Consider the following 54,941-nt stretch of genomic DNA (forward strand, 5'->3'; position numbering starts at 1 on the left):
TAGTTTTGCAGAGACAATTAACAATATAACTCTATGAAAGTCAATGAACTTTATGCATAAGTGACATTTTCTTCAACTCATAGGTCCTGAATGACGTCAGCTTAGACCTACAGTGCAGGAAGGGCCAGTCCATGAATGGATTTCAAAAGACCACTCACAAATCCCTGGCACTCAGGAGTCATTCAAACTCAAAGTCATTATTACTGACTGACAACAAGCCCAGGCAACCTTAGTGGTGTGTAGGTCATTTTAGGAATACCACAAATCTATTAAATGTCAGAATTAACAATATGGCTGACATCGCTGACAGCTATGCTATGTACAACCATAGCAAAACAGTCAGGGTTCAGAAAGAGTGCACCTTGCACTTTTAATAGAGGGATTCTCTCTTTTGATGAGGGAAAGGACTTCGGTGAGCTGCCAATGACAAGCTGCTGATAAGGACTAAAGATTGACAGAGGCACCTGGGCAGCTGCACTATTTCATGGTTCTTTACCCACCAGAAAAAAGCAATCAGAAGCTATGCAAGGAAGTGACATGTGAGAGGATGACCTCATATGAAGCAATGTTATGTAGTGAGGACACAGCAATAAGGGGGAGCAAGACAGAGCTAGAGAAAGAGACAGAGCTAGAGAGAGACAGAGATAGAGAGAGACAGAGAGACAGAGATAGAGAGAGAGACAGAGCTAGAGAGAGACAGAGCTAGAGAGAGACAGAGATAGAGAGCGACAGAGAGAGAGAGAGAGACAGAGAGACAGAGATAGAGAGAGAGACAGACAAAGAGAGCGGGACACAGGAATAGGTAGAGGAACCCAGACAGAGAGAGAGAGAGAGAGAGAGAGAGAGAGAGAGAGAGAGAGAGAGAGAGAGAGAGAGAGAGAGAGAGAGAGAATGGGAATGATGAGGAGATGTTCGGTTGCAGAGCTTTTACTTCATCCGTACTGGTCATCTCAACTTCACAATGGGTTCCTGTCAGTTGCTCCTATTATAGCCTTTCAGAGAGGACTATAAATAGACTGGGCCTTTGCTCTAATAGTTTTTGAACATCCCATAACAATATTTTCCACTATTGGTATCAAAGGTTAGACTGCTGAAGTCCATCTTTAATGAAATAATGCACCTTAGGATATGATCAAACTTTCCTTTGCTTTCCTTGAAAGAAACTCATTCTGTTGGGCATGTTGGATAATGTAATATAACTTAACACATGTAGCAAGTTTCAAGTTTCAAGTTTGGTTTATTCGTCACATACATAGTCATACACAGTATAACTCGCAGCGAAATGGTGGAGAGTGCTCTGTCCAAACTGAGGAAAAGAAAACAGGGGTGCATAGAGATATATAGATATTCTCTATATGTGAAATATATATATGCAAGATAAATATATATATTCTATGTATCTACAAAATATATTAACAATGTATGTACAATATATGTATATTATGATTATATTCACAATATACAATGTATATGGTTGTGTATATATGTACACAATCTACAGAATGTACAGATCCATTTCGTATAATAACATACCTACAGTTGTTGTGTAACAAGGTAATTGAATATAAATATATATATACAGATATACAGTTATGTTACATGGTGGTGGTGGTCCCCACAGTTTATCAGTTTCCCTGATTCAGGGCCCGAATGGCCTGTGGGAAGAAGCTCCTCTTCAGCCTCTCTGTCTTGGTCTTCAGGGAGCGAAAGCGCCTCCCTGACCTCAACAGAGAGAAGAGTCTATTGTTGGGATGGGTGGGGTCCTTCACAATTCTCCTGGCCTTGGTCTGGCACCGCTTGTAGTAGATGGTCTGCAGGTCAGGAAGTTCCGTGTGAGTGATGCGCTCTGCTGAACGCACTACCCTTTGGAGTGCTTGTCTGTCCTGCTTGGTGCTATTCCCAAACCAGATTGTGATGTTCCCCGTGAGAATGCTCTCGATAGTGCAGGTGTAGAAGTTCCGCAGTACTGTGGAGGGCAGTCTGAAGTCTCTTAGGCGTCTGAGGTGGTAAAGACGCTGACGAGCCTTCTTTGCCAGGGAGTTAGTATGGCGGGACCAGGACAGGTCCTGCGAGATGTGAACACCAATGTACCTGAAACTATCTACTCTCTCCACCGTGGTTCCACTGATCCTCACAGGTTGGTAGTGCCGCTCCTGCTTCTTGCTGCAATCCACGATCAGCTCCTTTGTCTTACTGACGTTTAGGAGGAGATTATTTTCCTGGCACCAGTTTTCCAGGAAGGCCCCCAGGTAGGCCCTCTCGTCATTGTCCGAAATCAGACCCATGACAACGGTGTCGTCAGCAAACTTGACAATGATGGTGGAGCTGGAAGTGGCTGTGCAGTCGTAGGTGTACAGTGAGTAGAGCAGGGGGCTTAGGACACAACCCTGAGGAGCTCCAGTGCTGAGGGTGAGGGTGGATGAAGCGCAGTTGCCCACCCGTACTGATTGTGGTCTGTCTGTTAGGAAGTTGGTGATCCAGTCGCACAGGGATGTATGCAGTCCTAGATCCCCCAACTTAGTAGTGAGTAGGGAGGGGATGATAGTGTTAAATGCTGAACTGTAGTCGACAAATAGCATTTTAACATAATTTCCCCTCCCTTCGTCCAGGTGAGTCAGTGTAGTGTGGAGCAGATGTACAATTGCATCGTCAGTGGAGCGGTTGTGGCGGTATGCAAACTGCAGTGGGTCCATGGAGACTGGCAGTGAAGATGTGATGAAGTCTCTGACTAGCTTTTCAAAGCACTTCATCACGACTGATGTGAGGGCGACAGGACGGTAGTCATTGAGGTTGGAGGGTCGAGGTTTCTTCGGGACGGGGACGATGGTGGACCGCTTGAAGCTGGACGGGACGATACCAAGCGTCAGGGAGAGATTGAAGATGTCGGTGAATACCGGGGCTAGCTGATCTGCGCAGGCTTTGAGGACTCTCCCGCAGATACCGGTCTGGTCCCATCGCCTTCTTGGTATTCACCCTAGCAACTTAATAATTCACAACCATTCACAAACATTAACTAATAAACAATATATAAACATTTTTCCCCATACAAAATTCATAGAATACATCATCATTCTCTGTCATTCCAATATCCATGCATATCATTCAAATGCATGTCATGTACTGAAGGATTCACTCCTTCTGAGCTCTCAAATGCACACTTTTGCAATTATCATATCATAGACATTGTCAGAATGCAATGGATGAAGATAATAGAATAATCATCACAGCCTTGAATTACAGGGTGCTGCCTGTATATTCTGAATTATGCAAATTCACTGCCTCTGGGAGTTAGCCTTGGCAGTGCTTTCCCCAAACTGTAATGAGCAGCTCAAGCTGGTCATTAGCACACCCCTGTTAAGCCCAGCGAGATCGCGTATGGCCTGGGAAAGTGCTCTGTATTGGCCCAATTAGTGCAGCTTTACAGAATGCAGATGAAGTTCTGCTTTTCTCACCCTTACATTCTTAAAATGTATTTCATGAGTCAAACGTGACTGCATCCTGTGAGTTTTTTTAAATATAACTAAAAGCTTCTCACATTCTCTGATTATCTGATTATCACAGTGCTCTGGAACTAAAGATTTCTGCACCTCTGCAGACTGACCAGTGTCCCCTTTTTTGCTTGATCTTTTTTTGCTTGAAGTCAAAGTAGGATGGAAGAGGTGGAAGATAAGAAACTATTGAACATCATATTCCGTACTTCAAAGATTTAAACCAGGAATTTGTACTTTTAGATTTAGATACTCTGGGATTTTGGCCTGTTTTTATTTACCAGGCTGCTTCTCCTTGAAGATGGTTACTCTGACCAAAGAAGAAAACCTTTACATAATGGCAAATACTGAAAAAAAAACCTTCTAAATGCTTTATAGTTTGGTTCTCAGAGGAATGCCTGCAGAGAGCAGTATTGCATTCCATGTTTTTATAGTGATAAAGGACAGAATTTTTGTTTTAATATACAATTTTACATCTTTTTGAATGAGTATGGTGACTGCCCTTAAACTAAATCCAACAAAAAAATACACTGATCACATGAATAGAATAAAAAGTACAAACGAAAGGTTTTCATGGAAAACAGATGGACTATTTCTGCTCTCCTGCAAGTTGTGCAAGGTTAGCAGAAAGAATCTGATGCAGCCCCCATAGCTCATTTATCAACTTCTCTAAGTCTTTTGATGAACCTATGTCTACATTGGCCTGTTGTGGTATTTCCAAAAATCTACAACTGGTCCTGCATAGCTATCCGATGAGGAGGCAACACGTCGTACACTGGGGAAACTGTGTGTCCTTGGCACAGTGTTGACAACCCGGAGTACCTCGGGGTGGATTCTTATCCCCTCGTCTTTTGTTCTCTGTAAGAATACTCTGGATCTGATGCTGCCTTATAGTGTGGAGTCCATCAAGTATGCTGATGACCTGACCTTCACTGAGCTGCTGAAGCGATCTGCTCTTGGACAGATGCAAGCTGCTGTTGATAGGAGACTAGTGGGTGCAGATTTTTTGCCCCTTGACCAATGCTTTAAAAACAAAAGATATGGTTATCAGTTTCAGGAAGCCTCACTACAGAACTGATCCTCCTTCTCCTTTCCTGCAGGCACAATGGGGTGGAGCATGTGGAGTCTTTCAAGATTTTAGATGTTCAATTCAGCTCAGACCTGATATGGGATAATCATATCTCCTATATCTCCAAGAATGTCAATCCATCCAAGGGATGTGTTTGAGCCAAGCAAACATTATTCTATCTACTCTAGATGAGCGACGGGAGGAAGCTGCCAGAAATGAGATTTGCTGGATTCTACTGGACCTGGCATGTTCCTTTCATGCACATGTGCCTGTGAAGTTGGACTATTATTCCTATAAAACAGTAGGAAATTTGAGCAGCAGGAAAATACACTAGCTCTCCTGGGGCTTTTGGAGTACTAGAATGAAAGTTTTGATTTTGTGGACTCATATGTCATGAATATTATTAGGCAGTTGTAACATTTCCGCTGGCCTGAGTGCCGCAGGGCACGGGGCAGGACACACAGACTTCTTCCTTCGTGAGGAACATTTATTAACAATAAACACGTGAGACAGAGGTGGCACTCACAACATTTACAATAAACATGACTATATGTTTAACATTAAAAGATGTATACACAATTAATGAAAACAACACAAACCAATTTTATGGCTACACAGATCTAGTTAAACACAAACATAGCGACAATGACCAACAATGGGAGCACACACGGACAGGGGTTTAAATAGACATAAGACATTAACATTAAATCCTGTGCGCATGTGTCCAATCCCAGGGGGAGGAGGGGGTGTGGTTACAACACAAATAAACACAGTACACGTGGATCCCCCTGCACGTGGCGGGCCGTACCACATGACTTATGTGGGAGGAGCAGTCCGTGACAGCAGTGCTATTTTGCACTAGTTGATATCTTTGGCAGTGTTGGACTTGATGACTGAACTGTTTTTTTCACCTGTTTGTACAAACATCTTATTTCATGCACTTAAGTGTCAAGCTATGATGTAATAAATGTTTATCAATAAACTTGAAGACATTTTGGCAATAGTTTTTTTTTTTGGGGGGGGGGGGGTTAGGGTGGCTGGGCGGTGAATCAGGTTACTAAACACGAGACATATATCTCACATTTCTTGTACTGGCCTTGCCAAAATGTGTAGCAGAAATGAAAATATTTTTCTCAATCCAAACTGAGAACAGTTCACAGTTTGTTCTTGACTTTCTTTGGATCTCTTGTTCTAACACTGTGCATATCTTAAAAATATAATATACGGAAAGTATAGTTATATTTTTCTCATAAAAATGTGGTGATGACTTCTCTGAAAGAATCTTATTCACATACAAATTTCCGTTGAAAGCTAAATCTCCCCAGATTCAGAACTGTAGCAGAACCTCTGGCCACTGAAGTTTATTCAGAGTACAAATGACTAGTTGTGATTATGCGTTGTTACTGGCAACAGCGAAGGGACACCTTAATTGAGATGGCAGGAATCACACTTGATTAAATCCTCTGAAATTATGCCAAGTGATTATTGCTGTGCTTGTCATTTCTTGGCTAGTCATTAGAGACACTGGCTTGGCTAGCCTTTAGTATATTGAAGGACTCTGCACTCATATCTTTTTAATATACTGTGTCATATCTATCCATCTAATCTGCTCCTCTCCTGATCAGACAACATTTCCCTCTCGTTGATGAGATGTTAATGAAACAAGCATGCCATGTTTTAATTCAAGTTAATGAAAGCCAGGACTGAACCAGAAACAGCATCCTGTTTAATTGCATTCGTTTATAATTCTCCACAGTGTTAAGGGAAGCAGAGCTGAGAATATTTCCATCACACTCAATATAACTTGCACTCCTTGCCTAGTCCAGTTGGAATTAATAAATGACTGCCACTGTCAAGATAGGTTTTGCATGACTTATGGAAAACATTATAATTAGCACTGACAGCTTCTCATTAGTAAACAAAATGCTCTCAATCTACTCAAAACAAGTTCAGTGGCTTCAGTCATCAGTGTTGGGGATCCTTTTGGTTATCAGAATTACACGTACTGATATTTCGGTTCTTCTTCAATGCACTTCTATGCCTGTTATTGTCCCAGTGGTCTCCCTATTGTCCTCAAGCAGTTTGAGGAATGTTGCTATTCCATTCTTTCTATTTCTAGCTATCCTTATGATTGAATCCTGCCTCCCACCTTGAGATAATTTCACCCAAGAATGGAAATGTGTTTATTCACTGTGTTAAACATTCTGCTGAGATAATGAAGCATGAAGCGTCGTTCTGCTTTCGTGTCTCTTCATCTGTTTTTGTACAGATGCCCAATTCAAGCGGCCCTGACAGAGTACGACATGTAAGATATTACCTGGAACAGGAACCCTTACTGTTAGAAGGAACACCTTGGGAGTGTTTGAGGTTGTGTGCTGACTGTGTACTAACCATTTAAAAATGCTAGATGTAGCATAGTTACCTTTAAAACGTATTTTTGCAAACAAAATAAACTCCAAGAAAGCATCCTGATCTGTCTTCAAAGAGCTAAATAAATTAATAGAAAACAACAAAGAAAAAAATATACATTTAGGGTATTATTATTCTCAACCTGCTCTAAGACATCTCCAGTAAGCATTTATGAATTTGACTATATTTGCTTCTGCTTCTTTGTGGGCAGAAAGGCAAATGTCTGCAACTTATAATTCGTTACTATGAGCTTTCAGAAAGGAGACATCACTCCAATCTATCTCCAGACACTGCATTCTAATAAAACAGACTTAGCTTGTTATTGGTCAGCTTTAATATGTCTCCAATCCAAGAGGTGTTAGACAGTGTCTTTGAAGTACATGTTTCATACTTAATGAAAAAGATTACCAAGATCATGTTGAACAGAATGTGTAGAGCAATTACTTTAGTTCTTACTCTATTTCTCAATCTGTGTGTGTGACTTTCCACTCCTAAAAAGCCTGGTTGATAAAGTCACTTAAAGGCAGTAACTCAGTGTGCTTTTTAAAGGGCTTTTCAGCTTTCAATACATGGAGAGTGGCACATTGTGAGAAAACCAACACCTTTTAGAAGTGCATATACATGATGGTAGGAGAGAAGTTTCTGTCTATTATACTGTGAAACAGTGCACTATGCATCTGTAGTCAGTGCGAGGGATAAATGTGGTGACTAATGCTCTTGCTCTCATCTCAAAACAGTGGGCACACCAGAGATAAAATTCCATCACCTCAGAAAGTATAGCTTTCCTAAACTGTATATTTAAAAATGCATATTCTCTCGGTAGAATAAAAGTACGAAGGACAAAGATGGTCAAAACCCTGTTGAACATGTGGCACCCTGACTTCATTTTAGCAAGCAGGTGGCTTAAGGCAGACAAAAACTGCATAGATCTAATATTTTATTCTAAGGGTAGTCTATGGTTCTCTTAGGAGTGGGAGTGGTCCCAAGCAGTTTTACTATAAGTTTGATCTATGATTCTCTTAATAGTGAGAATGATTTCAAGCAGCCTACGATTCTCTTAAGAGTGCAGCTGGTCATCATATTTCTTGGTGTTGTTCCTTGGAATAAAATATCTACGTCTATTAGATATTTATAATTTGACTCAATAACTAATTTTACCATTGCCAAGGTAAGGCAGTTACCATAAATCTATAAGAGAGGTGGACCACTGGATATTTGAGAGGATTATTGGCATTTGTTCCTTGTTTCAGTGCGAACAGCTAAGCTCTTTGGTTGGAACATAAGCTGCTGTTGTGAGACCACAGAATATTGATAACGTAGAGCTATAGATACTGCAAAAACACTTTGTGGGTAGACACATATTATTTAGTCAAAGGCTACAATTATTTTGATTCTTGTTTTCTGCATCAGAGTCTCCCAACAGGGAGGAATAATACAAGACCACTATCATTTCTGTTTTTATTTTCCCCACATTCTCTTCCTGCCAGTGGCCTGTCTTGAGGCACTAGTACACAGTTTCAAGCAATGGAATTAAAAAGATAAGTATGCAATGTGAAATTGAACCAGTTACTAATTAAACACTCTGGAAAACAGAGAGCCATAAATAAGCAAATATTCATGAAGATGGACATGGAGGTGACCCATGAAGACAGCAGGTGCCATTTCTTTAATTGCAAACAGGCTCCGTTTTTCTGAAGCACGACTGGCCAGAGTGAGAGAGTGGAGCACCAATTTACCATCTGAGAGGATGTTATTGTCAAAGGAAAAAAGAAAGCAAAAGGCCAGTGACAGTTTGACCTTTTCAACATATTTTTCTTTTTTCAGTTTTGCCTGCTTTCTCTTTGTTCTAATAATGGTTGCCTGCAATGTGAATGAAATGCATTGCTTTTTTTAAATAACCAATTTGTCATTTTTTAAAATACATTTTTTGCTTTATTTATTTTCTACTGTGGTCTTCTAATATTTGGTTTTATTTTCCCCTTATGGTAATTGTTAATGTATAGGTCTAGGGTTTATTTGTTTGATTTTTAAAGGGTATTTGGCCTTTCCAACACCAGCTGATCCCCTTTCTGGGGGAACAGTTCTTATTACACATTTCTAATGTTCATATGTCTATAAACAACATTTACCACTGTGTTCATTGGAAATTCTCCAGATTTTCACCCATACCCCTACACATGAATCAAGTGAATAGAAGATATGGCAAAAAGAAAAGAGATGGGAAAACAATTATTAAAAAACAACAACTGAGAATTGCAGATTAATAATATTGTTCAATAATATTGTGGTTTTTGTGCTATGGTTAACGCTGTATGTGCTGTATGTTTGAGTTGGCAAGTGCCATTTTGAACATTTTGCATCGTGTGTGTCCTATATCTAATCTTGTCTTGAATTAACTGTACTTTTGCATTTTTGCTCAGCATGAGTATTTTTACAAAAATGTTGCGTCCGTGTTAATATCTAGATCTAGTGCACATGACCCTTTAAGATCTACCTTTAGTTCTATGCTAGTATCATTTGGTTTCACTCAATGTGTAGGAGAACACACGCACTCTGGCGGACACCTGCTTGATTGAGCGCTGATGTATGGTATAGACATAAAAAACATAGTCCTCCATCCCCAGTCTGATGTCCTCTCAGACTTCATATCAGTCACAATATATTAATCTCACCTCGCTACCACACCAGACACACAATCATGTCAGCTACTGCACTTAGCTTTATTGCAAATCTTGCAGATTTATTATTTCTGACTGGGATACCCTTACACCCTACCGAACTTGATCATCTTAGGAATGACTGAATTCTTAGAATCAGCGTTTCGCTGTACACTCAGTGTTGTTCAAATTAATAATTTTTTTAAATAGAGGAGGAAAATTAGTACTGTAGTATAATGATAACATTTGCAATTTAAAATAGAACACTCAAAATATAGAATGCAAATGGTGCTACACTGAATGTGTAGTTTTCCAGCTCCCATGGAAGGAGAGCCTTCTCAAGTATAGAAAGGTACTTATTATTGCTTGAACATCTTATCTCTCCACCCTAATAGAAAATAACAAAAATAATCCTAGATTTTTATCAAGTACAATTGCACAACTAACTATGAATAAAACTAACACCAATGCTCAGAATACATCACTTAGTAATAATGAGTTCATGATTTTTTTCAATGAGAAAATTAAGAACATTAGAGATAACATTCAGAATATTAATGTCAGGCAGGTACATCGAGAACAAATCAAACATGCCAGTAAAAGCCTTGGAATCATTTACTCCTATCCAAGAGCCTGAACTAACTTTTCATGCTCAAAATCTAGATTCACTGCCCACACACTTTCTGAAAGAAATTCTACCTGAAGTAATTGAACCTTTACCTTTACTAAATTTAATATACTCTTCCATGAATATTGGCTATATTCCTAAATCATTCGCATTAGCAGTAATCAGACCACTTATCAAAAAAGCAAACCCTGACAATGTCAAACTACAGGTGGATCTCAAACCTTCCCTTTATTTCCAAGATCCTAGAAAAAGCTGTAGCTCAACAGCTAAGCTCATACCTGAATCAAAACCAAATTCATTAAATTTTTGGGTTTTAAGACTCACCATAGTATAGAGACAGTGCTGAATAAAGTAGCTAATGACCTGTTGTTGGCTTCTGACCAGGGTTATGTCTCTTTGCTTATATTGCTTAATCTCAGCATTTGACACCATAGTTCACAACATTTTACTAGATAGACTGGAAAATGTTGTTGAAATTAGGTGAATAGACCTTTCTTGTTTTAAATCTTATTTAGATGATTGTTACCAGTTTGTAAACATAAACTGAGACTTTTCAGCATACAGCAAGGTTAGTTTTGGTGTCCCTCAAGGATCTATTCTAGGACACCTGCTTTATTCTTTATATATGCTACCTCTAGTTGAAATTATACATAAACACTGTGCTAATTTCCACTGCTTTGCTGATGACACTAGGTTATATGTCTCAGCCAAACCAGACAAATATCAGCCTAATATTATTGAGAAATGTGTAAAGGATATCAGACACTGGATGTTGAGAAAGGTTCTCTCACTTAATCTTGAAAAAACATAAGTGCCCACAGGCAGCCAGGAGTATGCTCTCTAATTATATAATAAATCTTAATGGTCTCCCAATCACACCATCTTTAACAGTTAAAGATCTTTGTGTAATTATGGATCCTAGCCTCTTGTTTGAAGCTCATGCAAATAATATTTCTAAGACAGCCTTTTTTTTTCACCTCAGGAACATTGCAAAGATTAGGAACATACTATCTTTAGACAATGAAGAAAAGTTAGTTCAAGCATTTATCACTTTCAGACTGGACCACTGTAATGGCAGTACTATGGCAGTACCACTGCGTGGCTCCAGTAGGTTCAAAATGAAGCAGAGTTCTAGAGTTTGAGCACCACTCCTATCTTAGCTACTTTACATTATCTCCTACTAAAATTTTCTATTGATTATAAGGTACGTCTAATAACCTAAAGCACTGAACATCCTTGCCCCACAGTAAATTAGCGAACTCCTGGTGCATTATAAGGCACCACATCTGCTTAGATTAAAATATGCAGATCTTTATTAATACCTCAAATAAGGAAATCTACCGCAGGGAGCAGAGCTTTTTCCTATAAAGATCCCACACTACGGAATAACCTTCTTGTCAAAGTCTGAGACTCAGACACAGTCTCAGGAGGCTGAAAACCTATTTGTATAGAGAAACATTTAATAAAATTCCTCCCTTCTTAGGTAAAGATGTAGATCTGGGGGTTCATGGGCATTGAGAGTTAAACTTGGATATTATGATACTGTCACTTCACCTCTTTTTTGCTGATGTTCCAGGGAGTTTGCATGCCTGTGTTTCCCTCTGGCTCTTTCCTTTTAGCTGTGCTGCGATAGCTAGCTCTGCTGGAATCCATCCTTGCACATTATGTTTCACTAGTTTACACACATTTGTACTTGGACATGACTAATAATCTATTGTCTCTTTCTGCCAAGGTACACCTACTACTGATGTCATGTTGTTGCTGAGCCTTAACCTGTCTCAGCTGTCATGGCTCCTCGCACTACCCCCTGATGGCCCCCTGCGGTGGCCCACACACCCTCTACCCCAGCTACCTACTTCTCCATTGCACTGGACAGACGTTCTCATGCCAGATGGGTTTTGTACACATCTACACTCATCAAACCCAGACTAGGACTGCTAGAAAACTGGGATAGACATTTATTGCTTATTTTTCTCTTTACTTATTTTGCTCTTTAATGTTTAATATTGTTGCCATTGTAGTTGCTATTGTAGTACATTTAGATGGAATACCTCAGACGACCAAGCGAAAACCTTTATTCCTAAATATGTGATACTGATTGTGATGAATATACTGGTGAGTAGAGGGTCATTCTATTTACATTTACATTTACATTTACATTTACAGCATTTAGCAGATGCTCTTATCCAGAGTGACTTACACAAGTGCTTTGTCATTTACTCATAGAATATATTCAAGCACAGTATAGTAGGTTAGAATTAAATATACCAATGAACTAGAATACTGTAGAATACAGGGATGAATGCTGATACCTAGAAGTGCAAAATACATAAGGTCTATCTTAAACAATGATAAATGCTATAAACTAAACTATAAACTAAATGCTATAAACTAAATGCTATATTCTATCATGCAGCTGTCCAGTCAGAAATGCACACTGGTCAAACTTACAGTTCTCTAGTGAACAATTAGTGCTACACCATGTTCAACTGGTCACCTGAAAATTCCTGCATCATCATAGCCTAAATGATCAGATCTTTGTAAAGAATTTGTCAGGTCTGAGTTTTTATAATAATGAAGTATATTTCTGTGCCAATTCATTAAAGAGGCATACACTATGAATCAGAGACATTACCAGTAGTAACAAAGCTGACACCCACTCTTTTTAAATAATGAATTCAACCTGCTGGCACCGTTGTCCCAGATACAAACTAAAACGTTTGGTAGCATTGTCATGAAAGCATGTGACTCCTGACTGTTATATGACTTTGGAGCATCACTCCAGCTCAAAATATCACAGCAGAATCACTCCTTTTATTTGAACTATGTCATAAACTGACTTTGCGACCATCCTGGGGTTAGACATTTTGGGATGGAAGTGCTTTAAACCCGGAACTGATACTAATATATATTAAAACTCTAGAGACTTTAGAGACACCACTGTGCACAGCACTTGCTACCATGCTACTGTAATGTCACTGGTGACAGCTTTGTTGGGAACGGCCCACCACCCAGTCAGCAGTGATCCTGTGGTTAGAAATGGACATCTAATGAATGAGGTTGAGGGTGCCAGACAGAATCTGCACATCAACAGAAAAGTCTGGGTCATCTAAAATGCCTCTTATGTGTACCCATTAAACTCGCCTAATAACCAGGGGGTTCATGTACAAGGTAGTTGCTCTAATAACGTGGGTGATGAGTATAATCTATTTTTTTTCAGTCCGCAGTAGGCCTTGTATATTTGCTAACAAATATACATTTTAACACGTTAAAATGATCCAAACAAGCTTCATAAAAATCTTATTTCACCGTGTGTGCGTGTGTGTGCGTGCGTGTGAATGAGTGACAGAGAGAGAGAGAGAAAGAGAGCGAGAGAGAGAGAGAGAGAGAGAGAGAGAGAGAGAGAGAGAGAGAGAGAGAGAACTTTCCACAGAGATGTGAAGTCCGACACAGATTGTGATTGTAATCTCGATTATTCCGTAAATAATCAAAAGATTAGGATTTAGGCATTTACCAAACACAAGGCAAAGCTAAATTTCGACAACAAACGATCACATAAGCACATCCTTACGTGCGCAGCAACTGGCTGCACGCGCGCCTGGGCAGCTCGAGCGATCACATCTCTTTCGCAGTGGCAAGGTAGCGAATTCATTATTCCTAATCCTCACATGGGCATTCCAGTGAGCACCTACTGGTTTATACCATAAAGACGTGAGTATTTATTGGAGTAGTTTGTCTGTGTAACAATGATTGCGTAGGTTTTAGGTTGTGAAGAATTTTCAGCGGGAGTTTTAACATTGTATAGTTTATGTTGTACAATGCTCCACATTCTAAATAAGGGATATATAAATACGGGTTTGCTGGTTTTGTTTTTGAATTATGCTACTTTGTCTTTCCAGACAATATTTGCAAGAATTTCATATTTTGGGAAACAGATAGCAGTTTCATTTTACATGCTTTTGCATGCATTTTACATGTAAACGCACACACAAGAAGCTAAAAGTCGTTTAATAGTTTACATCATGTTAGGCTCACTGCTTTAAATTTCACTAGTAGCATGTTAAATCGGTCTAAGATTTTTCCCACGTTGTAAATTGTTGCATGGGCGCGAGGTTATTCACCGCTACGTCGTACGCATAGAACATCTTTTTAAGATTAAGTCGTTTTCTGTAAATCTTAGGTTTTGCTTGGTTTACTCATTTACTGAGTTACATCCAAGTGCCGTCAGCGGAACTTGTTGCTGTGTGATGGGAAGCAGGATGTAGTTGCTCATCTCTGACATCATGCCCTACAAACAACAGCTCATTATCGACATCTAACCAAAGATTTTTTATTAAGTGACATAAAAGCTCGAGATGATTAAAATGTTTTTGAAATGCTTCCTACAACTGGAAGGTCAGTACATAGCAGTCTTGTAACTTGCCAGTGTTCATTTCATGTTCTTTTTCATGCCATTTTATTTAGTTTATTTAGTTTCGTGCACTCTATTGTACATTGTACTTTAAATCAGGAGCATTTGCTTTTGGCTGCATTATTATTTCATTTGAAAACGTTCAATGAAAACTGGCAAGCCGTTGAACAAATTTCATCATATTTGTTTAAAGCCAATGTATAAATTGTTACGCTACAGATAAACTTAGAAAGACCTGAACTTGCTCCTCGAACAGGCACGACAGCAACACACGTGATACACAACACACGATGATACACAACAGAGGCGCGTGAGTAAGACAAACGCGTCTCCTTCTCTTGTGACTGGGATTTCTTACTCTCTGGTCATTTGCCCGGGCAATCAGGAGCCAAGTATGCAACTATCAAATTAAACGTAAACTAAACAAGACGCTAAGGTGGAAGCTGTTGCATAATCATGATAGCTTACTTGAAGACAATATGTTGTATATTTTTCTTAATTTTCCTGAGGTATGTAATAGCCTACACGGCACAGTGAAGACATGCAATTTAGGCTATGACAAAGGTAAATTACACTATATAAATGGCTTCGTCGTTCGTTACTTGATATGTCGATAAAATATGTAAATGAAATCAAATATTTTAAACAAGTCAATCAAACCAAAATAATATATTAGATTAAAATTTAAAATAATTTCTCATTATGGTATGGCAACCCGAACAGCTCCTGTCCTCGTAGGTTTAAGTGTAGCAAAACAAGGTTACCTAATTATGAGTTTTATCATTATGCTAATGTTTTGTTGGTAATATGGCCCTACTTCACTCATACTTGGTACTTACATTCGTTTCTTTATTAGTGTATGAACTGTCGTATTGCAAATATTATGCAAATTCCTAATAACAATTTATCACTGCTTCGCGAGTTCAAAGGATCTTCTCACTTCTAATAATGTCCCTGACTCCTAAGTATTATATCATTCTGACATTCTTGTTGTTATATTGTTATATAACCTACAGCACTGTCAAGTGCCCCTGAATACCACATAATCAATGGCCGAATTACATGTATAGAATAGTTATCAAGCACTTGTATATTGCGGTACACATAATCTATGATGTTGTGTCTGATACTTGGTTGTGATGTAAGCTGTCGTTTACATGACATGCCAGAGTGACATTATTCCTATGTATTGTATCACCCTGGCATGCCACGTAAATGATTTAGACATTTGTGAGCTAGATTACATCGAACATGTCAGGGACAAATGACAGTCAGACACAATAACATAGATTATGTGTACTTCAGCATACAACTATTACATTCAATTACAGTTATAATTGAAGCATACATACAATAATGCATATGATATCTATTCTAAAAAACATGGTTACTAAACAATAGTACTGTAATCCAGCCATTATAATGTGCAGAGGCACTTGAGAGTGCTGTAGGTTTGTTATATAACAACATTATTTGGTCATGACCATCTTTCTAAATGATACAATATAATATTTTCACAAACAAAAAGTTATTTTTCCTTACAGATAATTATTCACATGAAGTGGTTATCAGTACTAAGGCAAGGAGCAAGGGTATTGTTTGTTTGTTTGTCTAAAGATCTATTTAACAAGAAAAATACAAAATAGCATCAATCCACAACTAGGCTATCACTAAATGTCTCACAAGTTAAAAATTGGATATCATTAGGGATTGCTGACCCACATACCATATGGCTCACTGTGTATCTAGGTTAGTTTATTATGTGCATCTAGCTTGTTGATTTTTCAGGTCTAAAATCAATCAACTCTTTCCTTGGAGATATCTTGGACACTAATCTTTGCGCTTCAGACCTTAATAAACTGAACACGCTTTTGTTGGATACATTTCCAAATGTATTCTATGCACTCCTATTTAGACAGAGGAAATAATATTGGTAAAACCAGCAGATTATTTACAGCGAATTTTGATATGAAGTGGTCAGAAAATATAATGTATCTACTTTGCATCACTCTGAATCAAGCAAATGGGTCCATTTCATATCCTGTTGTACCACTACACTCCCAGAGCCATGCAACTTATGAAACATAATGCACATCTTCCCATAAAAGGGGGAAGTACAATACTACAATGCTACAATATTGCTATGTTTTTAGCAATAATGCACAGTTTCCAATCATATCCTGGCAGGTTAATTGCATTGAGAAAAGGTGTGACTCATCTCAACCTGTCTCATAGGTTAAATACATTGAGTAAGATAATATAAACATAACTGTTACCTTAACAGACAAGAACTCTAGATTGTTCTCCTCTTATGTTATATTTTACTTCATATATTTGCAATATGTGCTACACAGAAGACCCAGTAAGCCTAATTCAGCCACACTGGCCAAATCACAGAGCCTCTTTCATTTAATGCAATGTTCATTTCTAGCTAAAGAACTTCATCAAACATCATTCAGCTGAAAGCGTTCTGAGCGTGAGCCCTATCCTGAATGACTGGCAGAACAGACGTGCACCGTGCATAGCGTGATGGAGAAATCTTATTTCTGAAATATTTCTGTTTTTACAAAACAGGTTTACAGTATTCCTTCACAACATTGACTGTATTAGAATTAGTATATGGTTGTCAAAATGTAATTTAACACAGTAAGAAAACCATAAATAAGCGAAGATATTTTTGTTAGACAACTGCAAGCAGTGCTCATGTTATGCACTACGTGTTACTCATTGTTTTGACCTGGTTCAGAGGAGGTTGTTTATGAAGGATTTTAGACATTTTGTGGCTTTCCCGTCTCACAGGCAGATCTTCTCATCATCCCTGCACAGGCTGGAGAATCTTAATGCTGTGGACTTTGGCATACTGCACCACTACAGTGGTGTGCTGTTTTTAGTATGTGGTCTTAATTTCAGCTGTGATATCAGCTGTTATATTAAAGCTCTTGGATTTATAGCATTGCACTCTTTATTAAGAACATGCATGTACTCAGTTTTATAGCCCAGTTCCCTTCCAAGGATTCCATTCATTTGCTTTTTTTTGATTTCTGCATCAATTTCCTACTTATTCATGCTTCAGCATGTTGAAACTACAAATGTCTTACTGGTATTATTTACAATATATAAAAGTGTTGCCAAAAAATGTCACTAAATGATCTGTTGTTACAATGTTATTAGCATCCGCTGTGGCAAGGAAGTGTGTATTAAGCACTTGGTTTGAAATAGATCTATCAAACACATATTCATTGGCTCCACTCCAGCTGTAATTGAAGTACCTTCAGGTTTACTCAGGCATACCAACCTGAGCCCTAATTGAGTGAACAGCTACCACAGTTCCAACTGTATTTGCACCTGAAACAGTCACACCTGGTTATTCGGTATTTTGAGATTTGCATATGTTTTTGCATGATTACTTGGCAGACTAGTCACATTCTAAAAATAAGGAAAGCTTTTTCAAGGAACCACTCTTTCCCAAACTAACTGCGAATGGTGGTGAAAATCGTGGTATGTAAGCTCTGGGTGCTTGATGAGTTTCATGGCGTCAGAATTGTGAAACTCCCACAAAGATTTAGATGTCAGGCAATTTCCTACCACTCAGCTGCACTGATGAAGCCCCTCAGATGAGTGGCGAAATGCCTTCAAGATTACAGCACAAGGCTAGTCGCCTTGACGACTACTAGGCATTTTGGTGACCTGGATGTCTAAAATCCTTCATAAACAACCTCCGAACCAGGTCAAAACAATGAGTAACACATAGTGCATTACATGAACAATGTCTGCAGTTGTCTAATAAAAATATCTGATCTTATTTATGGTTTTCTTACTTTGTTAAATTACATTTTGACAACCATATACTAATTCTAACACAGTCAATGTTGTGAAGGAATACTGTAAACCTGTTTTGTAAAAACAGAAATATTTCAGAAATAAGACTATTAAATCCACCAGTGATATGGATAATATGGAGAGGAACTGCATAAAAACTGACAATGTGATAGAAGTGGGAGGTGAAACAGTGAATTTCTGTCGCTGGAGACTCTTGGTTCCGCGTGAGCTCTCAATGTTAAACGTACTCTCAACGTGTTAAACGTATAAGACATTAGAAGAGCTGGATTGAGGTTACCTCCAGCAAATGTTAACAGCTGGCAAATTTAGACATTTAGCTTTTTATTAAGCTGAAAATTTAGCGGAGGTCGGTGTAAGGTTAGTTCCAATTAAAATATAAGTTAATGGTAATTTAGTTTTCCATTGCTTGCATTATCATTGGATATATTTTACTTTTGGAAAGTCAGACCTTAACATTATATAATGTAGTTTAATGGATTTCTCTGCTTGAATATTTGTAGTTCATCCACTGAGCTCAATATTACATTTGTTTAGACAGTAATAGTTTCAAAGCCTTGAAAGGACCCCTTGTGTGTTCTGCATGCTGGGTGTTAGGGTTAGGGTTAGGGTTAGAGTGAGGGTGAGGGTGAGGGTTAGTGTGAGGGTTAGGGTTTGGGTGAGGGTGAGGGTGAGGGTGAGGGTTAGGGTGAGGGTGAGGGTTAGGTTTAGGGTTAGGGTTAGGGTGCACAGAGAGCATGGTGAGTATTGCCTCCCCTGTCTGCATCTGACAGATACAAGACAATACAGCTTTTAGTGAAACATACATTTCTATTAGTGAGCTAGCAAGCTGCTCTTGCAAAGAATTTGCATGAAAGGAAATAAAAACATGGAATAACTGATTATTTAAAACATCTACAAAGCTCACCCTCATGTTCTATCCTTAGTATGTATTCTATACAAAAGTTCAATTTAGCTGTAAATGTTTACTGCTGAAAGCACCTGAATGGCCCGAGCGTAATATTGATACTATAAAGCACAAAGCCTGTCTCAGAGAGTACTGCTACTGTAGACATATGTCTTATTTTTTTAATATTGCTTATCTCCCACTATTGTTGATTTATTTATTTTTTTTAACATATTTATTTTTTACATATTTTAAAACATTTTATTTTAAAGAGGCTGGTTATATTTACAAATGTCCAAACATTTGTGAAACATTCTGGCTTTTAAGGGTAACCTTATAATGTTACCCTTATAATCATTTTTATGTATCTGTGAGCCATTAAGATGAATAAGAACTGCCACTTTTAAAGAACCCCACATTCTGAAGGGCCTGTGTTCGTTTAAAATGGTTGTTCTACAGGAACCTGCTTTTGATTTGACTTGGTAGTAGTAAGCTGATCAGCCTTAATATCTCATTCCTTATACTACGTACAAACAAAAAGCCATTGCTATGACAACCATTCCTTAAAACTGGCAGAGGTGCATTCATAAGCATGGTGGGCTTCACAGCAATGATCTTATGATGATGTTACCTCCTCTACCCTCTCCCTGGTTGGAGCTCTACCTCCAAGATGCTGTTCTTTGTACCTTGCAGTTCACAGCTGAAAATACTTTGCACATCATTTGTAGTCAGGTCACTCACAATCGACTGGCAGGAGAACTCCTTCTGGAGATAGGCAATTACTAAAGTATTGTGCTGGTATTTTGCTCAATGCATTATGAGGGTATGAACAGGCAAGGTATAAATTGGATCTAGATGTTTTCTATGCTCCTTGATATTGATATGTTTTAAAAATACATTTAAATTTAGTAAATATATTAAATGTTAGTTCTCTTTAATAAACATGTAGATATGCATAAGCATTGGAGAGAAATTTCTCTTAATTTGTGAAACTGTAAGATCCTAACTTTTCCAGGGCATGGGGTTAATTTAGAAAAAAAAAAAAAAAGTTTGGATGATGAATTCCCTTGAGTTGTGACCTTTTTCATTCTTTCAGTAAACTGAGGTTTAGGGCAAAAATATAAATTTACACATTGTGAAGCCCAGTTCTGCAGCTCACACACTTCAAAAGCCGAGAGCAGTAGGAATGTTATCTGATCGAGGTGGTATGTTCAAGGACACCAGGCCAAACTTTGATGAAACAATTTGTTAGTGGATACACCCCTGGTGGGGACTGGCTGAAACTCACATGACAAGCAAAAAATCTCTGCAAAGCATTGTTTTCATGTAGGGTGAGTCCTACCCTGCTCAGATCATTCCTGCTTGAAAAAGGTAGAGGAGGCAGAGACTGATCAGACCTTCAGCCACTAAATTTACTGCCTGGAGGAAAAGGTGTATAAGATCCAAACAGCTGGCGTGAGGTGAAATGTAGTTTGTTGGGGAGTGAAGCTGCAGGATAATGATCCCAAAAGTACACACATCCCTGGCCAAGAAGCTAACTCTATGGTGTGAAGAAATTTCACTTGGGCCAATTCTATGATTTCTTTTGAAAAAATGTAAAATCTTTGAACCATGACAATGCTGTGGCAGTTTGGTACATGGAGAAGAAACAGGCTGTGCTTCTAAAGATATATATACTGGGAGTAGGATCTGGTGTAAAAGGTACTGGACACAAAGAATGATGAGGCAGGTATATGTAGCTCCTGTACATCTCCACAGAATGTGGATTAGGCAAGTATACACAGTTCTTTTACATCACTACAGGATGTATGTCCAGCATCAGAGCAGAGCAGCTGCCAGCCTTCTTCATACATGGCAGTTTGGAAAACCATGCAGCGCTTTTGTTTTTCTTGGAACAGTTTCCTGCAGTTGATTGAGGGAGTGATTCTTGTATGTTACAGTGGACAGGCTGTGCAGTGACAGGGTGTCCTATGATTTGTTGCATCTGGTTATGTGAATGATGAAACTGCAAAGCTCCAACTAACCTGAACGCATCCGCTCCCTTTCTTTTGCAGTCATTTTACTGTAGGCCCCCGAGTGCTGTCCTTAGCAGCACAGTCCCACCCTGACCTTCCCAACACCAGCGCTTGATTCACGCTCTACACCCCTGACCTTTTGGCAGGCGATGGCACATATCGCCATGCACGATTTCCATCAGCACGAAAGCACAATGATGCGTCGTTCCGGTGACACGTGCTAACTGAAGCAAATGAACGAATTTCAGGTACAGTCACATGTCAAGTTGAAAATGAATGGGCACAGCAGCTCGTACACGAGCCCACTGTCACAGAGCTCTGCAACACAGAGATGACCAGCCAGACAAGGCCAATACAGGGACATGTTCAAGATGAGTGCACATCATGTCCATAAAGGTCATGGGGGTGGGGGTGGGGGGGCGGGGTTGGGTGTTATGAACATGCACCTCACAAATGTGGAAGTAAGTGAATCGGTTCACCCTAATGATGCGCATATGGTACACAGTCCTGATAAAAATAAACCCAACAGTAATAGCATTCATACCAATGACAGCAGCTCAAACCTACACCACTGCTTAAATTCATGTTCAGTTACTAAACAAATGGAAATATCTTGAGCTAATTACAGTGGGAGTAACCCAATGAAGTTTTGTCATGTATTGCACCCAGGGCAATAAGACCCAGTGTATAGATCCTTGGTGGGACATGTCTGGGCTTTTTTATTTCTGTTTTGCTGGGTTTCATAGTGTTGTCAACACTAGAGCCAACGGGTGGTCATTTTGACCTCACACATATGGTGTTTTACTATTACAAATTTGAAGACCACAATTAAGTCCAGGTGAAATATTACGCTATTTTGTCAGTTATATTTACACTATTTGTAGTAGCTTAGTATAGCCTTTTTATGTGCTAATTGATTTGCTAATAAATACCAGTGGTAAATTTAAAAATTATTGGGACCTAAAATGCAACCAATTCCTCACATTATACACAATTCTTTTTCATGATCATTCTTAATATGTGCTTCATCATGTTTTGAAACCTCGCTTTGCCAGTCTGCACATAAAACCAAAGACATAATAGTCAGAATATATTTCTTCCTGTTATTTGTCAATACAATAATGCATAAAATTATCAAAACCTGTAATTCTCTGCACAGTATGTTGATTCAGTTCACCATACGGTTCACCCCTCTTGTTCCCATGGCACCTGCACCATCTGTCTTTGTTTTCATGTTGTCTCCGCCCCCTCTTGTGATTGTATTCCCTGCCTCTGTTTTCCACCTGTATTTTCATAGCCACGTCTCACCGTCTTTTTATGTGTTTGCCATCTTGTCAAGACAGCCTTTTGTGTGCTTATATTGCTCTTCGATTTTTGACAAAGTATCCCTTGTTGAAGAACCTTCTCCTTTTTTGATCCACTATAGCCCCAGTAATGACGACAGTTGTGATGATCTCTACGTTACAACTGAGAAATAGAGTCTAAATAAAAATGGCAAAACACACATCTTGCCATTATATGCACACAGCACTTCTAAACAACTTCTTTGTAAATGATTACCTGTTTTTACAATTTTTTACCCAATTTTAGATTTGATTTCTATGACTGTTAACACTCATGAAATATAAAACATTATTTTATGAAAAGTCAAGGAATAGGACCCTGTAGGATTTCTGTTTTATTGGAGTTGTGCGATAGACATCAAAATGACCCCATAGCATTCTGGTTTTAAATGTTGCATTGGTAAAAGTTCATTCATTAAGGATACTAAATTGTCTTCGTGTTAAGGTTTTACAAAGATTTTCTCTCCTGCACTCTGCCCACTGTGTTCTGTCCCAGGAATGGATTTAAACTGCACAGACCGGGAGAGCCGTGCAGATGGGCCGGGCAGAAGCTCACTGGGCATGATCCTCCTCTCCGTCACTCTGTCTGTGCTGGCTGTACTGACCACCGCCATCAACTCTTTGGTCATCACCGCTATCATTGTCACTCGCAAGCTGCACCACCCTGCCAACTACCTCATTTGCTCCCTGGCAGTGACAGACCTGCTGGTGGCCATTTTGGTCATGCCCTTCAGCATCGTATATATTGTGAAGGAGACATGGGTCATGGGCCAGGTGATGTGCAGCATCTGGCTCAGTGTGGATGTCACCTGCTGCACATGCTCCATCCTGCACCTGGCTGCCATCGCCGTGGACCGATACCGTGCCATCACGGACGCTGTGGAGTACTCCAGGAAGAGGACGTCATTCCGAGCCGCCATCATGATCAGTGTGGTGTGGCTGCTGTCCATACTCATCTCCATCCCTCCTCTACTCTGGAGACATCACAAAATAAACGCAGAGGACCAGTGCTTCATCAAACATGAGCACATTGCTTTCACACTGTACTCCACCTTCGGGGCCTTCTACATTCCCCTTATACTCATCCTTATCCTTTACTATAAGATATACCGTGCTGCTAAAATCCTTTACCACAAAAGAGGGGTCAGCCACCTGAGTAAGGCTGAGATGAACGGACACACGATCCCTAAGAGCTCTGACAGGGAACAGCAGAGCCTGGAAACCCTCAGTCCACCAGAGAAGTCTGTGTCCGAACCCTCCACGGAGGGTGACCGGGTGCGCCTCTCTGCACAGAGTCCGAATGTCCAGCCGCACAGGGAGAGGTCACTCCAGAGACAGCGTATCTCGGGCACACGGGAGAGGAAGGCAGCCACGACCTTAGGCCTTATCCTCGGGGCATTCGTCATTTGCTGGTTGCCCTTTTTCATTCAGGAAGTGATCGTTAACACCTGCTCCTCCTGTAGCCCCTCAAGTGAGATGGCAAACTTTCTGACTTGGCTAGGATACCTCAACTCTCTTATCAACCCCCTCATTTACACGATCTTTAACGAGGATTTCAAGAAGGCCTTTCAAAAGCTGGTCAAGTGCTGTAATTATTACTAATGTGGAAAGAGGAATGATACTGCATTCATTATAAGTAGAAAAACTGATGTGAAGACTAAAAATGAAAGAAAGAAAATGATGGTAGGTGAATATTTTAAGGATTTCACTTTTTATGCTAGCACTAATACCTCTGTATAAATATGTACATATATACCATGTATATATGTAAGTGTGTACATATATACCATGTAAAAATATATTGACATAACTGGCTGACATCCTCCAAACATACTTGTAATGATTGTGTATGAAAATAATTTAATTAAATAATAAGCAGTATAGAAATGTGTCAAGTTAGTCTGTATTTGAGAGAAAATTATTATTTAATGTTCATGAAGAAAGTCTAGACAATAAACAGTCAGTGTTCATTTTTCATCTGAACAAAATATGCATAATTAATTTGTTGCCTCAGACACTGCAGTTTATACAGACCAATAATATTCTACATTCTACCATTTGCACCAAAGCAAATCTAAAGAGTTTAATTGATAAATAATGGCTCGTTTTCATTAAATAATCAATTTCTAACTTCTTTGAGTTGCAAGGAAATCTCTATCACTATTTAGGATCAGTAATTATTGCTGATGCATATTCACAGAATGACTCAGTTCATTTGTTATGCAATTATTCTGTACATTCCTATTCTCATTGCATTGGTCTATGAGGGGAAAACACACACACACACACACACACACACACACACACACACACACACACACGTCTCTGGAACAGGATGTTCATTGAATGTGTGCAAAATGATTTTCCAGTGGGTACCAGGACCCTGGATTAATTTCATTCAACAAAAATCATATTTTACTTCCTCAAAATAGTAGACAATTAAAACCTGTTTGTTGCTTTGGATGAGAGTTTGTGCTAAATGCCATAAATGTAAATGTTCAACGGTGTTCAGAGTTCAACAGTGACCTCACATGTATATAACAAGAACTGCAATGTATCTAAAGGACCCACAAAAATTTGTTATAAAAGGTTAAAATTTTTATAGACAAACAGCTATGATTTATAGAGAATTTTGCTTGATTGACACTTGAGATAAGCCACAAATGAACAAAGGGATGAGAAAAGGGTGAGTGACCATTTAATTGAAGCTCTCCTGGTAGAGCACACAGCTGGGTGCTAAAAATACTGTCATACTGATAAACATAAGTTGCTTTGGATAAGAGTTCTAACAAATACTGAAAATGTAAAATGGACAGAGCAGATTTTGCACGCATGCTTTATTTTTAGATTTTGCAAACTCATTTATTCATGACACAATATTGCTCAAGAATAATATAAATTGGGTTCATGCAGTAGAATAAGTGCAATACTAGTTTATGAAAGAGTTCACCTGCTATCACTGCCCCCATTTACTGCACCAAATAAATGTTATGCATTGTTTTTTTAAGTCCATAAAATGCTTACAGTGCAGAGTGAATTACCTTATTTTCCTGAACTTAGTATAATGTGGTCCATGGGTGACTAGAATGTGGCACTGGCTGAACCAGAGTCAATATGCTACTATCTACCTTGTGCTCTCATTCCAGCCTTTTGCATAATACATGCAACACGTCTCTCGATACATGCTTTTTAACAGCGAAGATTATGAAATCATGACTTCCATCAGTAGTATCTAGTCAGCTAGCAAGCCATTAGGACAGATAATATACTATGATGCTATGTAAACTGTGTTGTTGACATTGTAAATATAGAACCGTTTGGATCACCTGTGAGTATGGGTAGCTAAATGAGTCTAGTCATAATGACTCCAGTAGACATCAGTGTCTTCCAGGAGGTAAAAATATGGTTTGCATAGCAATATTTAAATATGCATGAATTTTTAAATAAATAAAAATAAAATGTGATAATGTACAGAAATAGATTAAATTCTCTGCCCAAATACTGTTGCAATCACTCCGTGACAATTAAATATAATATTTTATAATAGAAGTGCAAAACCCAGTATCATTACTAGGAAAACTGCTGGTAGAAAAAACATCTGAAAATACTATTGGCTAAGATCACAAATTCAACTTGCCCTTTCAAGTGTGGAATAACTATTTATAGGAATCTATATGCATAGTTATCTCCTTGGAAAGAATGTCATTTTGTGTTTATTAGTTTTTACTCTAGGATTAACAGCAAAACTGGCTGCAGTTTTATTAGAGAACATCACTGCTCTGATCTGTTTGCTAAAGGAAATGTTAACCTACCAGAGACTGTGCAGTCCAGGTCAAAGCCCTAAAATGTTTAAGTGACGGTTGGACCTTTGTTTAGTCTGTGCTGTTTGTGGACCAGTCATAAAGCAAGTAGCTCACTTTGACGTTTCCTGCAGATAGAAGGATTTTGAGTCGTGACTTCTTCTCTGACTCCCCCATGTGGTCTACAACCCAGTTCAGCAGCTGTGAGAGAGAACATCATTAAAACACGCACCTATAGAGTACTTACAGATCAGAAATGCATCAACAGATCTAATAATGGAAGGCTATGGAGTTTCAATTAAAAAGAAAATTTTATAAAAGTGAGGGAAGAACACTGACTCGGGTGTTTGAGCCAGGTTACCTTTTCATCCGCACCACCGAAGTCCACCTTGTACCACTTAAAGATTTGGCTCAGCTTCACTTCTCTTTTCACATAGTCCACCACACAGCCCTCACTGCTCTCCAGAAAAGCCTCCGCAGCACTGTGAAGCTGACCTTTGATGTCCTGCTGAGAGACGTCTGTGCTCAAATATCCAAAATCCCAGAGTCTGTGCAGTAAATGATGAACCAAGCTCAAAAACAAGCGTGCGGTTCACCTGTGGACTGTAGACTTTAATTGGAGGGCAGCCCTTCACACCATGGTTCAGTGCAAAGTGAATCAAAGGCTCCACTTCAGGAAGGGCAACCTAATGAGGTGTCAGAAAACACAGGGCTAGTTCACGTGGGCACCACTGCCTCTCCAAAAAGGTACAAATTTCATTCATTATTTACACCTTTTGTGAAAAGTAAAGGTCACTGCAGAGTTCTCTGGGAACATTCTTCTGTGTGTATGGCTTCAGTGCATTTTAACCAACACATATTATAATTCATAAGCTTGTACTTTGAACACTTGATACTCAGTTCTGGCCCTTGAAAATAAACCCCCTCTTGGTTTTTAGAACTACTGAGCAATAAATTCAACTACCGAGCATCACACCTTACTCACTGTGCGAGAGTGGAGAAGTCTGCATGAAACAGTCCTCAAGGGACAATGAAGCTTTGTCTTAAATCATCATCACATTAACTCCCTGTTAGCTAATTTATGTAAGATTTAAAAAAGCATATTGTGCTGCTTCTCACCACTGAGGCATGACATCCAAAGAGATAACAACATAAGAAAAGATCATAATGAATGCAAAACCAGAAGAGCAGTATCAGCTAATTGGCACACAATGCAGAATCCATTCATGCAGAATCTGTTAGTCTACAATAGTGTTGAATATGAAATATTTATCAAACAAGACATTGCTCATGAAGAAGTGGTTACTGATAAACATAGGACAACGAAGTAAGGCTGGCAGACATTTTGAGAAATTGACTGTATAGGCATTAGTGCTATAAAGACTTTTCTTGCTTTTTCCAAGTACAGAATTGTGACCGTTCCCATAAACAAATCTATAGTTGGGTTCTAAGTATATGCGACAATAAGATTACAGTGTAAGCAGTATAAAGCAGATTTATATGGACGTCACCTGCAGTCGAGGGTCATTATTTGAGAAGGGCTTCAGAAGCTGCGTCACCCCTTTCCTGTTACCTCGCAACACACCATTCTCGATATCCTGTAGTGTGAACACCTCTCCTCCAATCAGGTAGCTCACATAGTTGAAAAACTGGAACATGAGTGCAATTTTATTTATTTAACTCCTATTTCCTGTTCACAGGTATAAGCCTTCAAGTAAGAACTGCAGCTCAACTTAAACAAAGCCAACCTCTGAGAAAAGATTTTCACACGTGTCCATTTGGGTGTCTTGACTTACCCGGTACCTCTGCCACATGGTCTTAGGGAAGCTGAGACGCAAGTTCCCATGGATCACCAGGGCATTGTAGACATTGATGAAGAAGGCCAGCTTCTCCTCTCGGCTCAGAGATAGCAGCTTTGCCTGCTGCAGCTGCAGAGTCCACTCACAATAACGCTCGAGCCATGGACTCTTAGACATGGCTCTATAATCCACTGACTGCACCGAGGGGGAAGGAGAAAAGACAACGATCTCATATGTGTATCACGCAGAGAAATCATCCACCCCCGATCCACCAAACCCACTTGAACAAAGTCTGTGTGACAGTGAGCTCGTCTGTTTGCTCTGTCGAGGTCTGGCCTTAATGTACTGGGTAAGACAGTACCTTGCCATCAGTAGAAAGGTGGTGAGAGTACAGTTTCAGGATCAGATTCCGCAGGGCCTCAGATACTTCAAAAGCTGTGTGGGCCAACATCAATGAACATCACAATCATGTAAATCACTAATAAATACCCCGTGTTCTGTCCAACTTATCTTACATCACTTTCTGAATACAGTCAATTACAATAAATACCAAAAAGTGCACCCAATGTATTGAATTCAATAGTAGGAATACATTTGAATTACTGCATCTGGCCTTAATACCTTGATTTACTGGCCATTACTGAAAACAGTGCATGATGTTGTACACCCAGAGAACGCAACAATATAAATGCCAATCTTAAAAGTGTCTACTCACATGCAGATTGCAAACACATGCAGGCTGAGAGGACCACATGCAGTGAAATGGAGAGGGTGTGAAGGGCGTATAGAGCAATCCAAACAATAAACTTAAACTTAATAAGACTGTGGAAAAAAGCATAAAAGCATGCATGTCAGACAACTTCCTCCAGGGTAAAACAGAGCCCCTACTTCTGGGTCCTAAAGCTGCTAGAGACAAATGGTCTGAATTAATGGTAAATGTTGCAAGCCTATCAGCTGCACCTGGTACAGCTGTGAAAAACCTTAGTGTCACAATTAACCCTGAGGCAACCTCTAGAATCCTTCAGACAACCTCTAGAAAGTTAAAACTTGGTCACACCTAGATAATGATCTTAAGCATTCCAAAGCTGTGACAAAATATCTTAAAAGTTAAAGTGAAAGTACAGCAGTGGAAATCACAAAGCCTTGACCTAAATCTCACAGAAAATTTGGACTGAACTGGAAAGGGATGTGAGAAAAGCAACCCACAAAATTGACTGAGAAACACCAGCTCTATCAGGAAGAAAGGGAAAAGATCCAGACAAAGTAGTGTGCGAAGCTTGCAAGATTAGTTATTAAAGATATTCAAAACACCACCAGCAACATTAACAAAGTGTATGCAAAAAAAATTGGTGCATTTGTTTGATTTAGTAAGTAAAACTTGAAATAAATCTCTTAGCTATTGTTTTGAAACTATCATGTATTGAAATAAAGTAGGATACATATTCAAATGGACAGGAAATGTATGGTAGCAGAAAATTGGTGGAGTTGTGAAAATGTATCTATAGATGACAGATACACAGTGGTTTTCTTGCTCTTGACATCACACTACGAGAATGACCATAGACAGCATACTTGGAAACCCAACATGTGATATACAATAGAAAGAGTAATATACAAAAACTCTTGCCAAGAGTTAGTTGCACTGCATTTCCTAATTCAGTCTACTACAAAATAATTGCTACTTCAAACAGGCAACATGCAGTTTATGTACAACATACAAACCTCCTCCATCCCTCTCTTCAGTCTCAGGGCTGGTTCCTGCAGGTAACGGGTAGGGATTTGACGGCACAGGCTCCTCCCTCACCATATGTACCAGCCGTTCAAGTGCTTCAGGGGACTAAGAACACATTTTATATTTACATCTATGGCATTTATCTGATGCTTTTTATCCAAAGCAACTTACAATTATGACTGAGTGCAACTTGAGTAATTGAGGGATAAGGGTCTTGTTCAGGCGCCCAACAGTGGCAACTTGGCAGTGGTGGGACTTGAACCAGCAACCTTCCAAATACAAGTCAAGTACCTTCACCACTGACACATCACTGTAAATTACCGAACAATTTACAATGCTATGTTTGAAACAGTTTTTACACAATTTCACTTACATTAGAGTGGCCCCTTAACTATGTAAATGCATGTAATTTGGTTTGGAAAAAAGTTTATAGGAAATATTCCGAACATGATGAAGATTATCTGTACATGTCACTTGCCAGGTTCTGAAGGTGTTCATTTCTTCCCACGTAGACGTTGTTAAAAAATATATGTGGTACAGTGCTGCTACCGGTCAGCTCCTTTAGTCGGGCCCTGAGAGCGGCATCATGAGCGACATTTATGTCCCACACTGGCAAACCCAAAGACCCAAGTGTAGATTTGGCCTGCAGGCAGTGGGGGCATCCTGGCATGGAGTACACAATCACTCTTCCCGCTATGCGGCTCTCAGACGCAGCCATCAAAATACCTGCGAAATGAAGAGAAACGACACTAGTTACAAGTACCAGAGCGTCATTCACCTCCCCACACGCAAAGTGGTCGGATACGTTTTCCACAGGATCAGAGGTCGGATCATTCATAATTAAAGTTACAGTTTAACGAATTGAAACACCTCCTAATAAAAAGCATAACGATGCTGGAGATGATCTCTTCAGGCTCAAACTGATAAGCCAGACGAGCTGATCGCTGACTCGTCTGCTTCATAATACAGCTAATGAACCGCAAAACCTTCGCTGAAAGCCTTTGCCCCAGGGCAACATTAATTACCATTTAACCACGTTTTCACAACTGAGTGGCGGCTGGCATACCTCCACCAAGCAAAAGGAGACACTCTAAATGCTTGAAATAAATGGTGTAAATCGACGGGTGGTTGTACATACCTGTCAGTCTAGGAGTTGCTTTGAATATACTCTCTCCATCACGGCGGAGTTGACCTACCAGGTGTAACAAGCGACACGTCGCAGGCTGAAATACAAAGCAGGACACTTCAGCTTATCTACAGCCTTCGGGCCTACGTCCGAATCCTAAAAAAATATTTTTAAACCTATTTCTATTTATTTATCTATATTGTTTTTCTATAAATCAAACGTCTCTTCTGTTGTTGAGGTCGCCTTTCCTCAAAGACGGCAAATGTATGTCAACCAATTCAATCCTCTTACACCCTAGCTCACTTTCCCTTGACACCTTCACTTGGGAAAATCCATACTGCGGACGTATAAGTCGACGAGTGGTATTAGCACCTTTCAAACGTCAGGTTACTTAAATTTTTCAGTATCTATTCAACAACAGATAAAATAGAGCATTCCTCATCTAAGCATTAATTGCCTTTTAAGTGGGACCTGCCAAGTAAAAGGTAACGGAAACTTTGAATAAACATTAAAAATCGAGAAGCTGACACTATGCTCTTAAAATATTCAAAGGTCTCTAAATAAGAGTATTAGCGCGATCGTTGTGCAGATACTGTAGATAATATTGCCCAATCTCGATGCTGTATTAGTGACTCCGCTGGTCCATTTCTCGGACGCGTCCTCCGTTACTTACGGAAGCCATCACCTTTCAAATTAAGAGTCCCTTGGCAAGCGCTTTTAACGATGTATATTCTCCACCGTAACAACTGGGGGTGCTAGTGAGTCTCCGCATTGTTTTAACTTTACGGCTGTAGCTAGGTGTTGTACGCAGTATATTAAGTGTGTCATTGCTAGCACTGTACAAAATGAGTAAGCGCGTGGCTGTTGTTTTAGCAGGCTGCGGTGTTTTGGACGGTAGTGAGATCCACGAGGTTTCTGCAACGCTGGTTCATTTAAGTCGTCAAGGAGCGAGTGTAGGTCAAGTTCTTTCCTTTAGGTGAACGCACTAAGATAGCTAGCTTAGCTTCGTCGTAATGTTTTTAAAGGTTTCTTGCATTTTGCAACTCTACATTTGGTCCTGTATGTTAAGCATTAATTTGACAATTCTAAAAAGCTATCCAGCGTTGTAGCTAGTTAGCTACGACGAACTTGTATTTCATGCTGACATTTACCGGTGCGAGCACAGACTGTTATGGAACTTAATACTCGTACGCTGAAGCGGTTTAATTTGCCTACACTACTTCTGAATTGGCTTTGTGTCGTTTCTCTTTCACGTGTTGCCTTATTTCTTCAAACCTTTTGTGCCAAAAAGTAAATGTAGAATAAATTGCGCACTATCCCTGCATTTGTCTAATTTTTCGCAGGTCAAAATATTTGCGCCCAATATCGATCAGATGCACGTGGTAGATCACGTGAAAGGCGCTCCCACAGAGGACAGGAGGAACGTGCTTGTGGAAAGCGCTCGGCTCGCCCGAGGCGACATCCAAGACTTATCCGAGCTCAGTGTACAAGATCTCGATGCTTTGATCTTTCCAGGTCAGAACTTCGTGCGCTCATCTTTTTTGCAACTCCTCTCATCGTTTTTTCTTAACCTTTTTATGGTCCCCTCTTCTCTTATTTAATAGCCACATTCACAGTATGTCTTTACTAATGCTCTATTATTCTGCTTATTGTTTGGTAGCGCAAAGATCTCAGATCCCGGTGGACCATGAGTCTGCATTCCTAGAAATGCTACAACCCCCTTTTCTTTAACAGCTGCAGTGGCAGGCCTACCAGTGATGAATCCAGAACCTCGCACATTTGTCTTTTCATTTGTTGCCTGGTAGGTGGCTTTGGAGTTGCTAAGAACCTGTGTACCTGGGCAGTACAAGGCAAAGACTGCTTGGTCAATGAGCAGGTGAAAGCAGTGCTACAGGCCTTCCACAGTGAGGAGAAGCCCATTGGCCTGTGTTGTATCTCCCCAGTGCTGGCAGCTAAGATTTTCCCTGGCTGTGAAGTAACAGTTGGCCATGACAAGGATGAGAGGTACGTCCAAATATCCTAATAGCACATGAGATTAAGTGTAGTGTGCTATTTTAGCGTTTGATAATCTTCAAATGTTTTTGGTGTAATTTACTACACATTTAACACATTCAACATATAAATACAAAGCTGAAGACGACGCAGGTTTCATTCAATCATGCAAAAACAATCTCACAATGTATCTGTTAAATGTCCAATGTGTTTATTATATAAGACTTTTGTGGTTGCAGATACATGCGTAGCTTAGGAGTTTAGGTGTAAATTGCACATGCATTTGTACTCCAGCTATTATTTTACAGTCATCAAAATGTACTTTTTCTATGAATTTACAGGATATATAATAAATTAAATTTAGTTGATTTATATATAAATGCACTTTTATTCACTACAATGTTTACTACTCATGTTTTGTTTACATTTTCTATTAGTTTTACAAAGAAATGTTATTTTAATTTTAGTGAGGTTGTGATAGAATTATCATGCTAAATTGGAAGTATGTTTACACCAAGAAAGTGCTGTGATAGTCTGATATTTCTTTGTAAATAGTATGTAGAAAACATTCAACGTCTCACTAAGAAGGAAGGAGAAAATGCATAACATTAATGAGAGTGCTGTATTGAGTGTGTTGATGTGTTTTCTTGTATTCAGGTGTCCCGATGTCCCAGACACTGCCAAGGCCATCACCGAGTTGGGCTGTAAGCACATCTGCAAGAATGTCAGTGAAGCCCATGTGGATGAGAAAAATAAGATTGTAACTACATGTGCCTTCATGTGCAAGGCACCTCTCCATGAGATATTTGATGGAATTGGGGTAATGGTTCAGGAAACTCTCAAATTAGCCTGAATGAACTCTAGCACAATAAACCTCTCAAGGGCAGACATATTTCTACTTCAAAATGTAAAAAAAACAACAACAACTAAATGGCCAGCTTGTGTTAAATAAATGCTTCACTTGAGTCGCACGTTATTCAAGTCTAGTCAGTGGTCATCGTGTCGTTTCTTCTATCCATAGTCACACACCCAATCAGTGGAAATTCCTCTCATTTCCATTTTCAAGACATTAGTTAAAAACCAAGTGTTATGACAGACAAGTGATGAAATCCTGTGAATCTGAGGAAACCTAGTATTGCCAAAAGTGGGATATTCAATTGTACTTATTTTTGCAGTAGACAGTTCTTCACAAGATCAATGGCCACAAATTAAATACCATTGAAGTTTTAAAGTAATACAAGTTTTATTTAAATCTAACAAAGTCTTGATTTCTGTACCCAAATAGCTTACATGTATGATATTTAAATTATAAAACAATTGAGTTTTAATGTTTATTACCATCAATAACCAGTATGTGTCAGAATATCTACATATTTATAGCATTATGCAGTCAGCAGTGGAGTCTAATTTTAAATTGGATTATTCATAACAACTCGAGAAAGTCAGTCTATTATCTACTTAAACAGGTATAGAATAATTTATCAAAGTGAAAATACAGTCAGGACTTAGCATGAGACAGATAATATTTTTTTTGAAACATTGCAGTGATACTCAAACTGAGGCAGTATAGAAGTACTTCTCTTTGTGTGGTGTGTGTTTGTGAAATTGCATGTATGACCCGAGCACAGAACAGTCAGGGATTGTCTCCAGGCTGTCGATGATTTGGACAATCCCATCTGCAGCATCAGAAGTGAGCACACTTGATGCATTAGCCTTAAACTTCTTCTCCAAGTCCTCGCGAGTCAGCGGTTTTCGCCAGTGACCGTAAAAGGTGTTGCAGCGAGCTGTGTGTGTCCTTCCCTGAGCTGTCTCTACCAGAACTTCACAGTACATCTTATCAAAGCTGGCCTGGTTGTCTTTAGGGTGTTCCAGATGGACTTTAAGGAGCAGCTCTTTCAGAGCTTTCCTGCCCATGAGATTATTGCTGAATGACTCCACAGTGACTGCACCATCTAGCAGTGCACTGCAGCAATTGAACTGGAAAGAGTGTCTAGCTTGGTGCTCTGTGTCTGGAATAGGCCGGTCTATATACCTGGATAACGGGACTCTCACCGTTATCCTCTTGATTTGACTAAGATCTGCATTTGGGTCTTGGTCCAGGATTTTGGTTCTGACCTTTACTGCTGCATCAGCTACCCAGTGCATGGCGAGATGGGCAGGAAAACGTTTAAACGCGATATCTTGATCTTCTAGCACCCATCTGTAGGGGGCAGTTGGGGAAACCTCAGCCAGATGATGCGGAACATAATCCTCATAGAAGATTCTAAAGCCGGACTCCAGGTCCAGAATCTGCTTGTTGCCCTCTAGACCCAGCAGGGCCAGCTGAGAGGCTTCCAAGCCCCTCCTCCCAGCATTTGCCAAGTGCAGGGGCTTGGTCTGAGTGGCAGTGTTTGCCATAGGAGCCCCAGCAGATGAACATGCAATAGCCAGGGCTGCCATACTCTGAGTAGGGGACAGGCCAAGAAGCTTAGCTGTGGCAGCTGCACTGCCCATAACCCCAACAACTGTAGGTGGATGAAATCTGAGAAAGAAACACAAGGTTCAAAATGGTTGTGTGACCCTTACAAAAAATTTTTTTAAATTGTTGAAAATTTTTTTTTTTAGATTTGATGCTCAAATATAATAAGGAAGAAAGAAGAATGCCTTATTCACCATATATCTGTATGCTAAAACCAGAGGACCTTTTGCACTCTCCTAACTATCTACAGTACAGTAGGAAACATAAGGCAGGTGTACCTCCTGGGGATGTTATGTGCTTCTTTTGAAAATCTCATGAGTCTTCCCTGAACTTCAAGTCCCACATTGAAGGCCAGAAGCAGTTCCAAGCCTGAAGGTTTTGAGGGCAGAGACTCAGCTAGAGCCAGAAGAGCAGGCAGCAATGCTCCAGAAGGATGAGTGGCTGGATGCCAGGTGTCATCAAAATCCATGGCATGCACCTGAATTCAGGATTGACAAGTTACAGTGAAGCACTGTATATTTAAGGGATTTTTCATTTTAAGTGTTTAACAAATGAAGTCATCTTACTGCTTTGGCAAATCATTTTGCTTCTTTAAAGAAACAAATGCTTATGACTACTTAAGATTAGTGAAAAAAATAGGTCTAGAAATAGGTTGATTAATTTTATAATAAATTTGGGGCAAAGAAAGATTGGATACATTCAAGATGTTAGCAAGTTTTTCATAGTTTCTTTTCAGAGAATTATTTTGACAATAGACACAAAGAACAATGGGGACAATTTCTTAATATGTTTTTAATAGTAATATGGGGTTTAAATGTCAAATTAATAAGATTGCTAAAACTGCCTTTTGATCTGAGGAATATAGCATGAGTAATACCATACCTTTGATCACAAGACGCCAAGAAACTAACTCATGCATTTGTCTTTTTTGCTTATTTTACTGCAGTGCACTTCTTATAGGGCTTCTTAAAACTGCAGTAAATAAACTCCAACTGGCAAGAATATTAACATGTACCAGAGAATATTATATTAGACAAATTTTAGCATCACTACACCAGTTGCATGTTTCTTTTAGAACTGATTATAAAATGTTATTACTAGTTTTTAAATCTTTAAATGGTTTAGTACCATAATATATATCTGAATGCCTAACTGAATAGGTTCCCATTCATGAGTTTAGATCATCTACTGGTAGCCTCCCTCATATGAAATTTAAAACAAGCAGAGAAACAGACTTTTTATGCCCCAAAGATTTGGAACATACAAACATAGACATTCGTCAGGCTCCCTCTCTCACAAAAAGGTTCAAACACTTATTTACTTTTAATTAGGTTTACTGTTAGCTTTTTACTTAGCTTTTTATTGACTTTTTATGTCTCTTATTTATTTCTTTTAATCTGTATTATACTGCTTTTGCTAATCATTATTTTAAAATGATATACTGACAATTTTTCTATTATTTTTATAAATGTTTGCTTATCTGTTTTGTTTTTGTGTATGTACAACATTGAGTTGCATTTTAATGTGTGAAATGTTTTATATAAATAAAGTGTATTATTATTGTTATTATTGTTGTTATTATTATTTATATTTTATAAATGTAATATATATTATACATTTTTAATATAATTTCAATTTTGGACAATTATCTTTGTATTAACCTACTGCTGCCCCATTCACAAATGTAGCATAATGAGGTGGAAGAGATGATTCTGGTCTGCCCCACACACTGCTGATCTCCTTGGCTTGATATCTCTAGTAAAAAGAAAATAAACAATCTCTCAAGAATAAAAAAAAAAAAGATACAAACACAGTTTACCTTTGGGTTAAAACTGTAATTTTGTTAAAGCATTTATACTCTGAAATGTGGCATTCCAGATGTTTACCTTGCTGTACTCTAAAGCCACATGAAAGACTGGAGTCGTGGTTCCAAGCAGTCCAACCCCAAGCGTGTCTAATAACATTCTCTTACTCCTCTGGACAACTCCATCTGTCAGGTGGGCTGCATTCAAAGATGATATAGCTGCCCCAAAGCTTTCTGTAACACTCTAACAGATAATCAAGGATACATATTTTAATCTAAGAGAATATAACAAAATTAAGTAAAAACAAACAGAAAACAAAGTAAATATTAATCACTTCACAATATATAAGAATTGTTGCCTGCCTATCTTTAAATATAAAAAAGGTCATTCTAAAGTTGTCACTTGGCTGAAAATAAGTGGAAATACCTTTCGTAGCATTCTGGGAGGTTAGGATGAGACTTTGAGGTCTGAAAAGGAACCTGCTTTCCTTATATAGATGTGCTCCTGTAAGAACTGGCACATCAACTTTCCAGGGTTAACAAACCACTCAAAAAAGAGAAACAACTCAATGGAAAAGTTCATGGTTTCACAATCTCACAGTTTAATGCAGTGACCTAAAAAGTCATAAGATATACTCTGCCTGGCCAAAAAAAAGGTCACACACTCTAATATTTCGTTGGACCGCCTTTGATTATGGCACATGTTCGCTGTGGCATCATTTCCAAAAGCTTCTGCAATGTCACAACATTTATTTCTGTCCAGAGTTGCATTAAAATTTCCCCAAGATCTTGTATTGATGATGGGAGATTTGGACCACTGCGCAAAGTCTTCCCCAGCACATCCCAAAGATTCTCAATGGGGTTCAGAGTCCAGCAATCTCCTTAGATGTTTTCTCTGCTTGATGCATGCCAATAATTTGACCCTTCTGAAACAGATTAACATATTTTCCATGACCACAGGATGTCTTTTGACATGGTTGTTTAACAAATGAGAAGCTACTCACTGCATCAGTTAGGGTTAAATAACTTGTTGCCAGCTGAAACAATCACCCATGCAGTAATTATCCAAGGGGAGCCTCTTACCTATTTGCTAGTTAAATCCAGGTGGGGACCTTTTTTTTTTTTGGCCAGGCAGTGTATATACAACATATACATCATATATATTCATTCATCACAGTCACAAACAAACCCCTCCTCATGAATATAAACATTAATATAGTATTAATTAGAATAACATATACCAGTGTATAACAGCATATAGCATATGTCAATGTTAATTTGATATAAATATTTTATGTAAATTATCTTGGAAACAACAACCTGTTACAATAACCATATCGTCATATGCCATCTTCTGTGCTATGCAATGAGTAATATATACTGTCTGCCTTATGAGAATAGGGTTTGGTGTTTTTGCTGATGAGATAGGGAAATGAAACTGGACACATCACATGTAGACACTCCGAGGTTTAGTATAGACCTGTAGAATGCAAATTCTTTTCTTGCCATTGTTCCTCATTTTGGCAGGAAACAAACCAAATGACTGAAGTGGATGGAGCTTACGCTGGTTACAAAACCTCTAAAGATTAAATGAAAACGAAATCAGTCAAACTCCTGGGTACTTTCATTGATTCCCATAGTGCATGTTTTGTTTAATCAATAGCTTTATTCGTTTGCTTTTAAGATTCTGTTAAAACAAAAAAGAATTATCTGTGCACATAATTAGGGCTCTCAAACAAGCATTTTTCAGTTATGTGATTAATCACTATTAATTACAAAATTATTCACGTTAAAATTAATTAAATCGCTTGCCACATAATCACCCAATCTAATCTCGTTGAACTGCTCCAATAGTGAAACAGTTCTTGGATAGCTTCAGTTCTCTGTGTGCTCTCTTTTTCCAAACTGTGTTCTTTTGTCTGTGGACCTGCTAGAAGTGGGCTGGACAGGGAATGGGGTCCTGGGGGTGATACGGTCCCAAGATGCCTTGAGGCACCAACAATGTGTGTCAGCCCACCCTTGTCTGAACCCAGTAGACTACATCCAACATGCAAAACAAAACAGAGCAAGGCCTCATCGGACTGTCCATCAGCTCCTGCTGTGGGTCGAGGAGCCAGGCTTAAGTTACAATCTGGAAAAGGCTCCCCAGTATTGGGTTTCAAACCACAGCTTCTGAAATCAGTCAGGTGCTTTCAGGAGGTGTTATGCACCATGCCCCAGTCGCTGCTATGGTGCTGGCTGATGTGGGGACACTTCAGTATCATGCTGAGGACCAGGCATGCCAGGGCATGCAGTTCTCTTTCAAAGGCACTCATGAACCTTGTCATTTATAGACTCCCGAACGATGGAGCAGCAGACCAACATCTCCCCAGGGGAAATGCACTTTTAGTCTCAGGTTAAGCTATACTGCCTGGCCTGATATTGGGATGTGAGAATGGACAGCTGGGTGGTAAGTATGTGGTTTTAGGGCTGCACCAGCCAGTGGATCAGAGTAGTGTGTGTCTCACACCCAGGCAGCAGAGTGTGCACCTGCTGTAGCCACAGTAGCCACACCGGTCTGATCTGGCACTGCATAGTGCTCATCCCACTTTGTGATTTAGGCCATGGTAACAGCTTGGTTAGCAGCATCAGTGATAGGGGCTGGGCCCAGAAAATTAATTCTCATCCCCCAGGAGACTCAGCAATTCCTAGTAGTGAAAGGCATCATAAGCAGCTCTGAACATGACCACACCCAGCCCTGGAGCAAAGCTGCCATAAAGTCTTGGGCCTTTATATCAATTGGCCAGGAACTGCTCTCTCCATCCCCCTTCCAGTGCCAATTCCAGATTCCATCACTTCCTGCCAGGCCACCCTACTGGGAGCAGTAGGGAATCATATTCCAAAGGATCTAAAAGTAATACCTCTGTCTCTAGCCATCTCAACCACAGGTGCTTAGACTCTTTAAAGTCCAGTAGCCAGGTGAGTATGGTATGGTCAGTGCAGAACTCTATGGCATACAGGTTACAATAAAAAGCCAACCACCCCAGAAGCAGTTTGTGGATAACACATTAGCTTCACTTGGGCTAACTTAAGAGGCATTTATAAGTAACTCTCTCCTCACTCTCTGTCGTCACATTCTGGGTGTCACTGGAACACAGTCACTGCTGAAAAGAAATGATCCAGTACGGTCATTCACAGACGGTTTAAATGAACAAGGTGACGTGGCATTTTGAATGTTCCCTTCTTCCTCCTCCCTCTTATTTTTTTCCTTATTCCCCTTCTTCTTCATTTGTGCCTGTCTGTCTGTAATTACGTTAACATGCTCATGCTTTTACATGCCCATCCAAAATATTTATCTTTATAAGAATAATAATAATGTTAAAATGACAATAATCACTATTATTGTTGTTGTTGTTGTTGTTATGTAATGTGGTCATTTGCGGCACTAGTCCATACCGAAACAATTTAGATAACGTTTCAATTCAGGTGTTTCCATAGTGACTGAAGAAATCGGAAATTTCTGGTTTTTAGCACTAGATGGCAACCGTGAACAATAGTTCAATTTGTGAATAATCTGACAAATTGACAGATATTTATGCATATAATGCAAATGCACACACTAACAACACATCTTTGACCAAATTATATATGAATTTTGCTTTATATGAATATTGCTATGAATTGTGTATTTTTTCGTGGTTATCGATGGTTATTGACGTTTTTGATCCTATGTTCCAGAGCGCAGATATCTGTACTACGACGTTCCTCCAGAGAAGTGTGGAAGATTTATAAGACACATATTGTAATATGCGACATTAAAACTCGCAAACAGCTCACTTATTTGCCAGTAAAGGTTAACGCCTATGGCCCATCATTGCACACACGCGGTCTGCACTCTGCTTTCTCCTCCCACACCGCTCCACGCTGTCTATTTAAACAACCCTGCTTCGGTATCTTCACGGGCTTGTCGCGAGCGGTTCTAGTCATTCCTGAAATTAAGCGAGACGGCATGGCTTTGGCAAACCCAGAGCGCGGACTATCCAATGGCACAGATTCTGTGTCCCTGTTTTCCGAAATTATTGAACTAAATGTTGGGGGGCAAGTGTATGTGACAAGACACAAAACTTTAATCGCCGTCCCGGACTCTCTTCTTTGGAGCATGTTTAGTAAGAAAACACCAAAAGAGCTGGCACGAGACAGCAAAGGGCGCTTCTTTTTGGATAGGGATGGGTTTCTGTTCCGCTATATTTTAGATTACCTTCGGGACCTTAATCTTGTGTTGCCAGATTATTTTCCAGAGAAGAACCGACTGCAGAGGGAGGCTGAGTTTTTTCAGTTGCGAGACCTGTATAAGCGCTTGAGTCCAAACATGAGTAAGGAGAACTCCATCAACGACGAGCTCCTCCACAGTGATCCGGAGGACGCGCCTCTGCAGGGCGCTACGGGTTTGGACACCTCGCGCGCGCTCTCCGCTTTTGGCACCACACAGTCGCCATCCGCAGAGAGCAAAAAATCGGGCTACATAACAGTTGGATACAGGGGTTCATATACTATTGGAAGGGATACTCAAACTGATGCCAAATTCAGACGAGTGGCAAGAATCACTGTGTGCGGGAAAACTTCTCTCGCCAAAGAAGTATTTGGAGACACTCTGAATGAGAGCAGAGACCCCGACAGGCCTCCAGAGAGGTATACGTCCCGCTACTACCTCAAGTACAATTTTCTCGAGCAGGCGTTTGACAGACTAACGGAGGTTGGCTTTCATATGGTTGCCTGTAGCTCAACTGGGACGTGTGCCTATACCAGCAATGACCCAAGCGAGGATAAAATCTGGACAAGTTACACAGAGTACGTGTTTTGTCGAGAGTGAAATATTTGTATAGGCAGTTAAATAGGCTACTGTATGCGTCACCAACAGAAACTCATTCTCTTTAAATGTGTTTTGTCTATATAATGTAAGCATCATTGTAGTCATCTTTGCTTAGGTTAAGCAAGTTAACCACGGCACTGGCTCAGGTAATAACAACAGAATTACGCTTTGCTAATAGCAAGTAACATTCTATGTACATACAGACCAGAGCCATTTTGATTAAAATATTATTATTATGGCAGGATGACTTGGAAGTTTTCTTTACACATGTAGTATCATTCATGTACATTCTTCTAGTAAAAACCCGAATAAGCCTCTGACTCGGCTGTATGTGGAAGGGGAAGCATATCTCACAAGGGGTGAGGCGGTAGCACTAGACTGGAAATAGCTACAGAAAATGATTTACAGCATCCCTGAAGTACATTAAAACCCTTTGAGCTTCAGACCTTTATCTCATGTGACTCAGACTTCTAGATCTGTTAAAGTGCATGCTTCATTCCATCATGAGTCTTAAAAAGCTGTTGTACTTTTCACCGTGACCTGTTTGAAAAATACAAATGCTGCATTCATATAATTATAAACTTTCTATTCATAATAAATTCTGTTTTATTTACATGTACAACTAGTACATGTTACTAAATGTCTTTTAATGTCTTTATGTGCCATGTGAATGAGGGAGCAAATAAAATTACTACAACAAATTTCTTGGACTAATATCTTCAATCCTTCAACCACATGCATTATGCATCTGACACTAAATGCATAAATAAACTTGAGATTGAAATGAGATTTGAGATTGAAATGAATACTGATTATATTTCATGTCTGTAATATTCATTATATATGTTCTTTCAGAAAATAGACATGACAAATCAACAAGAGCTTTTTTGAAGGATTAGAAATAATAAAAATGCGTGGTTTCAGATTCATGTGGTTGTACATATGCCAAGGAAATTACCCAAAAGCATAGAGGAAAATACATCTGAGATTCCACACAGAGATTTTCATTGACTAAGCAATGGAATATTGCCATGTATAAAAATATGGTAACTAGGTCAGTAATATGATGGTTTCTTCACATAATTAGAATTAGAAATTCTAAGGTGGCACGCTTTCGTTTTTCTAACAGAAATGCAAATGATGCAGCTGTATCCCGATTATGATGTCATTATTTCAAGTGTAAATAACAAAAGCTTCCAGCTGTGGGGATAAAAAGGTCCATCGCGTAAGGGACAAACCTTTGTGTCCTAGAGAGACCTCGTTCTCTCGTTATTCACCGCATTAAATATATATATATATATATATATTTGAAGATATCTGACAATGCTTGTCACAATGAGAATGCACGAGACATACTGGCCATTCAACAAGGCTTTTGGACTCTTTCACATAGAAAATAAATCTAATTCCTTTTGGTTATGCTAACACTTTAGAAAATGTTGACATAAATATTTGTACTAGTATCACCGACATTCCCTAAGCAATTTATAATTATTTTGAATTGAAGCTGTCTAGTAACTTATCTGTATTTGGATGTCATAAAATTAACTTTAAACTCAACTGGCTACCAAGACTTAGTAATTCTAATTAAGGTGTGAATTAAAAATCTACTTTCACACATCTCTCACATATGGGAATATCTTAACACTTTGAACATCCATTCTACAGATCTATGCATTTCTTTAGTAAGTCTGAAACAATAGCCCACTTCACTTATGTAGGGTCCAAAAAGTCTAATGTGAAACAACTGTCCACTAAACAAACTCTAACTGTAACAATATTTCCAGCAATATATCTAGAATATTAATACATCAAAAGTAATAGTATATCTAGAGTCTGGACTTGCTGAGTCAGGTTGAATCGAGTCAGGCTTACATTCAGGAATGGCAGACGGGCTGGAAACTGGAATCTCTGTTCTCAACAGCCCTTGTGTGCAATCGCTGTGTGCATTCTGCAGATCGGGAAAAAATGTAATTTCACTGCAGATGCTACTAGAACAAGGCTACTGGTGATGAAGGACTGATAGAAATCATTTACTTTAAAGGAACATTTTGTTTTTCCGGTAGTGGTCTCTGTAGCAGATGCTACAGTAACCCAAAGACATCTGACAAAAAATTGTATAATCTGAATTTTATTATAGTGATATATAGTTTGCTGTGATGGCTCATGTTGTTTATCTGTCCACAGAAAGGCCCACCTAACCTTTATCACTTCCCAGGAAACCAGGCAGTAGCTAGCCAGCTATGCTGATGGCTAACCTTGGAAATTTTGTAATGTTAATGAATTTGAGATCCCTCTCAGTAAAAAAAAGAAAAATGGTTCCATAAAACTACTTTGGTACAGTGAATCACTTCATTATCTGCAGTGCTCTTTTTTTGTTGAAACCACCTTCCCTCTCATTGTAGTTTTTGTACTTCCCTATGACATTTGTTATAGTTTCTAATTTTTGTTTTGAGGAATAAATACTGCCCATTACTCACTGTTAATTCAGTGTATCTTTAATTGACGTTGAAAGCATGGAAAATCAGGTCTTATGTTCAAATCAGAACTGTGATAAACTATAATCAGCAAAGCAAATACTTCTGCAGTTCTCAGTGGTGAAAATTTTGATAGTGCAAGTGTTCTGCATAATATTTTAGAGATCAAGTTTTTTACTAATGCAATTACCCTGCAGTCTGTTGGCTTCCAGTCCTCCCAGGTGTGACAGAGCAACACGAGACAGATACAAACCTGAGCAAAAGCAACCTCCCTGTGCTCTTTATGCATGTGTGTTTGTATGCCTCTTTGGGAATATGTATGAGTGTGGACGTGTTTGCGCTTATTATATGAATTTACATATAGTGGCTTTTTATTATCACAGCTAAACTACATTGAAAGATTCAAATGTAAATGAATCTAAATCAGTCCATCCAAGTACCACACCACTGCTGCCTTCATAACTGGCTGAAACAACATCCAACATTTAAGTAGTTTTATACTACAGGCATATGCTGATTTTTTATTATGTTATTTAAATTAGAACAAGGAGTTAGTCTCCCTATTCTATAAAGGCATTTCATGTTCATCTGTGTGTGAGAGAGACATCTCATATTGGGCAGCTGTGATATGAACAGTGTTTTCCTTATACATGGAAAGGAAAGGAAAAAAGATTTTCTCAGCATGCTGGAATTATTATTTAAGTAATTTTGTTGATCATAAACACAACCTCAAACCCTTTGCCTTTTTATTTAATATGTATCACAACCTATTTATTATAACAATTAATAGAAAAATCTGAATATTTGTACAGTAAGACATGACACAAGAAATCTCAAGAGACATAATAAACTGCAAAATATTCTCAATTTTGCATACCATTTAAACTTGTTTAGTATATTAAAGACTGATATGGTGTCCAGCTTGCCAAACCACTTTACCAGTACAATGAGTCCAAGAGATACAATCACCTTCAAACTGTACAATAATTATTTTAATTAAAAGGACATTTTCCCCCCTCAGTAAATCATAATAGTTTCATGTTCTGTTCAAGTCCATGTTCCCTGTAAAATGCTCAATTTCTGCTCTTTGTGTCAAAGAAAAAATGATGCACATTTTTGACATTTTTTGTAGCTGAGCCAAACTGTTCAATAAAGACAAAATCCATGGCAACCTTTTCCTTTTAAGATGATCCCTTTCAAAACTGGATAATGTCCCCGGATATACCGAGGCCTGCCTGCCTCCCTACATCTGTCCAGCATTATTCAACAAGATTGAGCCCTTCATAGATCACAATCATTAATCAGCCACATGAACAAAGAATGGCCCCTTTTGGACTCTTAAGAGTGACATTGAATGGACATAAACCACTACAATTTTCAACCAACAGCTCATTTTCACTGAAAATCACAAATCCAATATCATTATAGCCTTCAAATCAGAGATCAGCAGGGACATTCTATCATTTGTATAAACCAGGTGTTGGTACTGGTTGTTGGTGCTCCATGTGCTGTATATGATCAGCTGACAAATTAATTCATAATCAGGCAAATGAGAGTGCCATAGGATAGATAGGTGAGCTACCAAATAACGCATTCATTGTATTTCTGTTTAATTATAGCATTCATTGGGAATGACATATGGTATGCAGTTTGATGTGACATATTTCAAATCTAAATTATGAGCAGTTATAGCCTCATCACACATTTCCTGATTTTATTAAAATATTTATTCTATCTCGACCTCGTTACATATGTGCAGATGTGCAGCACGTGAAAGTCTTTCTGTGCTCTTGCATCAGTTTGTTTTTAAGGCCCATAAACACTACACTCCAGTACACTCCTCCCTGAAAGCTGAAATGAAACCTACACCACTGTTGGTACATGAACAGCCCCCTCAAGCATTGTATAAAACCCTGGTGCTACGATAAGAGATTAGCTGCATCAGCCACCTCACAGCAGTTCAGTGACGTTTCTAACAATTTATGTGAATTCCAAGGAAGAGATTCTGTATCTCAAATCTCCTACCTCAGCTAACGTTAAGATAAGGACGAGTGAACATAGATGTTTCAAATAAAAAAGAAACAGATCCTAATCAATCAATAACTGATTGATGTCTCTTTGGTGTATTTATGCTCATTTTCCCTGAGTGTAGGAGCCAATTGATTTTGGATGGACATAATTAATAGTTCCTGTTTTCTCAAAGAATACATTAATCCTTTAGGGGGTAGATTAATTTCATATGGGTGAAAGACATTATATCCTCATTTTATTTTGTTTGTTTCCATACTTGTATAATCTTGTCTTTTGTAATCTAATCCATCGCCCTAAAACAGCCTAACTGCTACAAAACAATTAAGCAGTTGTAGAATATTCATAGACATTTCTTGTATCAGAAAAGCTGCTTTTGTACTTCCCAGTATACCAGACAACGCAAGCATACTACAAATTTTGAGTTGCAGCCTCGAGCAGTTTCACATTACATACATCAAGGAGCACCACTAGAGAAAGCAAATATTCATCCTGCATAAGACAGTCCCAGATTATCAGAGGAAAGCGAATCACGAAGATCCATTTCAACTTCAAATAAAGCGATTTATGTGTGTAGGCATAAAATATGTATCATGTTGGGAGGCCATGCCCCACCATGCTATGAAATACAAAGGTAGACCATCCATTACAGGCACTACACTATTCAAAATAAGCTTTTTAGTTCTTGACAAAATTCTGCACATTTAACCTCTGTTTGATGAATATACTTTAATTCCAACAGCCACACACATATAAACAGAGGTTTTAAGTTTTTTAGGTATCATTTTTTTCTATTTCATCATAAATAAATTGTTTTTGAATAATGCTTTTACATATTATGTGCATATATAAAATGTGACAGTAATTTTAATGTATTATCTATTAATGCTGTATGCAGTCAAAGCTTACATGTCGAAGTATAGGAGGATACCAATCTAAATATAAGGGGATACCATTACTAATAATTGGTTTAAAACTAATGAAGACTCTCTGTGTGCTTGTGTGTTGCCCCAGTTTAAAATGACAGGAGACTCAGAAATGGAACAGTTTTTGTGTCGGGCAATCACTGCACAGACACCACACACACACCTCTACATCGACCCCTTATCTCCCCTCTGCAGCCTGCGTCAAACACTCATCCACTATACAGTCCCCACAAATGGCAGAGGAAGCACCCCGTGCTTGAGACAGCGCAAGCAGGGATACTGATCTGAGTTAAACATCAGGCTGGGGGGGCAGTAGGGAAACTGCCCACCAGGGTGCAGTCAGATGGTACCATTTTAACTGAGTGTACTCACTACTCTGCCCACTTTCTGGATAAAACAGCTGCTTGTGACAACCTTAAATAGTTCAGATACTTTTTAAAATAGCAAAAGTCAAACGAACTTGTTTTTCCAAGAATACTTTTCAATACTCAGGCATCAGAATTTAGGAACTATGCAACTTGTATCTTCAGTACAACATTAATCTTATTTACATGGCTTTTCCAACAACTTGGAAAAATCACAATTGCTAGACCAGTTGGGCATGAAAAAGGGCCAAGAGTAAAACAAACAAATGAATGACCTGATAATGATGAGGCACACAGGCAGAATAAACATATTGCTCAAGACTAATATAACTAATATGTCACAGAAGACCGTACTTAGTAAAGCTTTCCACAAATGGCACAAATAATCATTCTAAGAAAAGCTTGGAAGACAATATGTAGGTCCACTGGTAATACAGTCACAAATGATTTGTCTCAGAGGTTTATGTGTCCACTATTAGCTTTCAGACTGTTATGGGCATAGAAGTTGCAGGATAAAGGTGGACGCAAACACGTCTCCACCCGAAGAGTTTAACAAAACTGACAAAAACAAAATTAAACATTAAAAGTGCACTAACCAGAAATAAATAAAGCCAGTGTAACATTATCAATGATTGACAATCGTCATACAAACAGAAAGGACTTATAATAGCATAATAACACTGCAAAACCTGCTCCATGGCCCCCTCGCAGCCTCGAGCAAGGAAGCCAGAACAGGTCTCCTTGTGTGTGATGGTAGTGGCACCAACATCCCTAGTGAGCATCAGGGAGCCATCCTTGCCTCTCAGGAAAACTCTCTTACACAGAGCGCTCCGGGACAGAACAAGCCCCCAACAAGCTCCAGGGAACACCACACTTGCACGAGCCTGTACTATCTGTTCTGTACTATCTGTGAGTGGAAAATGATCACCTGTCCAGAATGTGTGAAAACCTCTGACCTAACACTTTAAGTCGAATTGCTCCTCAGGCGTTGCTATACAGTTCAACTCTATCGCCGGTTCGTTGTCCAGAAGAAGTAAAATGCATCTTCCTGTGGCTTTGAACACAAGGAATATAAAAGCCACATACTGTAAAGTTACTCTAATTTGCTAAATCACAGTGGTCTCATTTACAGTAGAGCAGTAATTTAATTAAAGCATAGAACTAAAAACTACCCTACATATCAATACATTGGAATCCTTATTTTCTGAATAATGTAGAATAATGCATTGGTTTTTGTTGCTACAGCTGATGGTATAAATCTCAATTATGAAACCTATGTCAGTTCCTAAAGATTTCTGTAGTACATCTCAATTACATAGTGTGGACACTTTTTGTGGTGCTGTAGTAATATGTGCAGAGCTTTTTTCCCCCGTGTCATTGCTGCTGGGACCAGACATAAGGGTTATCTGGACCAGCAGCACATGAGCCAGAAGCTGGGTAGCACTGTGCATCTATAGCTATGAGTATAGTTCTAATATTAACCAAAAATAGGGGGTGTTTTTATTTGAACTCCTAATAAAGGCATTTAATAACCAGGAAGTACAGGAAGTCTTCAGAACAGCTGCACACACTTCGATAGAGATTTATAGGCCAAGAAACCAAAAGCAACTGACGATTTATAGTAATGCTAATTAGTATTTGGTTTATTCTTGGGATTTCTGAAGTCCTCAGCGAGGTCCTTAGTCTTGCTGACCTTCAGATTCAAGTTGTAGTAATAGAACAATCTTGTAAAATTAACTACCTCACCCCTGTAGCAACCTAATAATCTGTGATCAAAAAACAAACCAACCAACTAAACAATTCCAATAGGTATACTGGTTCCACATGAATTTTTTACTTTAACAATGTTACATAAGTGTTGTTTCAACAATTCAGTACAATATAACTGTTCTGAATTCAAAGAGTTTATTAAGTATAATGTGATCTTGTTCAGTACTCTCAATAAAAGACTTTTTTTTGGTGAAGAAATTCATCCATATAGGTGCTGTCTGTCTAGGTTTCTAAGGTAAGCAGACTGAACTGGTGAACTGAGTCATGGGAATTGCAGTTTTATATATGGAAGTATGGCTTTCCAGGAATTTCCTTATCACTCAAGTGAAGTAACGTGATTTCTTCATGATGCCTTGTGTCACGAATGGCCACCCTCCTGATATCCCTGTTTCCATAGTTTCCCTGTTGTGACTGTTTTCCTTTTGTTTCCTGGTTGTTCCGTTTCTTGGTTTCTTCATTCCAGTCCTTGTTTTGGTTCTCCCTGTTCATATGTTCACCTGTGCCTGATAGTGCTTGACTGTCTTGTTTATTTAAGCCCTGTGTTTGGTTGCCCATGTGGTCGGTTATTGTAGTAAGTTACGTTCTTTCCGTCAGGGTTACCGGATGCTTGTTGTACTGTCATCGCCATTGCTTCTCCGTTTACTCCGGTCGTGTATTATTTTACTGTAAGTGTTAGTCCTTTGCCTCTGTTTGTTTTGCCGTTCATGTTCGTATTTCCCTCATTTAATAAACCACCTCCTGCATTTGCGTTCTACCTCTTGCCTTGTTCCTATTGGAATCGTAACACCTTGGACTTCATCGGTAGTAGCACAATGTTTTTTCCTGGAAAACTCTGGTATATGTGACAGAAACACAAAATTTCACAGACACCTATATACACAGAAGAAAATTGCTCTGCATATTTTGAGGACATGACTTCAGTGTGATTAACAGGCTGATAAGGAAACTGAGTTTACACAATCCGACTAGACAAGGATTTAATTTTACACCATGTTATCAGTACCTGGAATTTTAAAATCAGGTCCAGTAAAACCACACTTTTCCTAACACTCTCCTTTACTCATTATGGACCTCTAAGTGACTATCTGTAACACATAATTACTGTGGCTTGTACAGGTCATAAACTTTAGAAGTTCAAATTTCAACAGAAGATGATGGATGGAACTATGGGAATTAAATGTGTACATTACATTTCAGTACAAATAATGCTGAGGATGAACTCAGCAACATTAATTAGTGTGGCTAATAAAAATCATTAGTACCCCTTCAAAAAGGAATACACATTTTATGTTAACATGCACATTCAGAATGGAAAAAAGATTAGAAGGTATAAAATGCTGAAATTCTAAAGTAAAGCAAAATGGTGTTAGTTTGGAATTCCCTGCAGTTTAGCAGTAACTGAATCTTAGTGTGACACGTGCACAGCGTTTAGCACATGCTCTTACATATGGAGTAGTATGATGGTAGACGTGCTTCCTGGAAATGGAACCTATAACCTTACTAGTGCCAAACCCTACCTGCAAATCTACAGGAGCAGTATAAGCCATTTAAGAACTACTGTGTAAATACTGTACTGTACTGTAAATGGACACTGGAACACTATTCTATGCTTTATATAAACAATTGAAATTTAGCCTCTTTAACATTTTTTAAATGTTTGGCACTCATATTGCAGGTGTTCCAGGGATGTTTGCGATAATTACATAAATTCCACAGAGGACTTCAAATAAACAACAGCAGGAACAGACAGTATTAAAAACATTCTTAGCACAATGACTGTGAGGAAGATTGGGCCTCAGACCATGGCCTTATTAAATGGCAAAAATGTTTATCACTTGGGTGCAGTTTCAAGTTTCAAGTTTCAAGTTTGGTTTATTTGTCACATACATAGTCATACACAGTACAACACGCAGTGAAATGGTGGAGTGTGGAGTGTGATTACCTGTAAACTGCAGGCGATGAAACAGAGGCCTAAGGCCAATGAAAGAGGTGAGGTGATGTGAATGATTAAGCTTTGAATACAGTTTTTTTTTCATAAGGGAAAAAGGGGTTTTCAAATGAATGTTGCATTTTAAAATAAATATTATTTTCAAAGAAACTCAGTCAGTCACTGAGCAAAAGAGGTATAATGAAGTGAGGAAGTTTGTATTGATGGTACTGGAGCAGTGAAAATGAAGTTGCTTATTAGACACATTGTAGCTTATGCAAATTTCTAAAGCAAGCAAAGTCTGCTAAAATGGGAGGTATTTCGGGCAGGTCGGGCATATTAAAGAAATTACAGAAAGAAGTAATTTTCTGTCAGGAAATTGGTGAATTGCCAAGCACTGAAAAAATCTTCTTTAAAATGCACAATGTGAAAATCATTAATTGTGGCTTCAAACTCAAGTGCCTTAATGCTTTAAGGAGTGGAGCACAGTATCAGGGTCGGGTGTGAATCCCATTACATCTGCAGATGTTTTAGAGTTTACAAATGGATAGTGGCAGCCGGACACATTCACAGCACTGAATGACTGCACAGTATTAGGGATCTGAGTTTGGATTTGCTGTAGCTCATTTTTCCTGCCAACTCCTGCTGCCTTGAATTTCCATTTGCCATAGAAAAAAGAAAATAGCATTGCATACATTATTGCTCTATTTATTTACTTTACTGAGTGGAGATTCAGGGATTATTATTTCCAATTAGCAGAACCATTTTCAGTGATTTCTTATCTTCTGTGCCATCCCAAATTATAAGAATAACAACAAAAAAAGACTTATTTTACATCTCTTTAATGGAGGGTAATGGTAGCTGCAGTGCATGAAGACACAACTCTTTCAGTACCTTCATGGCCAGCCATAACACTAGTTTCCACTTAATGGAACCTTGCTGTGATTCCAGAGATGGTCATGATGTTGTTTTGGGCAATTCCCCATTTTAAAGACTGAAATGACACCTCTTGGTCTACAAACTTTGTCAACATAAAATGACTAATGTATTATAAAGTCTTCGCATTGCACAACAAACTCAGGAGAGAAAACATTTCTCAAATCCCAGTGACACTCAGCAGTTGTTTCAGTATGAATTATATAAACAATCTTGTAAGTGCTTGTAGTAGGCTATTTGATATTTTTATAAATGCTCTGCACAGTTTTTTAAAATCTTTGAAAAATAATGATGCAGGCTAGAAATAGGAACACCACAGCTTTACTTATATGAGGCGAAAGGCTGTTAGGGGTCTGAATCCGCTGAATCATCAAGAAAATGAGTCAGGCTGGGAACTGGATGGTCACTCAGGAGCAGTCCTTACTGTAAACGTGTGGCAGTCAGTGCCTACGAGGGGAGAGGGTGGAGGAAACTTTGGGGAGTGTCACTGGTAAGGATGCAAGTGACCACTTCATGGTGTGGAGAGTCGTGTTGCACTGAGTGTAATAAACCTTCCCTGAATGCCTCCTTTATCTCTTTTTCACAGATCAGTTTGGTCATCCAAAAACTCAGCAGATCAGCAAATCTAAGGTTATATTCCCCTCTTTTCCTTTACAACTAATCAAAAACTGTTAAGATATCCTTTTCCACTCAGTCACTTAATTCATGGGTTGCTGGTCTAGTTTATTTAATACTTTCTGACCTTAGGGATTGTGCCCTAAGCATTAAACCAAACTGTTCCCAGCCCTATATGAAAATTTTGAAAAAATGAAGGACAAAAACTCACTACCCTCTGTATACCAAGCTATATTTCCAGCTATATTTCCTTATTTGAAATGACATTTGATATACAGTGTGCATTAAGGCCCTGCAGCTTGACTTAACACAGAGCACATTTCTGCTTCGCTTATGAGTTAGTGTGACCAACAGGCCTGAAACACAGGAAACTAGCAGTAACCAGTCTGAATTCCAGCAATTTAGTTACTTGCATTTCATTGTGTATTTCAGTTTTAACTCATATTTTGATTTTAATAGCAGCACAGATTTTGTATGATACCTTTAGCAAGACTCCTGTCAACTGCAAAAACATTTTATGAAATGTCATATTTTATATCCCAAGTTATCTGACTAACTAAAATTTTTTAAAAACCTAATTTGCTACTATAGAACTCTAGCTGCATGATTTGGTAATCTCTCTGAGATCCCCAAGGAGGGACATGTTGAATGTCACCCTTTTGCAATTTCAACACCCTAAACATTTCAAAAGCCAATCTGATAGTCCTGACATCAAAAGAATGGCAGTTTAAAATGTGCTCCGTCTTTGAAGCGCTCTGATAAAATTCTAATTAACAGAGTATGAAAATGATGTGATGTCATTGGTGGGATTCATCAAAACTGAAAATGGAGTGACATGAGAGCCAAGAACGGGACCCAGTTTTACATGTAGTCGTGACCCTCGAGATTTATTCTACCACCAGAAACTTGTCATCACTAATTTGTTAAACATTACTGAAGATTAATATAAATGAGAAACTAACACAAAAGGACACCACAGACACTGATAAATATTTATGATGAATAAATATATTTAATTTAAATGGTTACACTCATCTGTTTGAGTTTTAAACCATCATATATAACTACTTAAAGATTATTTATACATTTTAATATACAATTTTTTTTGTATTATATAATATCTGACCAGTGATCATGAGAATCATTTAGTGTGAAAGATGAGTGTGAATATTAACTCAGGAATTAATGTTCTCTTACCCTCTCAGCTTATCAAGCTTCTGAAGGTACATGGAGATGGGGAGCATGTTCTCAGTATAATAGCTGCTCAAGCATATCTGCGTCTCCCAGCTGTGGCTGCCTTAGCATGCATGAGAAATGCAACATTTTCTAAGTCAGTGCAAATGAAAGCTTACTTTAGGACAGCCTGAGAGGAGCACTGTGAGACGGGTGTATAGTAGAAATATGTCATTAAGGACTAGAAATCAACATTATATGTGGCAATATCTGATCAGACATGTATGCTCAAGTACCAAGAAAAGGAAGTTGATTAGTCATTTACAGGGTCTTCTGCACATATTATTTTATTGGTAAAAAACAGTAGTACTCAGCTTTGTTGAATCAGTCCAATTCTCCTGATCATTTCTCATACAAATGT

General features: G+C 38.8%; 5 protein-coding genes across 6 annotated transcripts; 3 read left to right on the forward strand and 2 right to left on the reverse strand.

Moving 5' to 3' along the window:
* The first annotated feature begins 13,752 nt into the window (after positions 1-13,752).
* Positions 13,753-24,695, forward strand: htr1fa (5-hydroxytryptamine (serotonin) receptor 1Fa). Of its 2 annotated transcripts, XM_027009594.2 has the most exons (3): positions 13,753-13,962; positions 21,440-21,648; positions 23,240-24,695. In XM_027009594.2, exon 3 carries the CDS (start codon positions 23,242-23,244, stop codon positions 24,343-24,345), a length of 1,104 nt encoding a protein of 367 aa, XP_026865395.1. In that variant the 5' UTR covers positions 13,753-13,962; positions 21,440-21,648; positions 23,240-23,241; the 3' UTR covers positions 24,346-24,695. The 2 variants fall into 2 exon arrangements, with proteins under 2 accessions (XP_026865395.1, XP_035379638.1); XM_035523745.1 differs by lacking the exon at positions 21,440-21,648.
* An 868-nt stretch (positions 24,696-25,563) lies between these two features.
* On the reverse strand, positions 25,564-31,868 carry zgc:152951 (uncharacterized protein LOC569013 homolog). The gene is made up of 9 exons (XM_027009593.2): positions 31,213-31,868; positions 30,553-30,800; positions 30,065-30,179; positions 28,704-28,777; positions 28,340-28,537; positions 28,055-28,192; positions 27,140-27,229; positions 26,905-27,048; positions 25,564-26,744 (listed from the first exon to the last, which is right to left on the reverse strand). The coding sequence occupies exons 2-9, from the start codon at positions 30,790-30,792 to the stop codon at positions 26,616-26,618; spliced, it is 1,128 nt and encodes a 375-aa protein (XP_026865394.2). The 5' UTR covers positions 30,793-30,800; positions 31,213-31,868; the 3' UTR covers positions 25,564-26,615.
* Positions 31,869-31,958: 90 nt separating this feature from the next.
* Positions 31,959-34,178, forward strand: zgc:162944 (uncharacterized protein LOC569993 homolog). The gene is made up of 4 exons (XM_027009599.2): positions 31,959-32,153; positions 32,544-32,715; positions 33,006-33,204; positions 33,850-34,178. Exons 1-4 carry the CDS (start codon positions 32,046-32,048, stop codon positions 34,043-34,045), a joined length of 675 nt encoding a protein of 224 aa, XP_026865400.2. The 5' UTR covers positions 31,959-32,045; the 3' UTR covers positions 34,046-34,178.
* A 331-nt stretch (positions 34,179-34,509) lies between these two features.
* acod1 (aconitate decarboxylase 1) lies at positions 34,510-38,123 on the reverse strand. Its single transcript, XM_027009598.2, has 5 exons — positions 37,882-38,123; positions 37,537-37,698; positions 37,316-37,405; positions 35,929-36,128; positions 34,510-35,713 (listed from the first exon to the last, which is right to left on the reverse strand). The coding sequence occupies exons 1-5, from the start codon at positions 37,891-37,893 to the stop codon at positions 34,744-34,746; spliced, it is 1,434 nt and encodes a 477-aa protein (XP_026865399.2). The 5' UTR covers positions 37,894-38,123; the 3' UTR covers positions 34,510-34,743.
* Positions 38,124-41,428: 3,305 nt separating this feature from the next.
* Positions 41,429-42,974, forward strand: kctd12.1 (potassium channel tetramerisation domain containing 12.1). Its single transcript, XM_027009590.2, has one exon. It carries the CDS (start codon positions 41,443-41,445, stop codon positions 42,301-42,303), a length of 861 nt encoding a protein of 286 aa, XP_026865391.1. The 5' UTR covers positions 41,429-41,442; the 3' UTR covers positions 42,304-42,974.
* The last annotated feature ends 11,967 nt before the right edge of the window (positions 42,975-54,941 follow it).

Source organism: Electrophorus electricus, chromosome 2 (assembly GCF_013358815.1).
Source record: "Electrophorus electricus isolate fEleEle1 chromosome 2, fEleEle1.pri, whole genome shotgun sequence".
NCBI classification, from domain to species: Eukaryota; Metazoa; Chordata; class Actinopteri; order Gymnotiformes; family Gymnotidae; genus Electrophorus; species Electrophorus electricus.

What these genes read in the sequence shown, in the direction of transcription:
- kctd12.1 (XM_027009590.2), top strand. Translation starts at nt 41,443, where the DNA reads ATGGCTTTGGCAAACCCAGAGCGCGGACTATCCAATGGCACAGATTCT.
- zgc:152951 (XM_027009593.2), bottom strand. Translation starts at nt 30,792, where the DNA reads ATGGCTGCGTCTGAGAGCCGCATAGCGGGAAGAGTGATTGTGTACTCC. An exon ending in ATGAACACCTTCAGAACCTG is followed by an intron (nt 30,180 to 30,552) that starts GCAAGTGACATG and finishes ATGTGTTCTTAG; the next exon opens with TCCCCTGAAGCACTTGAACG. An exon ending in TCGGTGGTGCGGATGAAAAG is followed by an intron (nt 26,745 to 26,904) that starts GTAACCTGGCTC and finishes TCTCTCTCACAG; the next exon opens with CTGCTGAACTGGGTTGTAGA.
- zgc:162944 (XM_027009599.2), top strand. Translation starts at nt 32,046, where the DNA reads ATGAGTAAGCGCGTGGCTGTTGTTTTAGCAGGCTGCGGTGTTTTGGAC. An exon ending in TAAGTCGTCAAGGAGCGAGT is followed by an intron (nt 32,154 to 32,543) that starts GTAGGTCAAGTT and finishes AATTTTTCGCAG; the next exon opens with GTCAAAATATTTGCGCCCAA. An exon ending in CGATGCTTTGATCTTTCCAG is followed by an intron (nt 32,716 to 33,005) that starts GTCAGAACTTCG and finishes GTTGCCTGGTAG; the next exon opens with GTGGCTTTGGAGTTGCTAAG.
- htr1fa (XM_027009594.2), top strand. Translation starts at nt 23,242, where the DNA reads ATGGATTTAAACTGCACAGACCGGGAGAGCCGTGCAGATGGGCCGGGC.
- acod1 (XM_027009598.2), bottom strand. An exon ending in CATTTGTGAATGGGGCAGCA is followed by an intron (nt 36,129 to 37,315) that starts GTAGGTTAATAC and finishes TCCTGAATTCAG; the next exon opens with GTGCATGCCATGGATTTTGA. An exon ending in GCACATAACATCCCCAGGAG is followed by an intron (nt 35,714 to 35,928) that starts GTACACCTGCCT and finishes TTTCTTTCTCAG; the next exon opens with ATTTCATCCACCTACAGTTG.